Source organism: Rhinopithecus roxellana, chromosome 10 (assembly GCF_007565055.1).
Source record: "Rhinopithecus roxellana isolate Shanxi Qingling chromosome 10, ASM756505v1, whole genome shotgun sequence".
Classification (NCBI taxonomy): Eukaryota; Metazoa; Chordata; class Mammalia; order Primates; family Cercopithecidae; genus Rhinopithecus; species Rhinopithecus roxellana.
Window position 1 is genome coordinate 59,699,431 of NC_044558.1, and position 59,877 is coordinate 59,759,307.

Below are 59,877 nucleotides of genomic sequence, written 5' to 3' on the forward strand. Positions count from 1 at the left end.
CTCCTGCTCCCAGGTCTTAGGGTCTTAGAAACACAAATTCACGGCTGGAGTTGGTGGCTCATGCCGCCAATCCCAGCACTTTGCAAGGCCGAGGCAATAGGATGGCGTGGCCCAGGAGTTTGAAACCAGCCTGGGCAACATGGTGAAACTCCCTCTCTACAAAAAAATACAAAAGTTAGCCAGGCATGGTGGCATGCATCTGTGGAGGCTGAAGCAGGAGAACAGCTTGAGTCTGGGAGGTCAAGCCTGCAGTGAGCCATGATAGCTCCACCACACTCCAGCCTGGGCAGTAGAGCAAGAAAAGAAAGAAAGAGAAGAGAAGAAAAGAGAGAAACAGAGAAAAAGAAGGAAATAAAGAGAAAGAAGGAGAGAGAGAGAGAGAGAGAGAAAGAGAGAAAGGAGAGACAGGGAGAGTAAGAAAGAAAAGAGAAAAGGTAAAAAAAAAAAAAAAAAGAAAAAAAAAAAGGAGGGAGGCTGGGCAGCAGACCCTGAGGAAGAAAGAAAAGAGAAAGAAAGAGACAAATTTATTTAAATATCAAAACAAAAGAGAAACTGAACTACTGGTAGAAAGTTTCCACCATAGAAAGTTTTCAAATTATTGGCTATTTGGAGTTATGCGCCCTCCTTGTCTGTTGCTAAGGCCCCAAAAGATTGCAGCACACGAGGCAGCACCGAAGAGGACCAGTGAGCAGCACAGGCCCTGGCAGGGTAATTCCGAACACCGGCTTAGGAGGCGGGTTTACCAGGATTCTCATTCCAGCCCTGTCACTAATTGTTCAGGGTTCTCATCGAGCATGCACAGGAATCACCCGGAGGGCTTTTAAAACACAAATCGCCAGGCTCAAGCCCAGTTTTGGAATATTTAGGTCTACGGTTGGGCCCATTTCTTTTTTTCTTTTTTTTCTTTTTGAGACGGAATCTCGCTCTGCCTCCAGGCTGGAGTGCAGTGGCGTGATCTCGGCTCACTGCAACCTCTCCCTCCCGGGTTCAAGCGATTCTCCCGCCTCAGCCTCCCGAGTAGCTGGGATTGCAGACGCCCGCCACCACGCCCGGTTAATTTTTTATATTTTTAGTAGAGATGGGGTTTCACCATGTTGGCCAGGCTGGTCTCGAACTCCTAACCTTGTGATCCGCCCTCCTCGGCCTCCCAGAGTGCTGGGATTGCAGGCATGAGCCACCGCGCCCGGCCAAAAGTTCTAAGAAGTTGTCAGGTGATTCTGACTGGCGCTGCTGGTGGGCGGGGTCCCACTTTGAGAAACACCCTCTGCTGTGTGAGCAGCTGCCTCCCCGGTATATTCGGAATAATCATAGTAGTTATTAAAGTTTGCTGGGGCTGGGATTCACCTGATGCCTGGCACTTGGAGCCGTTGGCACAGTTCATGGCACACGGAATAGGAGCTCTTGTTGGATGGAGCGCAAATGAGAAGCAAGCCTGGGGCAGGACCCCGGGGCCCATGGCCGCCCAGCTGCGTTTTCCCCTCCTGGGCAGGCCTCCGGGCTCCGAGCGCTCCGGGCGGGCGCGCAGCACATTCCGGTTCCATGCACGCGCCGCCCGCAGCTCTGCTAATGCCTGTCGTCTTTGGGGTGACTTGGACCCTCCAATCTTTTTCCGTGCTGAAAGCCTAGCCGCAGAGACCGCACCCCCGGGGCGGGCTGAGACGCAGAGAAGCCGGGGCGCTCCTCTGCCCGTCCGCCGGGAGTTCCCGGGCCCGCAGCACGCTAGGGACACGGCGGGACCCGCTGCACCTGGCCCGGGAGGGGCGGAGCGGGCGCGTTCGGGCAGCTGGGGGAGGTCCCGCACCGGCCCCACCCTCCCGGCCGTCCGGTGGGGAAACCCGGGAGCGGCTCCGCGGCGCGGCTGCGGCTCTGCCTCGGCGCGACAGGTAAGCGGCAGAAGGAGCCCGCGACCCTCTCCCCGGGAGGGTTCCTCTGAGTTTTCCGATTGCTCGGACTTCCCTCCGGCGGAGCTCGCTTCTGCCGAGTCCTCGCTCTCACCTCCTCCTCCGCCAGCCTTCGCCTCTTCCTCTTCCTCCTCACCACCCCAGACAGTAAAATGAAGAGGCTGGGCCAGGCTGGTCCCTCCTGCCTTCGCTCTCTGCCGGTTGCGGTGGCCTCTAGCTCCTCCCTCGGTAGGACCCCCCTCCACCTTGGCGCTTACGAGATGAATGAGGAGCCCAGGCCTCTGGAACTTGGAGGGGTGAGAGGGGGACAAGCCAGAGCCAGGGCTCCACACCCTCTTCCCCTCACCCATCCACGCCCTGCATTCCTTCTGTGCCCCGTCTCCCTAGATCGGGCCACCCCATGTGCTTTGGTACGGCAACTCTTCCAGAGAGGTTTCCTCCTGCCCTGCCACGTTGCGCCTGAGCAGAAGGGGACAGCGAGGAGAAGCCTCGCTGGTGGAGGTCGGTCTGATCCTTGCTTGGTTGATTCCCTCCCAAGCCTGGGGGCTTTTGGGGGTGGGGAGGGATCTGCCTTCTACTACGGGGAAATGGAATCTGTTGGGTGTTCATGACTGACTGTCACCGACTTCCCTATTTCCTCAGTTGTTCAGATTCCCAGGCTGACAAAAAGGAGAAACAGCTTTTACTTGCACTCAGGGCCAATCATCGCAGACCCAGACCTCTGCAGAGGGTAGGATGGGGCTCTTCTGTGTAAGGGGGTGGGGGGGTGGTCAGTTTGCCAGCAAAGCTTACAACAGACCCCTTCTAACAGCCGACAACCCATTGCAGCACTCTCAGAAAGGGTGTTAACTCTATGCTCTGAGCTGGCCCCCAGGCCCACACACAATTTACAGGCACTGGGTGAGGTTCATGGTTCTGGACGCACCAAAGAGCCTCGAGGACTTTTGTTCCTTTTACCAGAGATGTGTGTGCACCACACAGGACCTATTCTCCGCTCCAGACAGATGAGCTGTCTCCCTTCCCATTAGGAAAGGTTAAGAAGGATGAGACAGGCAAATTTATGTGATGACCAAAACCAGGTCAGGTGAGGGGTTTGAAATATGCTTTGGTTCCAGCCATGTGTGGTGGCTCATGCCTGTAATCCCAGCACTTTGAGAGGCTGAGGCGGGTGGATCACCTGAGGTCAGGAGTTCGTAGAACAGCCTGGCCAACACGGCAAAACCCCATCTCCACAAAAAATACAAAAAATTAGCTGGGTGTGGTGGCAGGTGCCTGTAATTCCAGCTACTTGGGAGGCTGAGGCAGGAGAATTGCTTGAACCCGGGAGGGGGAGGTTGCAGTGAGCTGAGATCACCCCATTGCATTCCAGCCTGGGCAACAACAGCAAAGCTCTGTCTAAAATAAAAGAGAGAGAGAGAGAGAGAGATGCTTTGATTCCAATTGCCTAGCAGGAGCCAGTAGCATTGCAGGCATTTCCCTAGCTCCAGTTCCTTAATGGTGCCAGGCACTTTAGGAACCCAGAGGTAATCAGAGAAAGCTGCTTCCAGGGGCACCAGGGCAGAGAGCAGGACAGGACCCTCAAAAGAAAGAGGGAAGTGTGCAGGAGACTGGGCTGCTCAAGATGACCTCACCTCAGTAATGCTGCCCACAGTCCTACAGTGGGCAGAACAGCTGACTCCTACCCGTAGCAGCATGGAAGAGCTCAGGGCAGAGAAGGGGAGGCCCTGATGTGTGTCAGGTGCCCTGTGAGGTCAGAAACATATTAGCCCAAGTTCAGCTGGAAGAAGTGGGGACAGGAAATATGAGCATGAACTTAGTCTATGCAACCATTGCCTCGAACAGACCTCAGGACCAGAAGGAGCAGCTAACCCTAAGGCTGAGGGCCTCTCAGAGCAGAGAGGCAGTGAGTATCATAGGGGTAGGCAGCTGACTCAGCCCTGTCACTAACTCGATGCATAACCTTAGCCAAACACATAAACACTCCCTGGGTGGGGAGCAAATGAGAAGGTGTATATGAAATGTTTTGGCAAAGCTCCAAGCACCAGTCAAATGCAAGATAATGTGATGTCATAGTTAAGAGAGAGGGCTTTGGGGATGCATAGGCCTGAACGCAAATTCTGCCTCTGCTAAGTTTCTAGCTGTGTGACCTTGGTCAAGTTACTTCACCTCCCTGTGCTTCAGTTTCCTTCTGTGTAAAACAGAGAAGATAACTAACTTGATTTGATATGGTAAGCAGTAATATTTAAAAGGGTGATGGTATTCTCCTTAGCATCTTCTGGCTCCCACGGATATGTTCCAACATCTCCAGCCCTGGAAATGATGCTGAAGACCAAGTTGGGTGTGTCCATGCCATAGGTTGGGTGAACTCAGCTCTTTACACAGCCCTCTGCCCATTTCTGGGAAAGCCCAAATGTTCATTCTCATTTGATAGGGACGAGACTGAGGATTTGAATAAGCAGGAGGTTAAGTGCAGGGCAGTGCCTGCCTCTGTGTCGAGCTCAATGCTGTAATTGTGCTGTGTAAAAGGCCTGTGTGGTGAACAAGGGTGAGCTCACTCCAGGGAGCAGAAGGACTGTTAGAAGACTTTTGTGGCACCTGACAGCCCTGTGGGGTCCACTTATTCTCTTGTACCCTGAACAACCTGGTCCTAAGGCCTAGGTAGAGATTTGAAGGAAGAAAGCAACCCAGTCCTCAGCTCTGCATATAATAGAGAATGAAGGACAGACTAGCAAAATAGCATTGCCATACATCTCAAGGCAGAGGGGTGCGACAGGAATTGGAAGGCCAGGTAGATTGGCCAGGAAGAACATTCTGGAGACAGAAGTTTGGGGACCAAGACTCAAGGATTGGGAAGGAGAAGGAAAACAGGATCCAGGTGGTCTAGCATCTGGGCCTGTTGGTTCTCCCTTCTCCATGATATTTAGTGGGGAAGTCTCCCAAAAGGAAAGCTCGGGTAGTAGAGAAACTTGGGAACAAATAACACCTGGAAACTGAGGCAGCAAGATGCCCCTTAGTCGAGGAAGCCCTCTTGAAAGAGGGAAGTCTCTGGTAAGAATCTGAAAGAAAAGAAATACGGCTTGCTTAGCAAGAATATAAGGAAAAGGCTTTGAGGAGGAAAAGATAGCCAGTGAGTGCCAAGCATCTGGCTGGGCTTGAGGGTGAACAGCAAACAGGAAGCAACCCGGCCAGGCCCTCTGTGTTTCTGCCACAGTCAAACAGTACTCAAGGAATATGAATACGGCTGTCCTGATTGTGAAAGAGAGAGAGGGGCCTCAGGCAAAGGAGGCTGGCAGCAGCTCCTGCTGATCCTCCAGATGCTGGTTGATAAAGACGCAATTTCAAATGAAGGTTTTGAAAGAAAGGATGGTGAGGAACCAGGAGGCAGGGAATGAATCAGCAGGACTTGGGAGCGGGTGTGGGGTGAACCTGAAATTGAGACAGGATTAAAAAGGACATGTCTGAAGACTGGGACAAGGGCTGGCTTGTTTCAAGGACTTCTATGCTTCTGGCAGCAATGGGGAAATTGGGAAGCCCGGCTAGCATAGGAGGCTGGGCACAGACCCTGAGCCCAGGGGATGGTACATTGAGTAGCCAGTGGCCCCAGGTAAAAGTTCTGCAGCCAAGAGCAGACTAGGGGGTGAGGAGAGAAGGAAAAATTCAGTTCTAGTCTCTCCCATTAACCCCCCTTCCCAATCTGAAGACTGGCCCAAGAGGCCTTTGGAAATACCCCTCCTGTCTTCCACCCTTCTCATCACTTCCCTGTCTCTTCTCTGTCCTTTCCCCCAACTGCCCCCTCAAGCCCAGTCTGGTTGTCACCAAGGCTCCTAGGTGATTAGAGAATCCCACCTTGTCCCCACCTGGAACCCTCCTTCCTTCACTTTTGCACTCCTAGGGATGAACCGTTGCATGCCCCTGTACCACCTGGCAGGGCCTACAGGGTCTCCAGTGAAAAACCTGTGGACTGTTGAACCTCCTGTTTGATGGCATATTATTTTGATTTTTGGTGACTTTTTCTTGGAATAAGTCAACAAATATTAACCGAGAGCCTACCACATGCCAAGCACTGCTCTAGGTATACAGTGGTGAGCAAAGTTGGGTTGAGTTTTTCAATACAAAATCCACGTTTGGGTAATTTAAGTTTAAAATATCATGCAAACAGGCTGGGTGCATTGGCTCACACCCGTAATCCTAGCAGTTTGGGAGGCCAAGGCAGACAGATCACTTGAGGTCAGGAGTTCAAGACTAGCCTGGCCAACATGGCGAAACACTGTCTCTACTAAAAAACATACAAAAATTAGGCCTGAAGTGGTGGCGGGTGCCTGTAATCCCAACTACTGGGGAGGCTGAGGGATGAGAATTGCTTGAACCCGGCCAGGCGCGGTGGCTCAAGCCTGTAATCCCAGCACTTTGGGAGGCCGAGGCGGGCAGATCACAAGGTCAGGAGATCGAGACCATCCTGGCTAACACGGTGAAACCCCGTCTCTACTAAAAAATACAAAAAAAAACTAGCCGGGCGAGGTGGCAGGCGCCTGTAGTCCCAGCTACTCGGGAGTCTGAGGCAGGAGAATGGCGTAAACCCGGGAGGCGGAAGCTTGCAGTGAGCCGAGATCGCGCCACTGCACTCCAGCCTGGGCAACAGAGTGAGACTCTGTCTCAAAAAAAGAAAAAAAAAAGGCCGGTGGCTCAAGCCTGTAGTCCCAGCACTTTGTTTGGGAGGCCGAGGCGGGCGGATCACAAGGTCAGGAGATCAAGACCATCCTGGCTAACATGGTGAAACCCCGTCTCTACTAAAAAATACAAAAAACTAGCCGGGCCAGATGGCAGGCGCCTGTAGTCCCAGCTACTCGGGAGGCTGAGGCAGGAGAATGGCGTAAATCCGGGAGGCGGAGCTTGCAGTGAGCTGAGATCCGGCCACTGCACTCCAGCCTGGGCGACAGAGCGAGACTCCGTCTCAAAAAAAAAAAAAAAAAAAAAAATTATGCAAACATAAAATGAACCTTGAGATGTGGGGGGAACTTGATAGACTAGCTACAGAAATAATTTCCAGTGTATCTTCCTGGGAAAATAAGCCACCACAGTATTGCAACTCGAGTCTTGGGGAAAAGCTGAAGTGTCTTGAAGGTGTTAATTATGGGGAAAAGTAAAAACCTCCCACATTCTGTGATCAAAGGGTCGGGGTGGGAGGAGGGCTTTGGAGGAGATAATTTGCTCTTCTCTTCACAGCATGAGTAGAGAGGACTTGAGATGAGTGCTGTGTTTGATGGAGAGAAAGTGCTTATGAGGAAGAAAGGACAGTCATTTGGCCAAACAGCCTCTCAGCCCCATTTCCCCCACCAGTAGCGTGAAATTGACCTGCCCCCTCCACAATATGATGTCTAGCTCCACACACGTGTGCCCCTGGTAAGAAGGTGACAGTCATCACTTTCCAAAGAAACTTGTGATTGAGCCCTCCTCTGAGTAACTTGAGCAAATATCCCTGTGGTGAGGACTGCTTGCTTCCTGCTGCCACGTCTAAGGAGGTGACCAGCTCAGCTGATAAAGAGAAAGAAACATTGTTACAAAGAGGCCACCTGGCTAGCTAGGGTGTGTTCTGGATGGCTGACTCTGACATTCACAAAAGCTAAGACTTTGCCTGGGACTTCCAGTTTCCGTATCTTTAAAGCATTTGAGTGGGAGGAGGGCAAATGCCAGCAAGGGGATCAAAGGGTAGAGTCGGTGAGGCTCAGAGAGGACAGGCCTGGTCCCCAAATTCCCTACTCAACCTCCAAGGGTACGAGTGTGGTAAACAGAGTAGTGGTCTAGGAGTTGGGAGATCGGGTTCTACTCCTGGGAGCCACTAGCCATGTGTTGGTAGAGAAGTCACCCAACCACTCTGGCCTCGCTGATGATAAAATGAGGGTGTTCGACTCACAGACAGACCTAGTCAAAACAGCAACCAAATGTGTAATGGCAGAATATCCTGTAACTCAAGTACTTCTTGCAGTAAGTGCATTCAGAACATCATTTAGTGAAACCAGTGCTCCACATTTAACCCATCCAGCCTCATCTCATTTAACAAGAGTTTGTGGAACTAGCCAGGCCTGATGGCACGGACCTCTGTAGTCCCAGCTACTCAGGAGGCTGAGATAGGAGGATTGCTTGAGCCTGGGAGGTTGAGGCTGCAGAAAGCTGTGTTCATGCCACTACACTTCAGCCTGGGTGACAGAGTGAGACACTGTCTCCAAAAAAAAAAAAAAAGAACAGTTTATGGAACACCTGCTATGTGTAAAACTTGTGCTAGACTTTGCAGGTGATAAAAAGTTGAAAACAGCATGGCCTCTCTGGTCCCGGAGTCCATAAACACATGGTGGGCTGTGATGAGACTGGAGTACAAATAAAAATTGGGTGCTAAGGGGCAAAGCAGGGAAGAGATGAATTCTGCTGGAAGATCTGAGAAGGCTTTTTGGAGCGGGGCTAGAATATAAACTGCAAGGTTTGGACTGTGTCGCTGGCTTTCAAACTTCTATGACTGGACCAAAGTGAGAAATACACTTTACAGCAAGACCTGGTACTTGTGTATATGTGACAGAGCATCCCAAAAATCTTAGGGCAGTTTTATAATTTAACCATATTACAAGCGTAAATTCTACAAACCATAAAAAACTATCATTTGGGCCGGGCGCGGTGGCTCAAGCCTGTAATCCCAGCACTTTGGGAGGCCGAGACGGGCGGATCACGAGGTCAGGAGATCGAGACCATCCTGGCTAATATGGTGAAACCCCGTCTCTACTAAAAAATACAAAAAACTAGCCGGGCGACGAGGCGGGCGCCTGTAGTCCCAGCTACTCGGGAGGCTGAGACAGGAGAATGGCTTGAACCCGGGAGGCGGAGCTTGCAGTGAGCTGAGAGCCGGCCACTGCACTCCAGCCTGGGCGGCAGAGCAAGAAAAAAAAAAAAAAAAAAAAAAAAAAAAAAAAAAAAAAAACTATCATTTGAAAACTGAACCATTTAAACTTTCTTTGTCTTTAGATGTATGAATTTTAAATAGCAAATTTATCATTTAAATTTTGTATCAGGCAGTGTGTATCTTTAATAGACTGAAACAAACATTAAAATAAAAGTTTTCTTTTCAGGCTGGACGTGATGGCTCATACCTGTAATCCCAGTACTTTGGGAGGTCGAGGCAGGAAGATTGCTTCTGCCTAGGAGTTGAAGACCAACCTGGGCAGCATAGTGGGACCCCATCTCTACAAAAAACATAAAAATTAGCCAGTCATGGTGACACGCACCTATGGTCCCAGCTACTCCAGAGGCTGAGGTAGGAGGATCCTTTGAGCCCAGGAGGTCGAGGCTGCAGTGAGCTGAGATTGCGCCACTGCACTCCAGCCTGAGGAACAGAGTGAGACCCTGTCTCCAAAAAAAAAAAAAAGAAAGCAAAAGAAAAAATGAATACTTGCCTGTGTTACATGTGATACGTGATGCACTTTGATATTTTCTTTTTCATTCTATTCTGGGTTTTTAAAATTTCTTTATTTCTATTTTTTGAGACAGGGTCTTGCTCTATTGCCCAGGTTGGAGTGCAGTGGCACGATCATAACTCACTATAGCCTCAACCTCCTGGGCTCAAACGATCCTCCAGCATCAGCCTCCCAAGTAGCTGGGATTATAGGCGTGTGCCACCATACCCGGCTAACTGGTCTCTTTTTGCTAACTGGTCTTTTATTTTATTTATTTATTTATTTGAGACAGAGTCTTGGTCTGACTGGAGTACAGTGGTACGATTTCTGCTTATTGCAACCTCCGCCCCCTAGGTTCAAGCGATTCTCTTGCCTCAGCCTCCTGAGTAGTTGGGATTACAGGCACCTGCCACCATGCCTGGCTAATTTTTGTATTTTTAGTAGAGATGGGGTTTCACCATGTTGGCCAGGTTGGTCTGGAACTCCTGGACTAAAGTGATCTGCCCACTTTGGCCACCCAAAGTGCTGGGATTTCAGGTGTGAGCCACTGTGCCTAGTCCTAACTGGTCTTTTAAAGAATTTTTTGAATGCTGATTTGCAACACTCTGAATTTATTTTATAATATCACAGTGGATTGTAATCAGCAGTTTGATACAAGCTGGGCTGGGTAAAGCCTCAGTTCCTTACACCAATGAGAGAAGGTAAGTTTGTGTTCTGGCCGGTGGGGCCAGGGAAGCAAATCCCATTTGTTCAATCTAGGCAGGCTTTTCAGAGAGGATTTCTGGCATCATCTCGGGATCAAAGCCAAGGATGGTCTGAGGAGTTGCAGGCCCAAAGGTAGCTGGAGGAAACAGACTTGGGAAGAAATGCTGAGCCACAGCGAGAGGGAAGTGAGTGGATGGGGGCTGCGGGCACACTTGCCAGGAAAGCAGGAGGCCAGGTGTGGGAGCCCAAAGGTGAGGGAGATACACAAGACACCGGGGTAGATCTCGTGAAGCTCTGTACTTGAAAGAATAGCAAAGAATAGCAGCTCTTCTTTCTCCAAGGCTGGCGGAGGGGCGACCTCCAGGACCTTGCTAACCATACTTCTGGGAATCGTCTCCTATACAGGGAGCAAAAATCCTTAACCCCAAAGTCCTGTGGCTTGCACTAGATTCTGTGTCTCTTCTAAGGGACTCTTTCCTGTTGCCCTCATGCTAAGCAAACAAACTAGGGAACGAGTGCCTCACCACCAAGTCTAATCCCAGGTGTCTCATTTCAGTTCAGGATGTGGTTAGTACCTTGAGGAACTGCAGGTTTCAGAGAGAGAGCTTCAAGCAGCCAGATGGGATCGAGAGATTAGATGCCTAGGAAGAGCTCAATTTAACCCTAGATTTCTTTCTCCAGGGAAAATAAAAGAAGCAAAGACAGACCCTGCTGCGAGGGACCACGAGGCAGTGCCAGGATAAAGAAGCTGGAGTAACCTGGGTGATTCTGAGTGAGTCAGTTAGGAGGCCTTCCTGGAGGGGGTGAATCTTGAGCGCTGGCAACAGCTAGTAACTACAATGTTACCACGCCTTTGTTTCTAACTGTGCTCCCTCTTTCTTGCTGGAGTGGGAAGGTAGATGGAAAGTAGCAGGAAAAGATGCAGCCTGCAGGGACGGTTCAAAGCTGTCATGGCCAACACTCCCCCATTCTGTAGGCCTCTGTGTGGGCTTAGCCAGGACAGTTCCAGAACGGATGAGGCGTCTAGCTCAAGTGAATCCCCTGTGCTAGCCCCAGCATAGCTCAACCTCTGTGACAAGAAACTCCTGCTGCACTGAATCCCCATTTCCTCCCCGAAGCCTTCTTCGAGCCCACAGGGAACTCCACCTCTCTCAGCTTAGCACTTACTATCTGTGCTAGTCTGCTTTAATTTTATTCATTTTTGAATGAGTAATATAGTCAGGGTTCAAAGTACAAAAGAGTATTCAGTGAAAGGTCCTTTTCCTGCTCCTGAATCCCCCCAGACAGGTGCTTCCTTCACCTGGTCAGTGCTGCCAGTTCGCGTTCTCCAACAAGATTTTCAAATCCCTTGGGAAAAGGAATTGAGCCTTTGTGTCCCTCTGTGTACCAGATGGGGTAAACTGTCCAACCCCATCACCCAAGGGGGTCTTCCTAGCACCACACCCTCCCTCTTCCATCCACACTGCTACTAACTCTCCTGGGTCAGACTCCAAATGGGTCATCCAGCTGCCAAGCAGGTCCCTTTCCAAGATACCCTCCACTGCTGTCATATTGCTCTTCCTGTAATGCTGGGCTCCCAGCTTAATGCTTTATTACTCCCCATGCCTTGGGTCAAGGGCAAATGCTCCTCAGCATGATGAACAAGGCCCTTAGGACTTGGTTTCAGCCACCTCTGCAGGCCTGATTTTCGCTACTCCTGCCATACCAGACTGCTTACAGTTCTGTGACTGGCTCTGCTGTCTCCCACCTCTAGATCTTTGCAGGTACTGTGCCTTCTGCCTGAAATGTGCTCACCTCGCCTCGCTGACTCCTACTCGCCGGTTAGTGCTCGGCCCAAGTTTCTGCCCCCGAGATTTGTTCACAGATGTTGCCCTCCCCCATTTGCTGTGTTTCCTGCATGCCGTCTCCTTCAGCACTCAAGGGTACCTCTTTCATTCTGCTTCTCGCAGGGTAATCTCTGTTTAAAATCTGATGCCCCCAATTGACTATAGGATCCTTGAGGGCTGGCCTTGCACTTCTCTGTGTCCCCTGCCTCTTGCAGAGTACCTATAGAGGCAGTTATTCAGTAAATACTGGTGGAATAAACAAATCTCTCCTATCTCCTAGACATTAGTTAATATAAAATAGATGCTCCAAGAGATTTCTTTTGTTTGATTTTTGACGGTGCTGTTGAATCTGATGTTATAAAAGAAGCCACATTTCTACCTCAGTCCAGAGTGAATCCAGCTCTCCACTTGAGATCCTGATGGCCAAATACTCCCAAGGTCTCAGACACCAGGCCTCTCCACAGGCGGGAGCTTGTGCACTTAAACAATAGGCATTAAATAGTTCAACCAGAGTTATTTTTAAGCAAAACATGCAGGGAGTAATGAACGTGGCTTTGGCCAAGGGCCAGGTGCTTGAGGGTAACTGCTGGGAAGCGAAGCAGGGATTTATTATAATAATAGAAATAAATGATACCATTTATTGAGGGCTTAGTATGACAGGTGCTCTGCCAAGCATTTTACCTACATTATCTGATTTAATCCTCCCACAACCCTATGAGTTAGGTATTAGTTGCCCCCACTTTATAGATGAGGAAACTGAGGTTTAGAGGGATTAAGTGAATCACCCAAGGGTCACACAGCTGCTAATGATCAAAACTAACACTTTGTGGGAACTTACCAGGTGCAGAGACTGCAAAGCTTTGTCCATGAGTTCTGCGGGGAAGGAACATAATCCTTATAACAACCCTAGGCGGTAGGCGCTACTACTAGAAGAGGAAGAACTGGAATTTGTGCCCAGGTCCCTTGCCACCAACGTCCAGTGCTTAACCAGTGAGCTTATGTGTCTAGAACTCTGCACAGAAAGTTCTGCAAGCATTCATCCTCTAGGGCGTAGATCCACATGCCTGGGGGTGGAGGCTGGTGAACGCCCATGCCCAGCCCTGCCCGGAATGTGTTGTCGTGAAATCTTAGGTTTCTGTTAAATTCTTTTTTATTAAATATGAGTAGATACAGATAACTTTTATTTATTTTCTTAGAGACAGAATCTCTCTGTCACCCATGCTGAAGAGCAGTGGTGCGATTATAGCTCATTGCAGCCTTAACCCGCTGGGCTCCAGCAGTCCTCCTGCTTCAGCCTCCCAAGCAGCTAGGACTACAGTGTGCACCACTACACCTCGCTCATTTTTAAAATTTTTAGTTGAAATGGGCTCTCAATACGTTGAGCAGACTGGTCTTGAACTCCTAGGCCCAAGCGATCCTCCCACCTCAGCCTCCCAAAGTGAAATGGGATTATACCATGCTCGGCCAATAAATATTTATAAAATATGTATAGGGTATAAAGAATTACAATCCACCAGCAGCCACCATCCACTTCCAGAAAAAAACACTTTGAAGTCACCTGTTACCCATCTCTAATCCTGTACCTTTTTCTTCATCTTCAGAAATTGGTTATATCATTTCTTTCGCTTTCCTTTTTTCAGGGGGGAACGGAGTCTTGCTCTGTTGCCCAAGCTAGAGTGCAGTGGCGTGATCCCAGTCTACTGCAACTTCTGCCTCCTGGGTTCAAGTGATTCTCCTGCCTCAGCCTCCCTAGTAGCTGGGATTACAGGCATGCGTTACCACACCCCGGCTAATTTTTGCATTTTTAGTAGAGACGGGGTTTCATCATGTTGGCCAGGCTGGTCTTTTTTAGCTTTCTTTATAGCTTTATCACATATTTGTATTCATGAACAAGATATTGTTTAATTTTAGCATGTTTTTACATTTTCTATAAGTGGAATCATACTGTATGTATCATTTTGTCGCTTGCTTTTTTCACCCAACAACACATCCACATTGTTGCATGGAGAAGTGGTTCATTCTTGGTCATCACTGTAGAGCACTGCATGGTATGGGTATTTTGCACTTTATTTATTCATTCTGCTGGTGGACTTAAAGGTTTTACCAGTCTGTTGCCATTTTAGTCAGTGTTGGCTTAAATGTTCTTGTACATACCTCTTGGTTTGCATGTACCAGAGTTTGTCTGGGATATGAAACAAGGAGTGGAATTGCTGGCCCAGGCTGTGTTCATTTTAAATTTTTCTTGATAATACCAAGTTGTTTCCCAAAGCGGTTATAATGATTACATCTCATGAGTTTAACAATTAAATCTCATGTAGCGTTTCAGTGTTCCAGTGACTCTAGATCCATGCATGTTAGGATCTTAGGGCAGGAAAGAAACACTGCCTCCAGTCTTCTCATTTTAGGGATGAAGGAAATGCAGACACGGGAAAGTTGTGGCCAGTAAGGTGATGCCACCACTCAGCAACAGAACCTGGCCTCGAACCCCAAATGCCTGACTCCCTCCTTACTCTGTCTTGACTCACTTCTCTCTCTCGTCCCCTCCTTTCTCAGGCTGAGGCCCCAGCTTGTGGCCACCACAACGTATCAAGCTATTTCCAGGGTTGGGCTCAGGACTCGGAGCTGACGCAGCTGGGGTCCCTCTTGGTTCTGGAGGATGAGGCTCCTCCGCAGACACCACACGCCCCTGCGCCTGGCCATAGTGGGCTGCGCCTTTGTGTTCTTCCTCTTCCTCCTGCATAGGGACGTGAGCAACAGGGCGGAGGCCACAGAGAAGCCGTGGCTGAAGTCCCTGGTGAGCCGGAAGGATCACGTCCTGGACCTCATGCTGGAGGCCATGAACAACCTTAGAGATTCAATGCCCAAGCTCCAAATCAAGGCTCCAGAAGCCCAGCCGGCTCTGTTCTTCATCAACCAGTCCTGCCTCCCTGGGTTCTACACCCCAGCTGAACTAAAGCCCTTCTGGGAACGGCCACCACAGGATCCCAATGCCCCTGGGGCAGATGGAAAAGCATTTCAGAAGAGCAAGTGGACCCCCCTAGAGACCCAGGAAAAGGAAGAAGGCTATAAGAAGCACTGCTTCAATGCCTTTGCCAGCGACCGGATCTCCCTGCAGAGGTCCCTAGGGCCAGACACCCGACCACCTGAGTAAGTAGCGCCCAGAGTCCTTGTGGGGAGACCAGGGCTTTGCTAAAGATGTGACTGGTATGGCCGGGGCCACAGGTCAAGGGCCAGAGAAAGAGTCGAAGGGAATTTTATAATATGAGCAAGGATCTCCTCTGTGCCTCACTTCTTTCCCAGAACAACTATGCTGATCCCAGGGGTTGTGGTTCAAGAGTATTATGGTCAGGCCAGAGGTCCAAGGAGACCTGTGAGAGTGAAATGCAATTATGAAAGTGAGATGATGAAGAAGGAACTCAGCCTGGCACTAGGACCTGACCTGGGGTGACTGGGGAGACCTGATACCAAGCAGTGGCTTCAGTAGCTTTCTCCTCTACTGAGGCCTGCCCCAGAGATTGTGGGACTCGAATGCTGAGCTGTTTGGAGCAGGGGCATTTCTTTTTTTTTTTTTTTTTTTGAGACGGAGTCTCGCTCTGTTGCCCAGGCTGGAGTGCAGTGGCCGGATCTCAGCTCACTGCAAGCTCTGCCTCCCGGGTTTATGCCATTCTCCTGCCTCAGCCTCCTGAGTAGCTGGGACTACAGGTGCCTGCCACCTCTCCCGGTTAGTTTTTTGTATTTTTTAGTAGAGACGGGGTTTCACCGCGTTAGCCAGGATGGTCTCGATCTCCTGACCTCGTGATCCGCCCGTCTCAGCCTCCCAAAGTGCTGGGATTACAGGCTTGAGCCACCGCGCCCGGCCAAGGGGCATTTCTTAACAGCAGCCCTGGTGGTCAGGAATATCCTGACACCTGGTTTCCTCCAGTGAAGGTCCGCAAGGCCGCGAATTGATTCCAACCTTTAAGTTGTTTATAGCCTCAATCTTGCACAATGAGATATCACTTAGATCTTTGAGTAGCAGCCCCCTCCCTCTAACGCCCCCATGGCTGCATTCCCATGATCCTCAAGTTAAAGACAGTGTGTCTTCCCCACTTAGCCTTTGTCTTTTCCAGCTCAAGTGTTATACCCTATTTGGCCTTCTCTCAAATGGCAGCCCTCATCCCCAGATTCATGAGTCTTTAGGGCTGTGAACCTGAGGTTCTTGAGACTTGAGCCAAGTATTATAGTCCTAGAACAAGGAGCCACTTGAAGCTATCAGGAATTCCTCAGCAGAGAAGGGCACTGGGGCCAGATGCAGTGGCTCATGCCTATAATCCCAGCACTATGGAAGGCGAAGGCAGGCGGATCACTTGAGGCCAGGAGTTCAAGACCAGCCTGGCCAACATGGTGAAAGCCTGTCTCTACTAAAAATACAAAAAAGTTAGCCCGGCATGGTAGTGGGTGCCTGTAATCCCAGCTACTTGGGAGGCTAAAGGACGAGAATTGCTTGAACCTGGGAGGTGGAGGTTGCAGGGAGCTAAGATCATACCACTGCACTCCAGCCTGGGCGACAGAACAAGACTCTGCCTCAAAAAAGAGAGAGAGAAGAGCACTGGGTGTGACAGCAGCCAGTGGAGGAAGCTGGGGAATCTCTCTGGAGGGTCCCCAAGAAATCCTCTGATCAGCAGAGGAGGTCAAGGAAAGGGTGTGAGGTCACATGATTCCTTGAGATCCAGGATTCACACCTTCCCACCCCCACCCTGAGATGGAGTGTCAAGAAGGTAGCAGCGTGGCCAAGTGCCACAGAGTGGCTGGAGAGGATAAGGATGGAAGAAAGGTCTCAGGAAATTGACTGTTTGTGATAGTGGTGTCAGATCACAGGGAGTTAATGAGAAAATGGATTAGAGAGGAACTGTACGCTGTAAAGGGAAGAGGCCTTTCTTCTCATTGAGTATGGAAATCATAGTCACTTTTCTCAGATGTCAAATTTGGCCTTTATTACCTACCCCTCTGGGACCTCTGCATTGGATTACATTTTATGCAGTTCACGTATTATGGAGGAAGAGAGCCATCCCTGGAAACTCCTAGCCTGAGAGCAGACAGCCGATGAGGGAAGAGGGTGGAGGAGCCTCAGCATCACAGCTGGGGCACTGAGCCAGCTCTGTGGGGATGGATTTTGGAGTGGTTTGGCTAGAACCTGTGCAGAGGCTCAGGGTGGGTGGCAGATAGCGGGGGAGACAGGAACAGGGAGCAGCTGTTTCCACCTGCTACAGAGAATGTAGGTTTAGAGGAGTGGAGGATGGTTTGGGGGAATCTCTGGACGGGGCGCTCCCCACACCTGGCACTCCCAGGGACCAGGAGAACTTTGTCCATACTTTCATACTTCCAGGTGTGTAGACCAGAAGTTCCGGCGCTGCCCCCCACTGGCCACCACCAGCGTCATCATTGTGTTCCACAATGAGGCCTGGTCCACGCTGCTGCGAACAGTGTACAGCGTCCTACACACCACCCCTGCCATCTTGCTCAAAGAGATCATATTGGTGGATGATGCCAGCACTGAGGGTGAGGCTGGAGGGGCCCAGAGGAGGGGGCCGGGGTCTCCCCTGGGCACTCAAAGGAGGAGGGCAGGTCCCTTCAAGGGAGCAGGCACCACCTCAGAGCCTGTTGCCTGGCGTTACAGCTCATCTTAAAGGCCAGAAGCAGGAAGAAGTCAGGTAGGGGCAGGTAGACCATGCTTCCTTCACACCTCAGCAAAAGAGCTCCAAGAGCTTTTCAGCTCTGGCTTCAAGACTCCCTCCCTGAACACTGCCAAGGCCAACCCTAACTCAGAAATGCTGGGAGAGCCAGGGCAGAGGGTAGGGACAGGGCTTCGCCTCTGTTTCCTACCTGCTGGGCCACTCTTCTGCTCTTGAAGACTCCCCAACCAGCCCTTTTTGCCATAGCTGTTGATAGATAAGTGGGGTTGCTCACGAAACTTCCAGTCTTCAATTCCACAAACATCTACTGAGTACTGTGTGCCTGGCTCTGACCCAGGCAGAGGGGATGCCATGACAAAGGAGACAGACCTTGCCCTGAAATACTAAAAGCCCCTATAGGTCAGAAGCCTCTTTTTTTTTTTTTTTTTTTTTGAGATGGAGTTTCGCTCTTGTTGCCCAGGCTGCAGTGCAGTGGTGCGATCTCGGCTCACCACAACCTCCGCCTCCCAGGTTCAAGCGATTCTCCTGCCTCAGCCTCCTGAGTAGCTGGGATTACAGGCATGCGCCACCACGCCTGGCTAATTTTGTATTTTTAATAGAGATGGGGTTTCTCCATGTTGGTCAGGTTGGTCTTGAACTCCCGAACTCAGGTGATCTGCCTGCCTCGGCCTCCCAAAGTGCTGAGATTACAGGCGTGAGCCACCGTGCCCAGCCAGAAGCCTCTTACAACACTAGCCACAGTGCTGTGGCAGTGATGCACCTGTAACAGGTGTGAAAAGGCATGGACTGCAGAGTCCAACACCCAGGAATTCAAATCCCAGCTCTGACCCTTCTTAGCTCTGTGACCTTGGACAAGCATTTGATCTCCCTGAACCTGTTTCCTCTTCAAAAAATGGGGGCAGACCGGGCATGGTGGCTCAAACCTGTAATTTCAGCACTTTGGGAGGCTGAAGCAGGGCAGATCACTTGAGGTCAGGAGTTTGAGACCAGCCTGGCCAACATGGTGAAACCCCAAAATACAAAAAATAATTAGCTGGGTGTGGTGGTGTGCACCTGTAGTCCCAGCTGCTCGGGAGGCTGAGGCATGAGAATCACCTGAACCCAGGAGGTGTAGGCTGCAGTGAGCCAAGATGGCACTACTGCTTTCCTACCTGAGCGACAGAGTGAGACTCCATCTCAAAAAAACAAAACAAAAAAAGGGCTGGGCGTAGTGGTCCACGTCTGTAATCCTAGCACTCTGGGAGGCCGAGGTGGGCAGATTGCTTAAGGTCAGGAGTTCGAGACAGCCTGGCCAACATGGTGAAACCCCGTGTCTACTAAAAATACAAAAATTAGCCAGGTGTGGCAGTGCAAGCCTGTAATCCCAACTACTCGGGAGGCTGAGGCAGGAGAATCGCTTGAACCCAGGAGGAGGCAGAGGTTGCAGTGAACCGAGAGCGAGACTCCGTCTCAAAAAAAAAAAAAAGAGCAGTTGAGTCCCTTACACGGTGGGGGAGGGATCTGAGATAGGTCATAAATGAGATTCATGTGCCACAGAATGGCTGGCACCAAGTAAGAGTGTCACAAGCATGCGTTCCATTTTATTCATGGTACAGGAGCAATGCACCATGGAGTATGTAGCCAGGAGGTGCCATTTCTGCCTGGTGTGGCTAGGGCTGGTCTGAGTGGAGGCCAGATTGGAGCTGGGCCTTAAAGGATGAGTGTCTAGGAGAGAAGAGTGGATGAAGGGCATTCCCGCAAGAGAGTGGCATAAGCACAGTCTTAGAGACATGAATGTGTTTGTTAAAGAGATCTGGTGTGGCTGAAGCTTACGTTTGTTATAGGAAATGAGACTTAAAAGATGTTAAATTGGCCAGGGACAGTGGCTCACCCCTGTAATCCCAGCACTTTGGGAGGCCGAGGCGGGTGGATCACTTGAGCCCAGGAGTTCGAGACAGCCTGGGCAACATGTCAAGACCTTGTCTCTATAAAAATTACAAAAAGGCTGGGCGCAGGTGGCTCAAGCCTGTAATCCCTGCACTTTGGGAGGCCGAGGCGGGCGGATCACGAGGTCAGGAGATCGAGACCATCCTGGCTAACACAGTGAAACCCCGTCTCTACTAAAAAATACAAAAAACTAGCCGGGTGAGGTGGCGGGCGCCTGTAGTCCCAGCTACTCGGGAGGCTGAGGCAGGAGAATGGCGTAAACCCGGGAGGCGGAGCTTGCAGTGAGCTGAGATCCGGCCACTGCACTCCAGCCTGGGCGACAGAGCGAGACTCCGTCTCAAAAAAAAAAATTACAAAAATTAGCTGAGCATGGTGGCATGTGCCTTTAGTCCCAGCTACTTGGGAGGCTGAGACAGAGCACGACCCTGTCTCAAAAAAAAAAAAAAAAAAAAGTTGAATTGACATTCATGTCATGCTAAAAGCATTTATTTAGAAAGTAAGAAGGAGTCGTTGAAAGTGTTTCATCTGGATTGTGACCCCGTTTCAGAAGGATGTCAGCTTTGGAGGAGGATAATCGGCAGGAAGAGAGGCAGAGGACTCAGAGTCTGAAGAGGAAGTTCTTACACTCACTTGAGAGTAGGAAATGATGGGGCCGGAACTAGGAAGGGCTGTGGGACTGAGGTACCATTAGGCTGAGACTCTCCAGAAGCTGAGTCCTCCTTGCAGGAGGCATGTGGTATCTGGGGCTCTCCCAGGTTGACCTCCTGTGCTCAAACTCCCAATAGTGAGGGCAGAAACTGACTCCACACTTTCCAGTGTAAGTGCTAGGGCCACTCCAGTAGAGCTGCTTCCTGTCCTTGTCCTCCCCTAGCCTCCCTCCTGCCTGTAGGTTAGGGGTGTTGCTGAAAAGAGGACTAGGGCTGTGGAAGGCAGTGGAAGGGCTGAGTGTGAGCCCTGTTGAGTTCATTTCTTCAGGGAGCTCACATCTTCCCAGGGAAGACAGATACTTGGCAGCACTTATAAAGCAAGGCCAGACCAGCCCAGGCAACATAACAAAATCCCATCTCTATAAAAATGAAAAATTAGCAGGCATGGTGGTATATGCCTGTGGTCCCAGCTTCTTGGGAGTCTGAGGTGGGAAGATCACTTGAGCCCAGGAAGTCAAGGCTGCAGTGAGCTGTGATTGCACCATTGCACTCCAGCATGGATGACAGAGTGAGACCTTGTCTCTAAAAGAGATACAAATAAAATGAAATAGGCCAAGCACAGTAGCTCATGCCTATAATCCCAGAACTTTGGGAGGCCGTGGCAGGAGGATTGCTTGAGACCAGGAGTTCAAGACCAGCCTGGACAATGTAGCAAGACCCCATCTCTACAAAAAATAGAAAAGTTAGCTGGGCACAGTGGCATGTGCCTGTGGTGCCAGCTACATGGAAGGCTGAGGTGGAAGGATTGCTTGAGCCCAGGAGTTTGAGACTGCAGTGAACCTTGACTACACCACTGCACTCCAGCCTAGGCAACAGAGTGAGACCCAGTCTCTAAAAAAAAAATAATAAATAAATCAAGGCAAGCAAGTATCAGGGATGCAATGACAGGGTTTGGTGGATAAGGAATGTATAGATTAGGCTTCTGGAAAGGGAAGGGTGAAGAGTTTGGCAGAGATGGGAGGAGCTTGGCAGTGGTCTCTAGGGAATCTTTGTAGCAATGGAAAGGTTGTATGGAATGGAAGCAAGCATATTAGTGGTCCTTCCTCTCAAACTGGGTTCTTTCGTTATCTTTCTCCTCCTAACCCTATGCTACCCATCCTTTGGAAGCTCTTTCACCTGAATCCCTTGTACTAGAGTGTATTAGTCCATTCTCACACTGCTATAAGAACATACCCAAGACTGGGTAATTTATAAAGGAAAGAGGTTTAATTAACTCACAGTTCTGCAGGGCTGGGGAGACCTCAGGAAACTTATAATCATGGCAGAAGGGGAAGCAAACATGTCCTTTTCATGAGGCATCAGGAGAGAGAAGAGTGAAAGCCAAGCAAAAGAGGAAGCCCTTTATAAAACCATCAGATCTCGTGAAAACTTACTATCACAAGGATAGCATGGTGGAAATTGCCCCATGAATCAATTATCTCCCACTGGGTCCCTTCTATCACATGTGGGGATTAAGGGATCTACAATTCAAGATGAGATTTGGGTGGGGACACAGCCAGACCATATCATTTCACCAGTAGCCCCTCCCAAATCTCATGTCCTCACGTTTCAAAACACAATCATGCCTTTCTAGCAGTCACCCCAAAGTCTTAGCTCATTCCAGCATTAACCCAAAAGTCCAAGTCCAAAGTCTCATCTGAGACAAGACAAGTCCCTTTCCCTATGAGCCTGTAAAATCGAAAGCAAGTTAGTCACTTCCTAGATACAATGGAAGCACAGGCATTGTGTAAATACAACCATTTGAAATGGGAGAAATTGGCCAGAACTAAGGGGCTACAGGCCCCATGCAAGTCCAAAATCCAGTAGGGCACTCATTAAGCCTTAAAGTTCCAAAGTGATCTCCTTTGACTTCGTGTCTCACATCCAGGTCACACTGATGCAAGAGGTGGGTTCCCATAGCCTTGGGCATGGGGGTTCTAAACTGTTAACTTACCACCCCAAATTTTGTGAGTCCATGAGCTATAAGTGCCCAGGTAGGCAACTTGTCTGACTAGCTAGACAAGTGACATAATGCCAGGCTGGCACAGGCAGCATCTAACAGGCAGAGCAGCCTGTGTCCAGTAGGGCAGAGTTGGCAGTAGCCCCAGTAGCCCCTCCAGAGCGCCTGCCCCTAGCAGACCACCATACACAATGTTCACCTTCTCTCTGGCTGTCCTGGACTTGTTGCCCTGTATTCTCTTCTAAGGCCAATTCTCTCCTAAGGCCAATTTCAGCATCTCTAAATCATCTGCATGGTCAGGGCACACTGGCTCACACCTGTAAGCCCAGCACTTTGGGAGGCTGAGGTGGGAAAGTCACTTGAGCCCAGGAGTTCAAAACCAGCCTGGGCAATGTAGTAAGACCCTGTCTCTACAAAAAAATAAAAAATTAGCTGGGCATGGTGGTATGTGCCTGTGGTCCCAGCTAGTCGAGAGGCTGAGGTGGGAGGCTCACCTGAACTCAGGAGGTTGAGGTTGTGGTGAGCCCTGATCATGTCACTGTACTCAGTATGGGTGACAGAGTGACACTCTGTCTCAAAAACAGAAACAAAACAATCACCTGCCTGAAAAACCTAAGCTAGTTATTCTTGTTTTTCTGGGTCCTGGCATCCTTTGAGAATCTGTTAAAATCCCTAGAATAGTGCACCACTGCCCACAACAATATGCAACAGCAACATTTTTGCATTTAATTCCAGGGAATTTGTGGACCCTAAAATAAACAACCCTACCCAGAGGGCTTTCAGACGCTAGAGATACTTTAAGCAACATTCAGTTCAGTGAGGAAAGGAGAAAAAAAAAAAAACTCAGATCCACGGTCAGAAATCTCTGCCAGCCACAGTGGGATAAAATTTCCTACACGTTTGACTCTTTGATCAGATTAACCAGCTCTCATTACACACACACACACACAAACAGGACTGTCTCTGCCGAAATACAATGTCCCCTCTCTCTGTCCTCCACTCCAAGCACCCAGCAGCAGCCCTATGAGAATGAGTCTAAGGGCATTTGATACTATGGGGGAGGAGACCCGGTGCTAAGCTGGGGGGCTTTTTCTTCCCCACCTCTGAGTCAGAACCAGGGCACAGACCTCATTCCTGAGTGGCTAAGTCAGCAGCCAGGGTTTCCTCCCTGTCTGGCACACTCCACCAGCTTACCTAAATTAGAGGGAAAAAAAGAAAAGAATGCAGGGCAACGGGCTAGTGAGTGAGTAATTAGGGAGCTCTTTTCGCCAGGAAAGGCTACTCTTAGTACAGGGAGCAGCCAACACAGAGGCCTGAGGCTTGACTTGTTAATGAGGCAAAAAGAAGGCAGTGTGGCTTAAACACAGTAAGCCAGGGAGCAGAAAGAGCACTGGTGGAGTGGATGTAAGGAGCCGGGCCCATGACTCATGCCTGTAATTCCAGCACTTTGAGAGGCTGAGGCAGGCAAATCACTTGATGTCAGGAGTTTGAGACCAGCCTGGCCAACATGAGGAAACCCCCTCTCTACTAAAAATACAAAAATCAGCCAGGCATGGTGGTGGGCACCTGTAATCCCAGCTACTCAGAAGGCTGAGGCAGGAGAATTGCTTGAACCCGGGAGGCGGAGGTTGCAGTGAGCTGAGGTCACACCATTGTGCTCCAGCCTGGGCAACAAGAGCAAAACTCCATCTCAAATAATAATAATAATAATAAAGGCTAGCAGGACCAAATTGTGAGAACTCTGTAAGCCACGGGCAGTGTTTGGATTTTTCATGTGTGTGTATGTAGTAAAAGGTACATGACATAAAATGTATCATGTTCACTGTTTGAGTCCAGTTTATTGATTTTAAATGCATTCACGTTATTGTGCAACCATCACCACTACCCATCCCCAGAACTTTTTTTTCCTTTTTTAATGAGATGGGGACTCACCATGTTGACCAGGCATGTCTTGAACTCCCAGCCTCCCAAAGTGCTAGGATTACAAGCGTGAATCACGACACCCAGCTCAGAACTTGTTTTTTGTCATCCCAAACTGAAACTCTGTACCTATTAAACATGAATTCTCCACACTGCCCTCCCAGCAACCCCTGGCAACCACCATTCTATTTTCTATCTCTATGGATTTGATTATCATAAGTGGAATCATACAGTATTTGTCCTTTTGTGACTGGCTTATTTCACTTAGCATAATGCCTTCAAGATTCATCCATGTTGTGACATCTGTCAGAATTTACTTTATTTTTTATTTTTTTGAGATGGAGTTTCACTCTTGTTGCCCAGGCTGGAGTGCAATGGCGCGATCTCAGCTCACCGCAACCTCCACCTCCTGGGTTCAGGCAATTCTCCTGCCTCAGTCTCCCAAGCAGCTGGGATTACAGGTGTGTGCCGGCTCATTTTGAATTTTTAGTAGAGACGGGGTTTATCCATGTTGGCCAGGCTGGTCTCGAGCTCCCAACCTCAGGTGATCCACCCACCTTGGCCTCCCAAAGTGCTGAGATTACAGTCGTGAGCCACCAAGCCCGGCCCAGAATTTACTTTTGAAGGCTGAATAATATTCTGTTGTATGTATACACCACATTTTGTTTGTCCATTCATTCGCTGATGGACACTGAGGCTGTTTCCGCCTTTGGCTATCGTGACTAATGCTGCTGTGAACATTGGTGTGCAAATATCCAAGCCCCTGCTTTCAGTTCTTCAGGGTGTATGTCCAAAAGTGGAACTGCTGGATCATATGGTAGTTCTATCTTTAGTTTTTTTTTAGGAACCATCATACCTTTCCATAAGGAAACACCATGGATTTGTTTTTAAGTACAATTTGAAGCCGCTGTAGTGACATGATCTGATTGATGATTTTTAGAGAGAATTCTGCTTCTCACAGTAGCTGCCATGTCAAGAATAGATTGAGGAGACTGGTATAGAAGGCAGGAGAGCAGTTCAGACATGATTGCTGGAGTGACTGTGGGGATGAGAGAGAGAGCTGGCAGTACCTGAAGATGTGCCGATTATGGAAGGGGAGAGCAGGGGGGAATCTAGCATGACTCCCAGGTTAGAGCAGCTGGAGGGATGCTGGCACCGTGTACTGACATGAGGGAGACTGGCGGGGGCAGATTTGCGGGGGAAATCCAGAGCCCGTTTTGGGCATATGTTGAATTTTCCATTTTGTTCCACATCCAAGTGAAGATGGCAAGGTCAGGAAGGAAGCCCCAGGAGTCATCTGCATATAGATGATATTTCAGATCATGGAACTGAGTGCAGTGTCTGTGTTGGGGTCCCAGGGGTCTTGTGGACTTGAGTTTTGAGGAGTGAAGCTGGTTGAGGTGCTGGAGTGTTGAACCTAAGTTGGAAGGCTGTCACCGCAGGGACATGTGAGTGTGGCTGGGCTCACCGGTGCAGCCATGCTCAGCTCCGGTCTTCTCAGTTCTGGGTCCGTCCAGTAGGTCTGGGGGTGGGAAAGGTGGAGGAGTATCACGAGGGGCACTGTTTAGGGGAGTTGTCTCCCTAGAAGGGCTTGAGGCCAGAGACTGGGAGCCTCTACGGGCTGAGAATCCCTGGGTCTGGCCTCGCCAGACTGGAAGGAAGGCATGGGAGAAGGGCTTTGTAGTGCTCGGGGCCCCCCTGAGGTTCACAGCTCAGTGCTTCACTGTCTCTCACCACAAAACCCACTTCCTATGATGTTTTGTCCCTGGGTTATCTCCACTACCGTGAACTTCCTGTGCGCAGAACTGGGCGAGCTCTCGGGGAAACAGCAGCCATGCTGAGGAGCCTGGGCTTCCTCCCTCCTTCCTGTCAGGGCCAGTACCTGAGGTTGCAGGCGCACTATGAGTCTCAGAGGGCAGGACACAGACCAGGCCCCTCCCTGCCCAGAACAGCGTCTGGCACCTGGCAGCACAATGGCAGACGTTTGTGGAGTGAGTGCTGGGCTGAGACTGCTGCATGAGGCTGATTTTGATTCCTGAGGTCCTGGCCCCCAGAGATAAGAAGCCTCATTCCTGGAGTAAGTAAGCTACAGCCCCCTCCTCAGATGACTGCCTGAAGAATCCATTCATAAATGAGCACCATGTCGGAATCACCTGTCTATCCAGTAGGATCGAAGAAGGAAAAAGCGAGCAGAGCATGGTGGCTCACACCTGTAATTCCAACACTTTGGAAGACCAAGGCGGGCAGATCACTTGAGGTCAGGAACTCAAGACCAGCCTGGCCAACATGGTGAAACCCCGTCTCCACAAAAAATACAAAAAATGAGCAGGGCATGGTGGCAGGTGCCTATAATCTCAGCTACTCAGGAGGCTGAGGTGGGATAATTGCTTGAACCTAGGAGGTGGATGTTGCAGTGAGTCGAGATCATGCCACTGCACTCCAGCCTGGGCAACAGAGTAAGACTCTGTCTCCAAAAAAAGAAGAAAGAAAGAAAGAAAAAAAAGAAACCTGAAAAAAAAGAAGGAAAAAGCTGAAATTCCAAATTATAGAGACTTCCCTTCTCCTAGGTGCCACTCTCCAGGGCAGTGACCAAAGAACAGCTTCAACAAACCCCTTTCTCTCCCTTCTTTCTTTCCCTTTCCCTCCTGGGATCTCACACACAGGGAAATGGCAAGGCCTTGGACTGCTGGGAGAGGAAGCAGAGACCACCTTGAAACTCGGGTACATTAAGTCCTTGGCCTTCACATCTTAATCTGCTTCAGGATAAAAAAAAAAAAAAAAAGTCCGTGGCCTCATTTCCCCTGGAGGGAGAAGGTGAGGAGTCCTCATATGCAGACTGGCTGGGATCCTGCTGCTGCCCTTTGTGCTTCTGCCACCCTGGGCTAGTCACTTTGAGTCTTACTTTTCCCATCTATAAACACTGGGGACAATACTCCCTGTTTCATAGAGTTGTTAACTATCATAGAGAAGATTAAATAAGGAAGTCACCATGAAGACACCGACCTCACCTGCACAGGCACGCACTCCAGCTCAGTGCTGGGTTATCGTGTGCGTGTGTGCATGCATTTGTGGGAGATCAATTCCATGCAACCCCCTCAACTGCTTAATTTCAGGACCTGCCGTTTGTAGAATGCTGCATTCAGAGCAAGGCCCACACTCTGGGCTGATCCCACAGTCCAAAAGGAAAAGGACACACTCAGAATTGTCACCTCTGTCCCCCACATCTGAAACTGCAGGCTCTCCATTCTGCACAGAACAGAACCGTGGCAGAGATAAACCAAAATGGCAGTTAGTAAAACATAGTAAGGTTTGGAATTCAGTATGTTTGAAGTGAACTGCTTCAGAATAGAGCTCTTCTTGGTTTGTTTTTTGTTTTGAGACAAGTCTTGCTCTGTCACTCAGGCTGGAGTACAGTGGCATGATCTCAGCTCACTGCAACCTCCGCCTCCTGGGTTCAAGCAGTTCTCTTGCCTCAGCCTCCCGAGTATCTGGGTTTACAGGTGTGTGCCACCACACCCAGCTAATTTTTGTTTGTTTGTTTTTGTTTTTGTTTTTTTGAGACGGAGTTTCGCACTTGTTGCCCAGGCTGGAGTGCAATGGTGCGATCTCGGCTCACTGCAACCTCCGCCTCCCAGGTTCAAATGATTCATCTGCCTCAGCCTCCCGAGTAGCTGGGATTACAGGCGTGTGCCACCACGCCCAGCTAATTTTGTATTTTCAGCAGAGACGGGGTTCCTCCATGTTGGTCAGGCTGGTCTCGAACTCCCGACCTCAGGTGATCCACCCGCCTCGGCCTCCCAAAGTGCTGGGATAACAGCCATGAGCCAGTGCACCCAGCCTAATTTTTGTATTTTTAATAGCGGCAGGGTCTCGCCATGTTGGCCAGGCTGGTCTCAAATTCCTTGGTGCAAGTGATCCATCTGCCTTGGCCTGCCAAGTGCTGGGATTACAGAAGTGAGCCACTGTGCCCAGTCAGAATAGAGCTATTATTAATGTTCTAAGGATTTCAGACTAAATTACAGGGCCATGAAATAAACTCTTCTTTGAAAGGAGTTGGAGGTCTCAGTAGAGACATCTTCCCTTCAAAAAGTTTTCCCTGCTCCTCAAATCCAGGAGATTTGAGCCTTCTTTGGGACCCACACCCCAGCACTACCTCTGTTAGATCACGGATCACCTGCCCTGGAATCACCTGTTTCCTGGTGGACCTTGCTTCTGGGTGGTGGTTCCTTAGGACAAATGGTCGAGCCAGCTGGGTTCACCACTGTGCCTGGTCCATGGTAGGTGCTTGGGGCAAGTATTTTCTTAATGTAATTAAAAAGTTGCTGGGCATGTTTTCACCTTAAAGAATTCTATCTGCAGAGGAGGTTACAATGGGGATTAGAGTCAGATGTCCTGCTGCTGATCCAGCAAGCAAGGAGTCACCATTTGTGTATGCCAACCCATCGATGTTACTGTGAAGAGTCTGGAAGGCAGGGAATCCTGGACACTGGAAAACAACTATGCAATGGAGCTGTGGAATCGCAGCTCTGGCAGATGGTGGCTGAAAGGGTGGAGAGACTGAGGGAGGCATCTGAGAGCCTCTGTCAGAAGTTTGTACTTGGGCCGGGCGTGGTGGCTCACGCCTGTAATCCTAGAACTTTGGGAGGCCGAGATAGGTGAATCACTTGAGGCCAGGAGTACAAGAGCAACCTGGCCAACATGGTGAAACGCTGTCTCTACTAAAAATATAAAAATTAGCCAGACGTGGTTGCACGCACCTGTAGTCCTAGCTACTCAGGAGGCTGAGGCAGGAGAATTACTTGAGCCCAGGAGGTGGAGGTTGCATTGAGCCAAGATCGCACCATTGCACTCCAGCCTGGGTGACAGAGTGAGACTCCGTCTCAACAACAACAACAACAAAAAAGTTTGTACTTGATGTGTGACCACAGAAACACAACTCTGAGGTGCTGTCCCTGACATTAGAGAGGGTGCCCAGGTGAACAGGCATAGGATCTAGTACCACAGAGCCAGTGCCCTGGTGAGGCAGGTTTGATCACAGGCAGGCAGGGCTTCTTCTTCCTCTCTCCATCTTCCCTGTTAACCTCCTTCCCCAGCTCCGGCTTCTGTGGGATGGTTCAGTGCAGCGGGTGTTGGGGGTTTAAAATTCAGGCCTGCTAGAGGCCTGAGAGCCCCTAGGTTGGTGCCCACAGAGGATTGGGTATATGACAAAGTGGTGGACTGGCCACAATGACACTGTCCCTTCCAGAACACCTAAAGGAGAAGCTGGAGCAGTACGTGAAGCAGCTGCAGGTGGTGAAGGTGGTACGGCAGGAGGAGCGGAAGGGGCTGATCACCGCCCGGCTGCTGGGGGCCAGCGTGGCACAAGCGGAGGTGCTCACGTTCCTGGATGCCCACTGTGAGTACGAGGGCACCAGCCTGGGCGTAACCTGGAGGCTCCCTCCCTGTTAGAATGAGCCAGGGCCGCAGCCTCACCAAGGCCCCTTCCTGTTCTTTGTTCTGGGAGCAAGGGAGGCTTGGGACCCACTCCAGCTACCTCTACCCCTTTCTCACCCCAATCCCAAGGATGTTTCATCAAGAGAACAAAGCCCTAAAACAACTGGTGACCCCAAAAATCACTGGAAGTGTGATCATCCACCCCTGTACTCCCCATCTGCACCCTCTTCTGAGCTTGGGCCCTCAGAGAGGCCTCCTGTTATGACTTAGAACTGGCTTGTCTGGGGCTTTCTTCTAGGGCAACATGGAGCCAGGAAGGCCTCCTTCTTGCCCAAGACCAAAACACCTCCCCACTGTTGTGGGGGGTGAAATCTTTTCCCTAGGAGTGGTGATATATAGGGGAAGCTCTAGACTTGGAGTCAGAATTCTTGGTTTGCATTCTGTCCCTGCCACTAACAGTCTCATTTTCCTCATTTGTAAAATAGGAGTGAGGATACTAACCTTACTGAACAGAACTTATTACTCTGAGGGCCGAATGAAGTAATACATGCAGAAGCTCAGTGAAAATCTCAAAGAGCTAGACAAATGAAAGAGATGATTCTTCTACAATTGGGGCTGAAGCTTGACATGCAGATGCCCCTGGGAGGGGGAACACCCTCTTCCGAAATCCACACGTGGGCTGGGAGGGCTGAGCCAATGGATCAGCTGGAACCCCTGAAGATACCATCCAGGGCCTCCCTGTGCTTTTGGGTCATCTGAGTTGACCATGTTACTCCCCAGAGACCTCCGTTCTCCCTGCCAAAGCTGCCTCCGCCTTTGGGGGTAGAGGGGTGGTAGGAGGGTTTTAGGAAATTCTGTGTGCTCCTTGCAGCTGTGAGGCTTGCTGTCCTCCTCTGCCTGTAACCCGGGAGTAGGTGGAAGGTCTCTTATCCTCCTGGGTGTTCCCCCCAGGATGCAGCTTGGGCTCAGCTGTGGGCAGGACCCTGATTGTTGCCTCCTGGTTGGGGCCTGCAGGTGAGTGCTTCCACGGCTGGCTGGAGCCCCTCCTGGCTCGAATCGCTGAGGACAAGACAGTGGTGGTGAGCCCAGACATCGTCACCATCGACCTTAATACTTTTGAGTTCGCCAAGCCCGTCCAGAGGGGCAGAGTCCACAGCCGAGGCAACTTTGACTGGAGCCTGACCTTCGGCTGGGAAACACTTCCTCCACATGAGAAGCAGAGGCGCAAGGATGAGACCTACCCCATCAAGTAAGGACCGCAGCCTGGTGAGCCCCCAACCTGGCCCCAGCCCTACCCAGTTCCAGGAACCTGTGCCATCTCACATCAACATTTGTTAGGTGCTCTATCAAGCACTTGACATATTATGTTTAATCCTCACTCCCTATGAAGCAGGTACAATGATTAGCCTGGTTTACAGGTGAGAATACTAAGGCTCATAGTGATCAACACTGACCTAAGATCATGCAGCTAGCAACAGTGGAGCAAGGACACCCTTCCTGACCTGTCTGGCCCTAACTGTGGCACTGCACTGCCTCACACCATGACAGTTTGCTCTTATTCACCACTTACCATGTGCCAGGCACTGAACTAAGGGCTTTACATTCTTTAGTTTATTCCTCCCTACACATAAAAGGACATGGCCCATGCTTGCAGATGGGGCAAGAGATGTGATGGAGGCCATTATGGAATAGTCACTTTCATAAGAGGGAGTGCTGTGTGCCCCCAGGAGACTGTCTTTGAAAAGACTGAGAATATACTGAAAGAAAATAGACACATTTTCTGCAGCGTGAAGTCTGTAGCAGTTGCCCTGAACTTCTTTGGTGAAGGGCCAGATGATAAATATTTTGGGCTTTGCCAGCCACATATAGTTTGCTGCATATTCTTCTTTATTTTTTATTTTTTTACAAACATTAAAAAATGTATAAACAATTTTTTTGCCCCAGAGGCTTCTAAAAACAGGCAGCCAGATTTTGCCCACAGGCTCTTATGTGCCAGCCTCTGAGCTGCAGGGTAGACAGTTGGAAGTCAACCCACTGTTTAATGCCCACTGGGCTCACCTTCCCCTCTTACACCCACGCCGTCCTCCCCTTTCCAGACTGCCTGTTGGTGTTATTGGAGACTGTAAGTTTATTTTAACAGTTGTCTCAGACAAACTGAGTTGAGGAGTGACTTTTAGTCACTTTTTAGTGACTTTTAGTGTAGCCAGTGGTTTGGGATTATTTGTGTCATTGTTATCTTAGACTGGCCAGGATACTTCAGGGTCAACTGAACATACATCCGGGACGGAGGGAAGCAGAGGTTGGAGATACAGTAGCCAGAGATAAGAGGGAAGGTTTGAAAGGAGGAAAGGATTAGTGCTTCTTCCTCTCCACGTGCCCAGAACCCTAAAAAATGCTGTCCATGCCAGGCACAGTGGCCCACACCTGTAATCCCAGCTAGATGAGAGGCTGAGGGGGATTAGGTGGATTGCTTGAGCCCAGGAGTTTAAGAACATCCTGGGCAGCATAGCAAGACCCATCTCTTAAAAAAGAAAAAGAAAAGGAAAAAAAAAAACCCTGCTCAGAGTCCCAGTAGAAAGGAACTCAGGTGAATGCCACAGGGAGAAATCCCGCGGATCCTGAACAGCCAGCTGCTCTGTCTCCACTAGGAGAGAAGGAAAGAAAAAGGCAAAAGAGAGAAAAGAAATTTGAACTTCTCACTGACCCAATGCTTGTTTCATAGCTGCCTTTTGTTTGGTGTTCACAGCAACAGATCCCCACCCCCACGCCAGTGACTAGGCACGCAGCGGCACAGTCAGAAAGAGGGTACCTGGCCCCCACCCATCACTGACGTCGCAGGCTTCAATGTCCAAGGGCCATACAACTGGAAGACAAAGCTCCAGTGTTTGAGGAATGAATATGCTTCTTGGCCCACATGCCCTGGTAGCATGCATGGCTTGCCGAGGCTCTTCACGTAGTGCCCCCACCCCAGGAGGACTGCTGACAGTCCCCTCCTGGCCTCCCATCTCAAACCAACCAGAGCCTAAGAGGAGAGTCAGAGGACCCTAGGGGTAGGCCAGGACATACAGGGTGTTTACTAGAGGTTGCCTGTGGTCGTGAATTTACAGTGAAGCTTCCCATGCAGGGTTTGTTCTCATAACTAATCCATCAGTGACTTCTCGGTCTGGGAGGCCTCTCAAAGACAAGACTCAGGGCCTGTGGGGGAGGAAGCAGGTTAGCTTCCAGGTGCTGCTCTGCAGCTCCAGCACTCTCTGAGCTTCTCAGGGTGCTACTTGGGCTGGTTTAAGAACCCTGGGAGAGGCCGAAGCCTCTTCCAAAGTGATAGGAAGCCAGCCTGAGCATGAGGGTTTCCCAACTGAAATTCCTTCCAGAAAGTGGCTGCAGTAGCCAACTTCAGGGAGACAAGAGCAACCACAGGGTAACACCAGGGTCACATTCCTGGGTAGTCACCTCGATGGATCAGCTGAATGAACAGGGATTGAGCCCCAGCTGTGTGTAAGGCACCTGGATAGGTTCCGGGGTTACAGGGGTTTCCGTATCTTTCTGCTTGGTTGTACCACATGAAGCCACCCACTGAGGGCAGCAAAGCCCTACCCATGCCAGGCTGGCCCAGACACAGAAGCCAACAGCTGATGATTGTGCTCCTGCCCTGTCTCCCCAGCCCCCACCCCCGCATTCCATCTTGCGTATACTTCCCCGGGTCTGCTTGGATACCCTAACGCTTAGCCCAGTCCCTCTTAGAAGCAACCTGGTATCTAAATTCTAGGAATTAGATGTTTTTGTCAATTTATCTCATCTTGAGTCCACACCTCCCTGCCTGTGTCTAAAAGCCAGAATCTTTTTATAACCTTCTAAATGTTCCCTATAGCCCAAATTGAGCTTGATCTCACCTGACTTTCCACTGTTTCCCAGAGCACCGCTTATCAGCTTTCTCTGTTAAAAGCAACTGGCAACTTCTCCCCAAATCTACAGTTTCTCATGCAGTATAAATCACCAGGGATAGGCACCTACTAAAACTATGGCTTAATAGTCCCTGAAGGGCAGGGCCCCTGAAACAGAATGGAGTCAGCCCAGCTGATAATATTCATTCATTCATTAATTCATGGTTTGAATCTTGCCTATGTTCAAAAACAATTTCACACAGCTTCTGAAAGTTGAGTATCTCCTAGGCTCCAGGCACTTTGCTGCCAAAAAGTAACTAATGATAGCTTTAACCTCTGTGACTAGACTGAGCTCTGGGGAATGGGATCTTTCCCTGTTCTGTGTGTCCATCATGTAGCACGGGCCCTGCTGGCCAGTGTTACATGCATCCTAGGTTGAACGAATGAATGAGTGCCTTTTAGAGGATAATTACATATTTCCTTGACCTGGTCCTAGAAGGGGAAGAGGACATAGTAAAAGCTAAATGATGAGTGAGTTAGTGGACCAGCGGCTGCACGTCCTGAGAAAGAGGATAGGAGGGGGCAGGTAGGTTAGGAGGGGAGTCCACAAACAGCTTTCCCCACCAGGCTCCGCTCCTCCTCTCCCAGAAGATGCACATGCTTCTCCCTGTGTCTCTCCAGATCCCCGACGTTTGCTGGTGGCCTCTTCTCCATCTCCAAGTCCTACTTTGAGCACATCGGTACCTATGATAATCAGATGGAGATCTGGGGAGGGGAGAACGTGGAAATGTCCTTCCGGGTGAGAGTGAAGAGGGCTTCGGCGGGAACCACAGCATCCCAGGGGACAGCTTGAGACATATTTCTCAGGCAGTGGTGGCATCAGGGACATCCCATCTGGAACTGAACTGGAAAGGGTGGCTACTTCCCAAGGTGGCTCTGCCTCTTTTCTGCTCCCCCTGTCCATGGCAATAGGGCTTGGGCAATCAGCTTGGACAGCTCAAAACAAACTACTAGGCACAGCTTCTCAGAGGGAAGGAAAAATAGGGGTAATGAGGACTGGACATCTGGAAACTGGGGACTTTTTTGCGATGTCTGTGGGAAAGGGTTAGGGTGAAGATAGAAACAGGTTAGTATGTTCACAACTAGGGCTAGAAAAAAAAAACAGATCAGTAACCAGTCATCATCCTTTTTCTGGAAAAATCAGGCTCCCTTTCCCAGTTCAAAGGACATATGCCCTGGTAACCTTTGAAGTTTCTCTCCCTATGCTCAATAAGCCCTTCATAACAGTTAGAGAAGATGGTGGCCCTAACTCTGGTGGACCCCAGAACCTGAGAGATTCCAGGAATTAGGCAAATCAGGATTAGGTCAGGAAGAAAGGATTGCCTCTCCATGAAATCTACACAAATCTCCATGCCATGGAAAACTAATTAGTAAGTAGATGAGCTAATTCATGAAGTCACCTCTCATGGTGCCGGATGAGTATTAAGCACATAATGGATGCCTGCTGTTACTATAATGATGATGTATTTCTGTTGCTGCCACACTAAACTGAATAACACCATACCTTCTCATCTAAAACCCAAGAGAGAAACGAGTGGGAGGGATGTCTTCAGCCAGCCCACCAGCATAGAAAAGGGTCACCTGCCAGTCACCCCAACTCCCAGCAGCCCAATCCTAGGCTCCTCCGTGAGCCTGTGACCTCTGTTCACTCTCCTAGGCAGCCAGTGTGCTAAGGGCCCAGGTGACTACCACTGGCCACCTAGCAGCCAACTATCCTTGCTATTAATTAACACACTGATGCTCTGGTTTTTATCACCTGAGCGAGCTAATAAACTCACATTTCCAGGTCAAAAAGCCAAGTGATCAGAGCTCAGAGTAGGTATACAGGCATAGGTAACAAAAATTAACCAGCAGGCTTTTCCCTAAAGTGGGCCCTGGTAAACACAGGACTCTGCAGTCTCCCTGTGCTTAAGTCAGAGTGAACCAACATCAGAAAGCCTGAGATTGTATAGTCATGGCCTAGGAGGAAGCCTGGTCAGTATCCTTTTTTCCAGGGAGAGAGAGCAGCATTTGCCCAAGTTCTTGGACCTGGGATCTGGTGCCCTGGGAATAGAATAGAGCTGCTTGTGGGGAGACTGTCCCACCTAGCCCGCTGAAGGCCTCGTCCTGTCTCCTCTTACATCAGGTATGGCAGTGTGGGGGCCAGCTGGAGATCATCCCCTGCTCTGTCGTAGGCCATGTGTTTCGGACCAAGAGCCCCCACACCTTCCCCAAGGGTACTAGTGTCATTGCTCGCAATCAAGTGCGCCTGGCGGAGGTCTGGATGGACAGCTACAAGAAGATTTTCTATAGGAGAAATCTGCAGGCAGCAAAGATGGCCCAAGAGGTGAGAAGAAATGGTCCTCAGAGAAGTTTAAATGAAGAGAAGTATGGCCCCCAGACCCTGTTCATGGGCCTAATGGCTGGGGCCCACCTCATCTCTACCATTTGGTGCCTCCCTTCACCCTCAGGGCCCTGTGAGCTACAGCCCAGGAGAAGGCCACAGGGCACATAGCTTTTAAAAGCTAGAGAATGTTGTCCCTACGCATAGAGTCTCTGCATCCCTTCGGAGGGGAAGGGAAGGAAAAGAGATTTAGGGGAAGAGCCTCTTACAGGAGGAATGACTCTGAGAGCCTCGGCATTGGGGAGTGGGACATAATTGTCTGGGGAGTCACAAGAGATGGACCGATAAGCAGGGGACTCCAAAGCTAAGGCGGGGTGTTTGGGATTGGATGTGAGGCTGGGACAGTAGCTTCAACAGGTCCTGAGTGGGAATGAGCATGAGAGACAGTAGTCCCAGTTGCTTCATGCTATCTGCACTACTTCAGTCCAGACAGGAAGGTCAAAGACTGGTGGAACTGGCTGGGTGTGGTGGCTCACGCCTGTAATCCCAGCACTTTGGGAGGCTGAGGCAGGCAGATCACCTAAGGTTAGGGGGTTTGAGACCAGCCTGGCCAACATGGTGAAACCCCATCTCTACTAAAAATAAAAAAATTAACCGGGCATGGTGGGATGCGACTGTAGTCCCAGCTACTCGGGAGGCTGAGGCAGGTGAATCACTTGAACCCAGGAGGGGAAGGTTGCAGTGAGCCGAAATCGCGCCACTGCACTCCAGCCTGGGTGACAGAGTGAGACTCCCTCTTATTTTTTTTTATTTTTTATTTTTTTTTGAGACGGAGTCTGGCTCTGTCGCCCGGGCTGGAGTGCAGTGGCCGGATCTCAGCTCACTGCAAGCTCCGCCTCCCGGGTTTACGCCATTCTCCTGCCTCAGCCTCCGGAGTAGCTGGGACTACAGGCGCCCGCCACCTCGCCCGGCTAGTTTTGTTTTTGTTTTTGTTTTTGTTTTTTTTGTATTTTTTAGTAGAGACAGGGTTTCACCTGGTTAGCCAGGATGGTCTCAATCTCCTGACCTCGTGATCCGCCCGTCTCGGCCTCCGAAAGTGCTGGGATTACAGGCTTGAGCCACCGCGCCCGGCGAGACTCCCTCTTGAAAAAAAAAAAAAAAAAAAACAACTGGTGGAACTGATCCTTAGGGGGCTGGCTTGGTTGACAGAAATCCTTCGGTGACATTTCGGAACGACTGCAGCTGAGGGAACAACTGCACTGTCACAGCTTTTCCTGGTACCTGCACAATGTCTACCCAGAGATGTTTGTTCCTGACCTGACGCCCACCTTCTATGGTGCCGTAAGTCTTGAACACCAACCTGCCTGTGTGGGAGGTTCCCTGCCTGCCCCACAGAGGGGTTCAGTCCTGCCCTTTCCAGCCTCTGGGGCTCTGCAGCTCACTTTGCTGTTAGCTCCAGGCATGTGGGTTAATGCACAGAGGAGAGAAATGATAGGGGAAATCCAGCCATGCAAATTTGTTGCAGTTGACTGGAATTTGTTCCAGTGGGGCCCCATACCACACAGGAGGAACCTCCTGACTGTGTCATCCTGCTTCCCCTCTCTGCTCACCCTTCTGCAGATCAAGAACCTCGGCACCAACCAATGCCTGGATGTGGGTGAGAACAACCGTGGGGGGAAGCCCCTCATCATGTACTCTTGCCACGGCCTTGGCGGCAACCAGGTATGCAGCCCACCCATCTCCGGAGCATTTCCTCTCCTCACCAGCTCCCCTTCTCCACCCTAAAGAGTCCTTTACTAGGCCGGGCACGGTGGCTCAAGCCTGTAATCCCAGTACTTTGGGAGGCCGAGACGGGCGGATCACGAGGTCAGGAGATCGAGACCATCCTGGCTAACCCGGTGAAACCCCGTCTCTACTAAAAAAATACAAAAAAAAAAAAAAAAAATTAGCGGGGCGAGATGGCAGGCGCCTGTAGTCCCAGCTACTTGGGAGGCTGAGGTGAGAGAATGGCGTAAACCCGGGAGGCGGAGCTTGCAGTGAGCTGAGATCCGGCCACTGCACTCCAGCCTGGGGGACAGAGCGAGACTCCGTCTCAAAAAAAAAAAAAAAAAAAGAGTCCTTTACTGAGGAATGGGAGGGAGGAGATATGATCCCTGCCCTCAGGAAGCTTCCACTCGGAGGAGAAGGCATAACACACACAAGGTCTGAATAAGGGACATCCAGAGAGAACGAGGCATTGGTGCTGGGTGTGAGAAGGGGATGGGAGGGAGGGTTGTTCATCAGAGGAGGCTTGCTGAAGAAGGCTAGCTGCTGGGGGATATTTAGGGGTGAGGATGGAAAATTTTCGAGCACATCCCATCACCTACACTCAACTTCTATCTTCAATGCATCTTCTGCCCAGAAGCTACCACTCTGATCCTACCACCTTGCAGTGACCCCAAAACTAGGTGCCCAGCACTAGTAAGAGAGAGGCACTAAAAACAGAGCCAGAGTGGGGAAAGGAGTGGTGTGGGCCGCTGAACAAGCCCGCTGGCATATACAGGTGAAGACAGTCATTCTAGAGCAGTTTCCTGTACCACTGGCCTGCAAGATGATTTCTGGTGGTACACTGAAGAACATTTTTTATTTTAATAGTTATTTATTAGCAAAAATAGAACAAGCATATCACATGATTTCACAGATGTTACTTAAAATGAGGCTAAGTTAAATTTAATTTTAATCTAATTTAAAGGAAATGTGATTAGGCACAATAGCTCACATCTGTAATCCCAGCACTTTGGGAGGGTGAGGCAGGTGGATCACTTGAGCCTAAGAGTTTGAGACCTGTCTGGGCAACATAGCAAGACACCCCATCTCTATAAAAAATTTTTTAAAAATTAGCCAGGTGTGGTGCCACACCCCTGCAGTCTCAGCTACTCAGGAAGCTGATGTGGGAAGATCACTTGAACAAAGGAATTCAAGGTTGCAGTGAGCTGTGATCATGCCGCTATACTCTAGCCTAAGCAACAGAGCAAGACCTTGCCTCAAAAAAAAAAAAAAAAAAAAAAAAAAAGTGAGAGAGAAAGAAAATATATTGGTTGGGCACAGTGGCTCACACCTGTAATCCCAACACTTTGGGAGGCCAAGGTGGGAAGATCACTTGAGCTCAGGAGTTTGAGACCAGCTTGGGCAACACAGAAAGACCCCATCTCATAAAAAAGAATTTTATATATATATAATTCCAGTATAACCCTGATACGGTAACAATCCTGGAGGCAGCACATAAATGAGTAAAGTCTTGGCATGGCCTCACATTCACTCTCTTCCCCAGGAGACCATGCATGGTTGACAGCTCAGGGCAGGTGGCTTTGGAAGGCTGGGGGCGAACTCTCCCCCTGCTTCTCTTGTCTTGATTTCCAGTACTTTGAGTACACAACTCAGAGGGACCTTCGCCACAACATTGCAAAACAGCTGTGTCTACATGTCAGCAAGGGTGCCCTGGGCCTCGGGAGCTGCCACTTCACTGGCAAGAATAGCCAGGTCCCCAAGGACGAGGAATGGGAATTGACCCAGGTGAGTTGGTATCCAGAAAGCTCAAAATCAAGAACTTGAGGCCGAGTGCAGTGGCTCACTCCTGTAATCTCAGCACTTTGAGAGGCCAAGGCGGGTAGATCACAAGGTCAGGAGTCCGAGACCACCTGGCCAACATGGTGAAACCCCATCTCTACTAATAATACAAAATTAGCTAGACGTGGTGGCCAGTGCCTGTAATCCCAGCTACTCAGGAGGCTGAGGCAGGAGAATTGTCTGAACCCAGGAGGCGGAGGTTGCAGTGAGCCGAGATCATGCCATTGCACTCCAGCCTGGGTGACAGAGCGAGACTCCATCTTGGGAAAAATAAAAAATAAAAAAAGAACTTGAGGCCACATCTGCCCATCTATATTTTCTTAATTTCCTTCCTGAAACGCCATGGGGTGGAGTAGAGCAATGTAGAAGGTAGGTGAGTGTGGGCGTGGCAACAGGCAGGGTTCTTGGAGCTTAAAGGGTATTTGGTGATGACTAATGTAAAAATGGGGTGAGAGGTTATGGTTCATGGCTAGCTCTGCCATGGTTGAAGCATTTTTAGGCTGAACCCAATTAGAAGAAGGTGAAGAATCATTCATAGTTCCTGCTTGTCCTCTGTGTCCTAGGCTCAAAGCTAGGCACTCACATACCTGGGTCCAGTTAATCTTTCAGAGGCTCTTTCCAAGCAGGAATAGTCACTGTTTCTACAGATGAGCTGGAGCTGGAGGAAGCCCAGCATGTCTGTGACTGGCCCAAGACCCACCACTAGTAAATGTCAGGCCTGGGATTCAGCCCCAGATGGGTCTGACTTGAAAGCACGGGCTCTTTCCATTATACCACACTGCTCTAGGATATGCCATGTAACCGCCACCATGCTGAGCTCAAGTCAGCAACCCGAGTGATCCTCCCTACTTCACTCCAGCTTAGGAAAGAGGAACCTAACCTGGAGGCTGCAGGGAAGGGAGCAGCCTAAACATAATCCAAGGCAGGAAACTGGAGGTGGAGCAGTGGCCCTGGGTCTGAGCCTGGCCATCTGGGGGTGGGGGAGGCCCTGAAAGCATTTTTCTGTCAGCCCACGATCTTGTCTTTCACCATTTCATCCACTCAGGCTGAAGCTGGGGATGGGGATTTGGTACCAGATAGAGATGGGAACTCAGAAATGTGTCTCATGAGAGGTCAGGAAAGGAATGGAAAAGTGTCTTCTTTGTGCCTTATGGGGTTCCCTTGGCCTTTTATCAATTGTACCCCATCGCATTGTCCCCGGTAGCACTGTTAGAGGTTTGTGGCCCAGATTGACCCTTTGCTCTGTCATCTTTTAGGATCAGCTCATCAGGAACTCAGGATCTGGTACCTGCCTGACATCCCAGGACAAAAAGCCAGCCATGGCCCCCTGTAATCCCAGTGACCCCCAACAGTTGTGGCTCTTTGTCTAGGACCCAGATCATCCCTGGAGAGAGCCCCCACAAGCTCCTCAGGAAACAGGATTGCTGATGTCTGGGAACCTGATCACCAGCTTCTTGGGAGGCCGTAAAGATGGATTTCTAAACCCACTGGGTGGCAAGGCAGGACCTTCCTACTCCTTGCAACAACATTGGGCCCATTTTCTTTCCTTCACACCAACGGAAGAAACCATTAGGACATATATTTAGCCTAGGGTTTTCCTGTTCTAGAAACAGAGGCTTCCAAAGTAGGGAAGGTAGCTGGGGGAAGGTTCAGGGCAGCAATGCTGAGCTCAAGAAAAGTACTTCAGGCTGGGCACGGTGGCTCATGCCTGAAATTCTAGCACTTTGGGAAGACAAGGTGGGAAAATGGCTTGAGCCCAGGAGTTCAAGACCAGCCTGAGCAACATAGTGAGGATCCCATCTCTATGCCCACCCCTGCCCCCTCACCAAAAAAGAAAAATAGCTGGGCATGGTGGCTTACGCCTGTAGTAGCAGCTACTCAGAAGGCTGGGGTGGGAGGATTGTTTGCGCCCCAGAGGTTGAAGCTACAGTGAGCCTTGATTGTGTCACTGCACTCCAGCCTGGGCAACAGGTGAGACTCTATCTCAAAAAAAAAAAAAAAAAAAAAAAAAAAGAAGAAGAAGAAGAAAAGAAAAGTACTTCTACAGAAGAAGAAGAAAAGAAAAGTACTTCTACAGCCATGTCCTGATTCCTTGATCATCCAAAGTACCTGCAGAGTCCAGTGAAATGGTATTTTCTGGCTGGGCACAGTGGCTCACACCTGTAATCCTAGCACTTTGGGAGGCCAAGGCAGGTGGATCACCTGAGGTCAGAAGATTGAGACCAGCCTGGACTACGTGGTGAAACCCCATCTCTACTAAAAGTACAAAAATTAGCTGGGCATGATGGCACACACCTGCAGTCCCAGCTACTTGGGAGGCTGAGGCAGGAGAATCACTTGAACCCAGGAGGCAGAGGTTGCTGTGAGCCAAGACCGCACCATTTCACCCCAGCCTGGGCAACAAGAGCAAAACTCCGTCTCAAAAAAAAAAAAAAAAAATATATATATATATATATATATATATATATATTCTAACAGATGGATCAGAGGTCTGAGAGACCCTCCCTTGCTAATATTACCCAAAGTCTGTAAACTATTTACAGATATCTCCCTGACAGGTGTCCTTTATCTTACTTTATCTGTACAATAATCCTGTGAGAAAGGACAGAAACCACTGTGCCCATTTTACAGATACGAAAACTGAGACACAGGTAAAGGGGCTTGTCTGTAGTCCCATAGCTAGCAGATGGCTGGAGCCAAGACTGAGGTTTGTTCTTCAATGCTGAGCCAGGGCTCCTTCCACTGCACCACAAGAACACTAGACCACTTGCCACCAGCCTTCTTGTTCCCTCTTCCTCCATTCTGATCATTTCTAGCTGGCTGGCCTCCACAGAGCATAGGAAAACAGAGCCAGGGCCAGGCGCAGTGGCTCATGCCTATAATCTCAACACTCTGGGAGGCCGAGCCAGGTGGATAACCTGAGGTCAGGAATTCGAGACCAGCCTGGCCAACATGGTGAAACCCCATCTCTACTAAAAATATAAAAATTAGCCGGGCATGGTGGCATACACCTGTAATCCCAGTTACTCGGGAGGCTAAGGCAGGAGAATTGCTTGAATCAGGGAGGCGGAGGTTGCAGTGAGGCAAGATCGCGCCACTGCACTCCAGCCTAGGCAACAAGAGCAAAACTCCATCTCCAAAAAAAAAGAAAAACAGAGCCAGGTAGCTACTGTGAAGACAGCACACTTAGGAATCCTGGGATGTTAGTGTTAAAAGAAAGCTCCTAGAGCCAGTGATTCTCAAGTTTGTCCCAGAACCCTTTTTTCTAAGCCCCATATAAAACGTAGATTAAAAAAACAAAGTAGCATGGAAATTAAGAGAGGGACAGGCAACGCCTTCCAGCCCCTAACTTCTAAAGGTCTGGAAGCACAACGTGAAAATCATGTAGCCCAACCCTATCATTTTCATATTATGAAACTGAGTCCAGATAAGTGAATCTGTCCAAGGTCACCCAACAAGGTATCAGTAGCCCTGAGGGTAAGGACTCTGATAAGGCACGGGAGGGTCCTGGAAAGCCTGAGGCAGGAGGAAGAGTGTGCAGAGTTGAGCGTGTCTGGAAGGCTGATCCACTGCTGGGTCTACATCAAGGCCCCATGGGGAGCAGACCAGACTGCACATGGCTCTTTTGCTGGAAGAAGAGCATGGCTGTGCAGAGGACTAGAGTTTCATCTGGGAAGGCTTCTTTGGACTGTCAGTAGCAGGATTTCACCAAATGAGGGTGCTATGGGACCACAGTTGTCTCTTGTTCCCATGCAACTCAACCCTGCAGGAGGCCTCCCACATCCCTGAGAGCCTTCTGGACCCTATAGGGGAGATATTCTTGGGTAGGCCAGCCAAAAGGAGAGGAGAGAGTGGCCAGGGTATGACCTGGAGTAGGGAAGGGAAAAAGTTCCAGGAAAGAAGAGAATTGGATGAGAGATCTCAGTGGAAATAAAGGTTTTCTGGCATTGGTCAAGGAAACTCGTTGTGTTCCTCTTACCTGTGTTGTCCCTTAGCCAAATTAGTTGATTTGGGCTATGAAGAACCACATACAACTGAAAAGTTCTGTTACAGTCACTGTCTCGTGTCCCTAAACATTCTCTGGACCTAAATCTAGCCTGTGTATTGTGTCAAGCACGTGGAGACGTGAGACATGAAACGAGGTCCTGTCCCCGTGGAACTCACACGCTAAATGTAAGCAAATCATGGCAAGCCTGGAGATGCTCCAAGAGGTGCTGGAGGAGTTGGAGCAATTCCTTCCACTTAGGGAATCAGGTAAGGCCTCACAAAGATGGCAATGTTTGACCTAAGACCTCGGAAGATGAGTCCTCAGATGGGAAGGGCTCAATAAGCAGAGATGTCACAGGCAGCAGCCTGGCAGGAGCAAAGCCACAGAGGACATGTGGCCCCAGTGGGTCTGAGAAACCCAGAGGACATTGGGGTGAGGGAGTGATGGGTGTAGAAGCTGGAAGATCAGAGTTAGATTGTGAATTTCAGGGGCCCTAGGCACTTTCGCCTTCATGGGGCTCTTGCTCCATTCAAAAAAAAATTAATGTTATGACTATGTTGGTATAAAGATGAATGTAATCCAGGTTGATTGTATTTTCTTTATTTACTCCGGTTTTATTTTTTTTTTTTTTTTTTTTTTTTTTTTTTTTTTTTTTTTGTATTTTTGTAGTAGAGACGGGGTTTCACTGTGTTAGCCAGGATGGTCTCGATCTCCTGACCTCGTGATCCGCCCGTCTCGGCCTCCCAAAGTGCTGGGATTACAGGCTTGAGCCACCGAGCCCGGCTACTCCGGTTTTAAAAGAAGCTAAAACATTTCTATGGGCCCTGGGCACTGCACCTACTATGCCTACTGGGTAACTCAGCCCTGCAGAAGAGTGGGTTGGGGCCCAATTGAGAGAGGCTTTGGTAGGTCCGGTAAGCCACAGGGAGTCATGGAGCCTAACCCTAGCCTTATTCTTGGTTGCATTAAACATCCAAACGTGGATCCCAGTATCCCTCATACTGTCTGTGGTATCACCCAACAGCTCCCCAGCCCAATCATATGATGTAGCCCAACCAAGGTGCCCAGCTGTGTCAAGAAGGCTCCACCTGCCCCCAAATAGCATAGCACTTCCCAGGTGCAGTCAGCCAAGAGTTACTCCCAGGGAGTGGGAGATGCAGCAGGAGGGAGACACAGGCTGTGCCCAGAGAGTAGGTCTGGGTTCAGGGATGAGGGGAGAACTAGGGAAGGGAGGTGGTGGAGAAGAGGGAGAAGTGTTAGGAAGGCTCAAGAAACTAGCTTCAGCCAGGCACCAATGACTCACAACTGTAATCCCAGCACTTTGAGAAGCTGAGGCGGGCAGATCACTTGAGGTCAGGAGTTCAAGACCAGCCTGGCCAACATGGCAAAACCCAGCCTCCACTAAAAATACAAAAGTTAGCCAAACGTGGTGGCATGCACCTGTAATCCCAGCTACTTGGGAGGCTGACGCACAAGAATCGCTTGAGCCGGGGAGGCAGAGGTTGCGGTGAGCCTTGCATTCTAGCCTGGGTGACCGAGTGAGATTCTGTCTCAAAAAAACAAACAAACAAACAAGAAACTAGCTTCTTCATGGCATTTTCCTTAGTCAAGCCTGGCCTGGCCGTAACAACACCCGTATTCTTCCTTAAAACCCACCCCTCTGACCATTCTCAGCTAACCTAAGGCCCTACCTGTTAAAACCCTGCTGCTAGCCCTGTGTTACTATCTCCTGGCTCTAGGAGTCTCTCACTCTAGCATTAAAGAGCTAGGCCTCTCTGGGGATCCACTTCCCACATGAGGAGTATTGGGGCCATTGCCACAAATAGCTAGATGTCCCAGAATTTATTCTTATTTTTAATTACCAAAGTAATACTATGCCAGCCTGGCCAACATATCAAAACCCCATCTTTACTAAAAATACAAAAATTAGCTGGGCGTGGTGGTGGGCACCTATAATTCCAACTACTCACGAGGTTGAGGCAGGAGAATCGCTTGAACCTGGGAGGTGGAGGTTGCAGTGAGCTGAGATTGCACCACTGCACTTCAGCCTGTGCAACAGAGAGAGACTCTGTATTTAAAAAAAAAAAAAAAAGTAATACTGCGGAGTAAAGTCAAGTGATCTAGAAAAGTCAGGTTTAAAAAGGTGAAATTTGCTACTTGGGAGGCTCAGGTGGGAGGATCGCTGGAGCCCAGAAGGTCAGGGCTGCAGTAAGTTGTGATTGTGCCATTGCACACCAGCCTAGGCGACAGAGAGAGACTCTGTCTCAAAAAAATGATAAAGCTGCATAGTATTCCATAGCAGGGTTAAACCTTTTTTTCAGTCTTTATTCAGTGTTCCTCTACTGATAAATACTTAGTTTTTTTCCAATTTTGCAACAAGCTTTGTGACAAACTATACTATAACCCACAACCTTGTACATTTATTTTTGTGCCTGTTTCGTTTTGAGACTGGGTCTTGTTCTGTCACCCAGGCTGGAGTGCAGTGACACAGTCATGGCTCACTGCAGCCTCGATCTCCCATGCTCAAGGGATCCTCCCGCCTCAGTCTCCCGAGTAATGGGACTACAGGCATGTGCTACCATGTTTTTTTCATGTTTTGTAGAGACAAGTTCTAATTATGTTGCCACTGGTATCAAACTTCTGGCCTCAAGCAGTCCTCCCACCTTGGCTTCCCAAAGTGCTAAGATTACAAACATAAGCCACCATGCCTGACCAGAGTTTATCTCAAAAGAATTCATTCCTAGAATCGGTATGCAACGTCAGAAGAAATGCAATGCTTCAAAATTTAAGTCATTGTCTGGCCAGGCGGATGGCTCATGCCTGTAATCCCAGTACTTTGGGAGGCTGAGGTGGGTGAATCACTCGAGCTCAGGAGTTTGAGACTAGCCTGGGCAACATGGTGAAACCTCGTCTCTACAAAAAATACAAATATTAGCCGGGCATGGTGGCTGGCACCTGTAGTTCCAGCTACTTGAGGGGCTGAGATGGGAGGATCGCTTGAGCCCAGAAGGCAGAGGTTGCAGTGAGTTGAGATCATGCCTCTGTACTCTAGCATGGGCAACAGAATGAGACCCTGTCTTAAAAAAAGAAAAAATTTGGCCGGGCGCGGTGGCTCAAGCCTGTAATCCCAGCACTTTGTTTTTGTTTTTTTTTTTTTTTTTTTTTTTTTTTTTGAGACGGAGTCTTGCTCTTGCCGCGCCCCAGGCTGGAGTGCAGTGGCCGGCTCTCAGCTCACTGCAAGCTCCGCCTCCCGGGTTTCACGCCATTCTCTGTCTCAGCCTCCCGAGCAGCTGGGACTACAGGCGCCCGCCTCGTCGCCCGGCTAGTTTTTTTGTATTTTTTAGTAGAGACGGGGTTTCACCGTATTAGCCAGGATGGTCTCGATCTCCTGACCTCATGATCCGCCCGTCTCGGCCTCCCAAAGTGCTGGGATTACAGGCTTGAGCCACCGCGCCCGGCCAATCCCAGCACTTTGGGAGGCCGAGACGGGCGGATCACGAGGTCAGGAGATCGAGACCATCCTGGCTAACACGGTGAAACCCCGTCTCTACTAAAAACTACAAAAACTAGCCAGGCAAGGTAGCGGCGCCTGTAGTCCCAGCTACCCGGGAGGCTGAGCCAGGAGAATGGCGTGAACCCGGGAGGCGGAGCTTGCAGTGAGCTGAGATCCGGCCACAGCACTCCAGCCCGGGTGACAGAGTGAGACTCCGTCTCAAAAAAAAAAAAAAAAAAAAAAAAAAATTTAAGCCATTGTCTATGCCTAACCCTAAGAGTAATAATTGTTTTCTTTTTTTTTTTTTTTTTTGAGATGGAGTCTTTTTTTTTTTTTTTTTTTTTTGAGACGGAATCTCGCTCTGTGGCCCAGGCTGGAGTGCAGTGGCGCGATCTCGGCTCACTGCAAGCTCTGCCTCCCGGGTTTACGCCATTCTCCTGCCTCAACCTCGCGAGTAGCTGGGACTCCCGCCTTGGCTTGCCCGGCTAGTTTTTTGTATTTTTTAGTAGAGACGGGGTTTCACCAGGTTAGCCAGGATGGTCTCGATCTCCTGACCTCGTGATCCGCCCGTCTCGGCCTCCCAAAGTGCTGGGATTACAGGCTTGAGCCACCGCGCCCGGCCTGAGATGGAGTCTTGTTCTGTCGCCCAGGTTGGAGTGCAGTGGCACAATCTTGGCTCACTCCAACCTCCACCTTCAGGGTTCAAGCAATTCTCCCTGCCTCAGCTTCTTCCCAAAGAGCTGGGATTACAGCTCCCAAGTACAGGGATTACACCACCATGCCCGGCTAATTTTTGTATTTTTAGTAGAGACAGGATTTCGCCATGTTGGCCAGGCTGGTCTGGAACTCCTGACCTCAGGTGATCTGGTCCTGCTGTGATGTCAAATTCAGGAGGCCCTCAAGCCTCCTCTTGGACTCCTCATCCTGGGGCTAGAGGCCAGAGGAAGCAGGGAAGTGAGAGGAGAATGACAAGAGAGGCCTTGGGTTCCCTAGCACAGCTCACCCCCCTTCCCTGAGGTTCACTTTGTGCCAGAATGCTAAAGGGCAGGCTGGAGAGCAAGCTCCTCAGGTTATCTGAGCAATGAAGTGCAACCACCCCGAACAGCTCAAGACCCTGAAAACGTGACTGTGCAGATTCCTTCAACGAGCATTTTCCAGGCCTCTCCCACCCCTGCAGCCATGAAGCTTGGATTCTGGAGTGTTTGGCAACAAAAGCCCTGGGTGGGCAGGTGATGGTCCTGCTTCTGTCTAGCTTCCTGGCTTCTCCCTGCCTAATTCCAAACCCTGTGCATTGCTACCATGACTGCTGCATCCAGCTACCAGTCCTCTGCTCTGGAGCCTGCAGTGGCTCTGATCATTTTGTGGCCAACCCAAGGGTCCTCTGCCCACCTCAAGGCACATTGCAACTCCTTTCTCTCTTTTTTTATTTATTGATTTTTATTTTTTATTTTTTTGAGACAGTCTTGCTCTGTCTCCAGGCTGGAGTGCAGCAACCTCCGCCTCCCGGGCCCAAGTGATTCTCCTGCCTCAGCCTCTTGAGTAGCTGGGAGTACAGAAGTGCGCCACCATGCCCAGCTAATTTTTGTATTTTTATTTCTTTTTTTCTGGGTTTTTTTTTTTTTTTTTTTTGAGACGGAGTCTCGCTCTATCGCCCATGCTGGAGTGCAGTGGCGTGATCTCGGCTCACTGCAAGCTCTGCCTCCCGGGCTCACGCCATTCTCCTGCCTCCGCCTCCCGAGTAGCTAGGACTATAGGCGCCCGCCACCTCGCCCAGCTAATTTTTTGTAATTTTTTAGTACAGGCGGGGTTTCACCATGTTAGCCAGGGTGGTCCCGATCTCCTGACCTCATGATCCTCCCACCTCGGCCTCCCAAAGTACTGGGACTACAGGCACCCACTACCACACCCGGCTAATTTTTTGCAATTTTTTAGTACAGGCAGGGTTTCACCGTGTTAGTCAGGGTGGTCTCGATCTCCTGACCTTGTGATCCGCCCACCTTGGCCTCCTAAAGTGCTGGGATTAGAGGCGTGAGCCACTGCGCCCGGCCAATTTTTGTATTTTTAGTAGAGATGGGGTTTCACCATGTTGGCCAGGATGGTCTTGATCTCTTGACCTTGTGATCTGCCCGTCTCAGCTTCCCAAAGTGCTGGGATTACAGGCGTGAGCCACCGCGCCCGGCCAATTTTTGTATTTTTAGTAGAGATGGGGTTTCACCATGTTGGCCAGGATGGTCTTGATCTCTTGACCTTGTGATCCGCCCGTCTCAGCCTCCCAAAGTGCTGGGATTACAGGCGTGAGCCACCGCGCCCAACCGCAACTCCTTTTTCTTTCCTCTACGAACTGTGACAAAGCCTTTCATCTCTTGCAGGAACCTCAGCTCCTCCCCTCGTTCTCCCTCTGCTCTTCACCCTCCATCTACCCTCATAGCCCTCAGACTATCTTCACATCCCGAGGATCCCCTCCTCTACCCTGCCCCACATTCTCCTCTGGGAGCCCCTTCTTGGCTGTCCATCTGAAAGGGCCCAAGCCTGTTTCTCAGTACTTTCCTCCCCCAGAATTCTCTCCACTGCATCTACTTGGCTTTTGTGTCTGCATTTACACCTATACCTGCATCCTGGGGGCATGTGCCATCTCCCTCTTTGGGCAGAGAGAGTTGCTGTGTCTTCCTTGCCCTTGCTAACCACTGCCCCCTCCTCCACTATCCACCTGGCCTCCAGCTGCTAGTGCACGGGGCAAGTCTCTGCAATTACGGTGCCACTGAGGACAATGAGGGAGTGATGGATGATGAGGGGTGCTCCCTTAGCGAAAAACCAGCCCTGGTTCTCCATCTTATTTCTGAAAAAGAGTTTGTTGGCTGCTTTTCAATTAAAAGCAGATGATTAATTCAGCTCTGGCCTTGTTCTGTCTTTGAATAACAGATACATTAGCTTACTTGAAAAGAAATACTTTTATTTGTATTTCCATGTCACCTGTGATTTTCCCTGCCTTGCACCCTCAGCCCTGCCAGTTGGCAAGAAGACGGTCAGCAAAGCTGCTGCTAAGAGGAGCATAAAGAGGGCTTGGTCCAAGCAAGAGGGCAGTGGTCTAGTCCATCGGCAACATGCTGCACTTCCTGGTGTTCGCAACCCTGGTCCTTTATGGTAAGTGGATCATGTGGCCTGAGGTCTACAGGGAGGAGGACTTGGGCAGGAGGGTCAGCAAAACTTCCCTAAGCCCAGGCCAGCATCCTGTCCCAGGGCAGGTGGGAAGCTCTGCCTGCAGAGCGTCCTTTACTCTCCTGGAGGCCAAGATAGAAAAGGTCAGGCCCACTGGCTATTCAGGCCCCTCTGGGTGGCAGGTCCCTGGGCCACAAAGCAGAGAGAAGCCCCTTCTGGTAGTGGGGTGGGTCCCTGGGCTTCCCCACCACCCCCATTGACAGGAGGACTTCCTCAGCAGGTGCCTGGCTGGGGTGTACACTGCAGGCCCCGCACCCTGGAGAATCTTGCCAAAGCATTAGGGAGCTGGGGGGGGGGGGGTCAAAGAATGGGGGGGTCTCTTCAGGCCAAAGGGTGATCTTGAGCAAGGAGGAGACCACAAGGAGCCTCTGGGGCCTAGTCTGGTGGTTTGAGAGAGGTCCTTCATAGCATGCCAGAGTTCTGGGAACACCTGGGGGAAACAGAAGGCACCCAGGCACCCCTGCTTTCAAAAGGGGCTCAGAGAACTCACAGCGGGGCCCCTCATTCATTAGAGAGGAGCTGTGAATTTGCAGACAAGGCTAACATTCCTCGAAACACAACCACCACCCCCCACCCCTACCCCTGGCTGACCCCACGCTTAGTCATCACTCACTTTTCTTCTGCCCCACAAAGGACACAGCACCCAGGACTTTCCGGAAACCAACGCCCGCGTAGTGGGAGGGACTGAGGCTGGGAGGAATTCATGGCCCTCTCAGGTGGGTGTTCCTTCCCAGCCCCACACTTCCACCCAAATAAGAGCGCAGTGCATGACAAAAGGTATTGTGTGTGTTTGTGCATGTCCCTATCAACAAGCAGCTCTCCAACTGTCTAGGTTCTAGATTTTAAATATGAATGGGATCAGGCTTAGGTGGCTTTCTAAATGCAAAAGAGCTTGGAGGAGGGTATTTATACACCAACCACACTCCCTCTTCAAGGCACACACCCAAACACAAGATACATTTGTATTCCCAGTGACAGCACTTGTGCCACGCAAGAAAGACTGGGTGCCAGACACACACCTTGGACTCCACATGCCTTGAAACTCACATGCACACCACTCCACATTGCCACACTGTGTGTGTCACAATGCTTGCACGTGTGCACACACACACACACAGCATGCGACTTAGTTGGCTATTTAGAGTTTCCACTTTCCTAACAGGGCAGCTGGGCCCTGATTTAAGCGATCTAAACATGTAAACCTGGCAAATTAAGTGGCGAAGATCCATACTTTGAGAGGATATCACTGCAACCAGAGTTTTAGCTTATAAAAGTCTGAGCCCCAGTTTTCAGGAGTAGAGCTATTACATAATATGAGGTGCTAGAGGAAGAGACATGAACTGATAAAAATGAACATCCCATTGGTATTTCTTTCTTTTGTTTTTCTTTGAGATGGAGTTTCGCTCTCATTGCCCAGGCTAGAGTGCAATGGCATGATCTCAGTTCACTGCAACCTCTGCCTCCTGGGTTCAAGCGATTCTCCTGCATCAGCCTCCTGAGTAGCTGGGATTACAGGTGCCTGTCACCATGCCCAGCTAATTTTTGTATTTTTAGTAGAGACGGGGTTTCACCATGTTGGCCAGCTGGTCTCAAACTCCTGACCTCACGTGATCCACCCGCCTCAGCCTCCCAAAGTGCTAGGATTACAGGCGTGAGCCACCGCGCCTGGCCTCCCATTGGTATTTCTAAGTATTCCCTGAAGTGGAGATTCAGGAGATGTCTTGAAAACACTGAAGGCAGAGCTCTGGAGACCTAAGCCTGTGGGGCTTAGGTGATGGAGCAAATCTTTGGCTATAGTTCCTCTTTTTTTTTTTTTTTTTTTTTTGGTGGGGGGAGCAGGGGGGCAGATGGGGTCTCGCTCTGTCACCAGGCTGGAGTGCAGTGGCGCGATATTGGCTCACTGCAACCTCCACCTCCTGGGTTCAAGCGATTCTCCTGCCTCAGCCTCCCGAGTAGCTGGGACTACAGGCACGTGCCACCATGCCCGACCATGCATTTTTAGTACAGATGGGGTTTCACCATGTTGGCCAGGATGGCCTCGATCTCCTGTCCTCGTGATCCACCCACTTTGGCCTCCCAAAGTGCTGGGATTACAGGCGTAAGCCATGGTGCCCGGCCTATAGTTCCTCTTTAAGGGAGAACAGAGGTAGAAGGAGTTCCAAAAAAGGAGTTGCAATGGGTTCTAGGTCCATTGCAACAACCTAGAGAGATAATGCCAAATACACTGTGTGCCTTTACGCCTCATTCATGTACACAGCAAACATCACCAAACGATGGAGCATCCCTTCCTGCTGACCCCAGAAGCATCTACACACCCCTTATCAATGCCACACTCCAGGTGGCCACTACCAACCAATTAGTAGTAATTGGCAGGTCAGATGAAACCTATTTGCCATCCCTAGCCCAGAAAAAGAATGTTTTGAAGGACAGCAGGACTTTAAGGAGGTGACATGTAGTTTGAGGCAAAGTCTTTTATATTTAATTATTTTTGATGTAGAAGTGAGATCTCACTATGTTGCCCAGGCTGGTCTCCAGCTCCTAGGCTCAACTGATCCTCCCGCCACAGCTTTCCAAAGTGCTGGGATTACTGGCATAAGCCACTGCGTCCGACCTGGGGCAAAACCTTTTGAGAAACACCAACCTATCCCTTCTTTTTTTCCTCCCCATCTAGATTTCCCTCCAGTACCTATCTGGAGGTTCCTGGTATCACACCTGCGGAGGGACCCTCATCAGACAGAACTGGGTGATGACAGCTGCTCACTGCGTGGATTCGTAAGAAAAACAAAGACGAGCTTTCCTGGGCCCCTGGAAGGGGAAGGGGCTGACCCTTCTGAAGGATAACATAACTTTGCCCTCTCTGGACAGCACTTCAGGGACTAGGCAGTGGCCCCTTTCCTGTTCAGGGCCTGCAGGGAGGTAGTATGGTGAAAGTACAAATTTTGGAGCCAGGGAAGCTCAAATTCAAATCTTGCTCCACCAAATTCTAGCTATATAGCCTTGGGCAACTATGCCCCCAATCTCCTATCTCTAAAATGGGCTAAGAACATTTACTCTGTAGAAATGTTGTGAGGATTGAGTAAATATGTAAGTGCTTAGTCAACATCTGACTGGTGACTATTTTTTCCTATTTGTCTTGGGCAATGGTTTTCATACTTCAGCATGTGTCAGAATCACCTGGAAGGCACACATTGCTGGGCCCCACCCAGCAGAGTTTCTGATTTGGTAGGTCCAGGGTGAGGCCTGAGAATTTGCATTTCTAACAAGTTTCCAGGTGATGTTCATGCTACTGGCCCAGGAACCACACTTTAAAAATGACTAGCCTAGAAGTCTATGCTTCCTTCAAAATATTGGTGGCTGAGAGCCATTATTTCATTTATGCGCACTACACCTCTCCCAGGTTACAAGATATTCAGCCTATGATGTTAAACTGAGAAAATGAAAGTGATGGTAGTTTTTTTCACTTCCACAAGTTAGTCAATTAGAGAATGAAAGAGCTTGTTACTTTCTCATTTTGGAGAGTCTTATATCCCTCCTCTACCTGGACCAGGTAAGATGGGTTCCTGTCCTAAAATAAGAAACAAAACCTGGGCACAGTGGCTCACACCTGTAGTCCCAGCTACTAGGGAAGCTGCGGTGGGAGGATCACTTGAGCCTGGGAGTTTGAAGCCAGCCTGGGCAACACAGCAAAACCCCATCCCTAAAAAAAAAAAAAAAAAAAAAAAAGAAAGAAATTTTATTTAATAATAATAATAATAATAAAAGGATGGTTTTCCAACTTTTCTCTAAGTAGGGGAAAGAGAAGGTTTAAGTCCCCTGGATGACTCAAGGCTTCCTTCTCTCACGCCAGCCCGATGACTTTCCGCGTGGTGGTTGGAGACCATAACCTGAGCCAGAACGATGGCACCGAGCAGTACGTGAGTGTACAGAAGATTGTGGTGCATCCATCCTGGGACAGCAATAACGTGGCTGCTGGGTAGGAGCAAGTCCCAGCTGGCCCTGGGCTGGGTGGATGAGGCCTGACTAGCCAACAACTGGCTGCCTTCACCTGTTCTTTCAGAGAGCTAGAGGGACTGCATGGCTTGAAGCCTGGACAATGACTCCTGGCCTGGCCTTTAGTTAAGGAGCCCAGCTGAGCCTGAGAGAGGGCACCATGTCCTAGAGGGAGCAATGAGCTGGCTCATTTATCCAGGAGAACTTTGAGAATTTAGGTTCTGGGCCAGGCACAGTGGCTCATGCCTATAATCCCAACACTTTGGGAGGCCAAGGCAGGCGGATCACCTGAGGTCAGGAGTTCGAGACCAGCCTGACAACATAGTGAAACCCTGTCTCTCCTAAAAATATGAAAAAAAAAAAAAAATTAGCCAGGCGTGGTGGCAGCGCCTGTAATCACTTGATTACACAGAATCGCCTGAACCCAGGAGGCGGAGGTTGCAGTGAGCTGAGATCGCGCCACTGTACTCCAGCCTGGATGACAGAGTGAGACTCTGTCTCATAAGAGAATTGAGGTTTTGGAGGGCTTGAGAATCTTTGAAGACCTTTAGGATTGGATTTTAATGTTCTGTTTCTATGAGGGGTTTTATCATTATTTATTATTCACATTATAGAATAGACTCCAGCCGGGCGCGGTGGCTCAAGCCTGTAATCCCAGCACTTTGGGAGGCCGAGATGGGCAGATCACGAGGTCAGGAGATCAAGACCATCCTGGCTAACACAGTGAAACCCCCGTCTCTACTAAAAAAAAAATACAAAAAAACTAGCCGGGCGAGGTGGCGGGCGCCTGTAGTCCCAGCTACTCTGGGAGGCTGAGGCAGGAGAATGGCAAAAACCCGGGAGGTGGAGCTTGCAGTGAGCCAAAATCTGGCCACTGCACTCCAGCCTGGGCGACAGAGTGAGACTCCGTCTCAAAAAAAAAAAAAAAGAATAGACTCCATCAGCATAAGTAAATTTCCTAAAGTGAATCTTACACGGGAAAATTTCTTTTTTTTTTTTTTTTTTTTTTGAGACGGAGTCTCGCTCTGTCGCCCAGGCTGGAGTGCAGTGGCCGGATCTCAGCTCACTGCAAGCTCCGCCTCCCGGGTTTACGCCATTCTCCCTCCTCAGCCTCCCGAGTAGCTGGGACTACAGGCGCCCACCACCTCGCCCGGCTAGTTTTTTGTATTTTTTAGTAGAGACGAGGTTTCACCATGTTCGCCAGGATGGTCTCGATCTCCTGACCTCGTGATCCGCCCGTCTCGGCCTCCCAAAGTGCTGGGATTACAGGCTTGAGCCACTGCGCCCAGCCACACAGGGAAAATTTCAAGTTGAGTTGTAAACTTCTGGAAAATAAATCATTAAAATGTTGGTCAATTCTATAGCATGTGGAGGTGGGGATGGGTTCAAGGAATTGGGATATTCTGCTGAGCTTGTAGAGCCACTCAGCCTTTTACATTTTTCTTGTTTGAGAACTCTGCCACCAAGATCACGCCACTCTGCTCCTTTAGATTCCCCCATTCTCAACTTCCCTGAGTTGCAAAGGTCAGAGCTAGACTGCAATACCAACGTCCCACCAGCAGATGCTACTGTTAAACATAGAATGTTTACCTGTTCAATTGTAATTGCTCTAGTTTGAGGCTTAGCAAGTGAGCCCCGTCCTTCTTCAAAATCGTCACTTTCCAATTGCACAGGGATACAAATGCTTAAAGAGGGCTAGTATATATGCTGACCTCAGGGAAGAGCTGATCCCATGAGTGAGCAGTCTCCTTTTCTCCTGCAGCTATGACATCGCCCTGCTGCGCCTGGCCCAGAGCGTTACCCTCAATAGCAATGTCCAACTGGGTGTTCTGCCCCAGGAGGGAGCCATCCTGGCTAACAACAGTCCCTGCTACATCACAGGCTGGGGCAGGACCAAGAGTAAGTTGCCTACATTGGCACAATCCACCACGGGGATCTTGATTACATAGCTGAGCTTCTAAGGCACCTTTTTCTGTGGTCCTAGGTGCTTATGGCCAGAGACCAGGAGCTAAAGGAACCATAGATACAGTAACTGATGCATTATATCAAGCTAAGAATGGGCTGTGAAATACTTGACAGATTCACGGACTCTTAGAACAAAAAAAAGACTTTACCACAGATAATTTTTTTTGTTACCAGCCCCTCATTTTAAAAATTTATTTATTTATTTAGAGACAGGGTTTCACTCTGTCACCCAGGCTGCAACCTCTACTTCCTAGGCTCAAGTGATCCTCCCACCTCAGCCTCCTGAGTAGCTGGGACTATAGGCATGTACCACCACACTCAGCTAATTTTTAAATTTTCTTGTAGAGATGGGATCTCACTATATTGCCTAGGCTGGCCTCAAACTCCTGAGCTTAAGAAATCCTCCCACCTCAGCCTCCCAAAGTGCTGGGATTACAGGCATGTGCCACTGCACCCAGCCAGCCCTTCATTTTATACATGAGGAAACCAAGGTCCAAAGAAATTAAGGATCCTTAGCTGAGCGTGGTGGCATGAGTCTGTAGTCCCAGGTACTCAGGAGGCTGAGGAAGGAGGATCACTTAAGCCTGACCAACATGGAAAAACCCCAACTCTACTAAAAATTCACAATTAGCCAGCCATGGTGGTGCATGCCTGTAATTCCCAGCTACTCGGCAGGCTGAGGCAGGAGAATTGCCTGAATTTAGGAGGCAGAGGTTGTGTGAGCCGAGATTGCTCCATTGCACACCAGCCTGGGCAACAAGAGTGAAACTCCATCTCAAAAAAGAAATGGAAACAAGCATGCACAATCCCAGTTCTGCTCCATGGAGCTTGCAGGAGGAAACGGAACAGACAGATAAATCATCCACAAATAAGGCCATTCCATAGTGCAACTAAGTTATCCACGAGTGGAAAGAAGCAGGAGTAGGGTTGGTGACTTGGAGCCTAGGTACAGTAGGCAAGGCCGCCTCCCTGAGGGAAGGGTCCTGTGCAGCCATATAAAGACAGAAGACAAAAGGATCCACCACATGCAACAGGCAGACAGAAGGAGTTTGCCCTGAGTTCAGCTTTCACGAGAGTTTGGGAAGGTGTGGCAAGGGTGGAAGGTTTTTCCACTGGACAACATTTGGAGCTGACCGCCAATGCTATGTGTCCTGTTCAGCCAATGGGCAGCTGGCCCAGACCCTGCAGCAGGCTTACCTGCCCTCTGTGGACTACGCCATCTGCTCCAGCTCCTCCTACTGGGGCTCCACTGTGAAGAACACCATGGTGTGTGCTGGTGGAGATGGAGTTCACTCCGGATGCCAGGTGAACACTTGCAGGGGGTGTTAGAAGTCCCACCCCAGGTCCCACCACTCTCTGCCTATCCCTCCACCCCTCTTCCTCACCTCCATATTCCACACTTACTCTTAGTCCTACACAGACTCAATTTTCTACTCTGGCGTCTAAGTGAGAATGATTCTGTGCTGGTAACTCTATACACACAGAAACTCAAAGTTGAAAGGAACCTTAAAATTGATCTCGCTCAATGCCCTCACTTCAAAGTTTGTACGTGGCCCAACATTTTTATGTTTTGTTGGTATATGTGTGTGTTCTTAGAATTTGTTACCTCAGATTTTTTTTTTTTTTTTTTGAGATGGAGTTTCACTCTTGTTGCCCAGGCTAGAGTGCAATGGGATGATCTCGGCTCACAGCAACCTCCGCCTCCCGGGTTCAAGCAATTCTCCTGCCTCAGCCTCCCAAGTAGCTGGGATGACAGGCATGCGCCACCACACCCAGCTAATTTTTTGTATGTTCAGTAGAGACAGGGTTTCTCCATGTTGGTTAGGCTGATCTCGAACTCCCGACTCAAGTGATCCGCCCGCCTTGGCATCCCAAAGTGCTGGGATTACAGGTGTGAGCCACCACGCCCAGCTGCATTTGTTACCTAGATTTTTTAAGGAAGCAATGGACTGAGCCTGGAGAGGTGGTCGTGATGGTGTATAAGCAGTACCCTGCCTCCCCTCACCCATCAGTCCAACTTCTCTTGCAGTTCCTCCACCACCGTCCCTTTACCCCAGTGATATTTCTGGTGGTATGTACAGGTGAGTTTGATAGGGGAAAGTGCACAAAATAATTTTATAATAGCTTATATATAACAAATATAACCTTCCTCTATTTTGACAAGATCAATCAGCCATAAACCATCTTACAGATTTCTCTTTTTAAGTTTTATTATTATTATTATTTTTTGTTGTTGTTGTTGTTGTTGTTGTTGAGACGGAGTCTTGCTCTGTCTCCCGGGCTGGAGTGCAGTGGCCGGATCTCAGCTCACTGCAAGCCCTGCCTCCCAGGTTTACGCCATTCTCCTGCCTCAGCCTCCGGAAGTAGCTGGGACTACAGGCACCCGCCACCTCGCCCGGCTAGTTTTTTGTATTTTTAGTAGAGACGGGGTTTCACCATGTTAGCCAGGATGGTCTCGATCTCCTGACCTCGTGATCCGCCCGTCTCAGCCTCCCAAAGTGCTGGGATTACAGGCTTGAGCCACCGCGCCCGGCTTATTATTATTATTTTAAGATAGAGATGGGGTCTTGCTTTGTGGCCCAGGCTGGTCTCAGACTCCAGGGCTCAAGTGATCCTCCCACCTCGGCCTCCCAAAGTGCTGGGAATACAGGCATGAGCCATCATGCCCCACCCTAGATTTCTTAATGCAGTTTAACAACTGTTCATTATGTATCTATTATATGCCAGGCATTGTGCTAACTGCTGAGGATACAAAGATGGATCAAACAGTGTCAAGTAAAGGAACTAGAGGCACAGACATACAATAAAACATTGTAACACAATGTGGTTAAGTGTTAATAATCAGGATGTGCATGGATGATACCGAAGCCCAAGGGTAGGTACTTACCTCTACCTACTGGGGCTAGAAAAGACCTGCCTTCCCCAAGAAAGTAGAATCTGTAGCGGGTCCTGAGGGGTAAACAGGAATAGGCCAGGCAAAAAGGAGAAAAGACATTCAGAGGGAGGGAACAGCATGAACAAGGCAGGGGGCCAAGAAACAACCTAGAGTACATACAGAATTATGGGGCATTCCCTAAGGCTACAGTAGAGCAGAGGCTGGAGGTCCACAAGCCAAATCTAGCTCACTGCTTGCTTTGTATGACCCATGAGCTTGGAACGGTTGTTACATTTCTATTTATATATATATGTGTGTGTGTGTGTATTTTTTTTTTCCTGAGATGGAGTCTCACTCTGTCACCCAGGCTGGAGTACAGTGGTGCAATCTCAGCTCACTGAAACTTCTGCCTCCCGGGTTCAAGCAATTCTCCTGCCTCAGCCTCCTGAGTAGCTGGGATTACAGGCACACACCACCACGTCCAGCTAATTTTTTTTTTTTTTTTTTTTTTTTTTTGAGACGGAGTCTCGCTCTGTCACCCAGGCTGGAGTGCTGTGGCCGGATCGCAGCTCACTGCAAGCTCCGCCTCCCAGGTTCACGCCATTCTCCTGCCTCAGCCTCCCGGGTAGCTGGGACTACAGGCGCCGCCACCTCACCCGGCTAGTTTTTTTTTTTTGTAGTTTTTAGTAGAGACGGGGTTTCACCGTGTTAGCCAGGATGGTCTCGATCTCCTGACCTCGTGATCCGCCCGTCTCGGCCTCCCCAAATGCTGGGATTACAGGCTTGAGCCACCGCGCCCGGCTAATTTTTGTATTTTTAGTAGAGACAGGATTTCACCATGTTGGCCAGGCTGGTCTCGAACTGGCTGGTCTCAGACTCCTGACCTCGTGATCCACTTGCCTCTGCCTCCCAAAGTGCTGGGATTACAGGCATGAGCTACCGCGCCTGGCGCGCTCTCTCTCTCTCTCTGTGTATATATATATATATTTTGTTTGTTTGTTTGTTTGTTTGTTTT

At 49.8% G+C, this 59,877-nt stretch overlaps 2 protein-coding genes across 7 annotated transcripts in view; both read left to right on the forward strand.

The window, feature by feature from the left end:
- The first annotated feature begins 1,784 nt into the window (after positions 1 to 1,784).
- GALNT6 (polypeptide N-acetylgalactosaminyltransferase 6) lies at positions 1,785 to 41,589 on the forward strand. 6 transcript variants are annotated; one of them, XM_030939022.1, is made up of 14 exons: positions 1,785 to 1,883; positions 2,289 to 2,402; positions 2,544 to 2,631; positions 10,724 to 10,814; positions 14,422 to 15,015; positions 17,234 to 17,406; positions 29,278 to 29,427; positions 30,480 to 30,714; positions 34,028 to 34,145; positions 35,532 to 35,732; positions 36,939 to 37,070; positions 37,350 to 37,451; positions 39,129 to 39,281; positions 40,592 to 41,589. In XM_030939022.1, exons 5-14 carry the CDS (start codon positions 14,525 to 14,527, stop codon positions 40,703 to 40,705), a joined length of 1,869 nt encoding a protein of 622 aa, XP_030794882.1. In that variant the 5' UTR covers positions 1,785 to 1,883; positions 2,289 to 2,402; positions 2,544 to 2,631; positions 10,724 to 10,814; positions 14,422 to 14,524; the 3' UTR covers positions 40,706 to 41,589. The 6 variants fall into 6 exon arrangements, with proteins under 6 accessions (XP_030794882.1, XP_030794884.1, XP_030794885.1 ...); XM_030939024.1 differs by lacking the exon at positions 2,544 to 2,631; XM_030939023.1 differs by lacking the exon at positions 2,289 to 2,402 and having other exon boundaries at positions 1,826 to 1,883.
- Positions 41,590 to 49,821: 8,232 nt separating this feature from the next.
- The window catches only part of CELA1 (chymotrypsin like elastase 1), a 20,521-nt gene continuing 10,465 nt past the window's right edge, over positions 49,822 to 59,877 (forward strand). Inside the window, exons 1-6 of the mRNA XM_030939028.1 lie at positions 49,822 to 49,957; positions 50,666 to 50,748; positions 52,704 to 52,804; positions 53,880 to 54,005; positions 55,785 to 55,921; positions 57,147 to 57,292. Coding sequence (XP_030794888.1) covers positions 49,918 to 49,957; positions 50,666 to 50,748; positions 52,704 to 52,804; positions 53,880 to 54,005; positions 55,785 to 55,921; positions 57,147 to 57,292 — 633 coding nt within the window. The 5' untranslated portion in view covers positions 49,822 to 49,917. The remainder of the gene's footprint in view (positions 49,958 to 50,665; positions 50,749 to 52,703; positions 52,805 to 53,879; positions 54,006 to 55,784; positions 55,922 to 57,146; positions 57,293 to 59,877) is intronic.

Coding starts and splice junctions, on each gene's coding strand:
- GALNT6 (XM_030939022.1), top strand. CDS start 14,525: ATGAGGCTCCTCCGCAGACACCACACGCCCCTGCGCCTGGCCATAGTG. Junction 30,715..34,027: donor GATGAGACCTACCCCATCAA/GTAAGGACCGCA, acceptor GTGTCTCTCCAG/ATCCCCGACGTTTGCTGGTG. Junction 35,733..36,938: donor CAGCAAAGATGGCCCAAGAG/GTGAGAAGAAAT, acceptor CTTGGTTGACAG/AAATCCTTCGGTGACATTTC.